Below are 72,089 nucleotides of genomic sequence, written 5' to 3' on the forward strand. Positions count from 1 at the left end.
CTTTCTCCTCTTCCTTCTCCTCTTCCTCCTTTTCGCCTTCGGTCCTCTTATTCTTCGTCTCCTCTTACTCGTCTTCCTTCCCTCCTCCTCGTCCTTCTCCTCTTTGCGTTTCTCGTCTCTCGCCTCTTCCTCCTCCTCCTCGTCTTTTTTGCTCTTCCACCTCTTCTTCATCCTCCTCTTCATTTTTTCGTCTTCGTCCCTCTGGTTCGTGGCCTCCTCCTCCTCCTCCTCCTCCTCCTCCTCCTCCTCCTCCTCCTCCTCCTCCTCCTCCTAAGTTTCCTGCGGTGGCCGAGAGAGTTCCAAGAAAACACGTCCACTCTCTTTCCTTTCCCTGTGTTGCTTTGTTCCTCGACCGCTCTTTCCTTCTCCTCCTCCTCCTCCTCCTCCTCCTCCTCCTCCTCCTCCTCCTCCTCCTCCTCTTCTTCTTCTTCTTCCTCTCTCGACTAACTCTTCTTCCCTCAGGCTATCTTCATTTTTCTTTTATTTATTTATTTATTTTTTTCTTAATGTTGCACCATACTTTGTTTTTCTGTCTCTTGCTCAAACGGAGGAACTCTGGTGAAAGCTCATTAGGTAGTGATGCATCAAAAATAATGTATAATTCACAGTGTACTTGATTCATTTTTCATTAAGATAGTGTCCTCTCTCTCTCTCTCTCTCTCTCTCTCTCTCTCTCTCTCTCTCTCTCTCTCTCTCTCTCTCTCTCTCTCTCTCTCTCTCTCTCTCTCTCTCTCTCTCTCTCTCTCTCTCTCTCTCTCTCTCTCTCTCTCTCTCTCTCTCTCTCTCTCTCTCTCTCTCTCTCTCTCTCTCTCTCTCAGTGGTCACGAATAATAGATAACACGAAACCTGTTTTGTACTTAAGGTTCGTGTGTCTTTTTTTTTTCAGTCGCTATAAATAAAAGATGAAAATAAAACCTGCCTTGTGCTCAGGTCCATCTGTCTACTTTTTTTTTTATTCTTCGTCCTTTTGTTTTTCTTTTTGTCTCTCTTTTCTTTCTTTCTTTTTTTTTTTCCTTCTCGTCGTCGTCCTGTTTCCTTTGATAGCCACACGAGCAGGGAGGAGAAGTGTTGCCACATCCACACCTGAAACGCACGCAATACTCCTCTCCACTCCTTTCCACTCTACTCCAGCCCACTTATCCCCCTTCATCTTTTATTCAGTTGCAAGTCAAGGGAAAAAAAATCATCCAAACACGTACTGCTGGAAACAAAAACCTCATATTCATTACTGCAGATATTCTTTTATTCAGTTATAAGTAAAATAAATAAATGTAGATGAATAAATTGATAGATAAATAAACAGATAAATGAACACGTACTACATGAAGCAGTAATAATTCAACTTAACCCAATTCACGTCATAATTGTAAGAGACTTTAATACAAAAGCAGTGATAAGAATTAATACCGTGTTACTGAAAGAGCTGTGTCCTTGACTGACCTCCTTCAAACATTAAGGAAAACAAATAAAAGAAAAGAAAAAAAAGCACGACAAATGGGTCTTTTTAACCACCAGCAGTTCAAGAAATATTGGCGAATCAAGGCAGCTGGGCCATTAAATTAACGTGGTCATGTGGCGGAGTAATTTATGTACACTTTCAACAGCGGCGAGATGGTTTTGTCCTCCAGAGGTTAGAGATTAAGTACCTTTTTGTTATGTATGGCTGAAGTGCTTATGTTTGCATCCAGTGTCCAGTGTCAAACAATTACGTGTGAGGAAAATATTAAGGTGGGTCTTTCATCAGATGTTAAGCAGGTGGTTAATTCGGTCAGGTAGTTTATGTTGTGATTATCTTTTTATTTCAAGCAGCAGAGCAGAGGAAGACTTCTGGGGCGAGTCTTCCTTTCACCAACTGTTATGTACGTAGTTAGTCTGGTCAGGTTGTCTCTGTCAAGAAGTAGTATAGAGAAGGTTACCGAGTTGTGCATTTCACCAAATATTACGTTACTCGGTTAGTTTGGTCAGGTTGTCTATGTCATGATTAAGTCTCTTCTCATTCCAAGCAGCAGAACAGAGGAAGGATACTAAGGCGAGTCTTCCTCCCCAGATGTGGACGAGTGTGAAGTGAACAACGGCGACTGTTCACACGAATGTCTCAACACTCAAGGGTCTTACCTGTGTCGCTGCCCGCCCGGCCGCTACCTCCTGCCCGATGGAAGGACGTGTACAGGTGAGAATGATAAAAATTATGTAGAACAGGAAAGGAATAACTTAAAGAGGTGCCGTACTCAATCGTGAGCGTTGGTGTAGGCAGACAGCTCCACCCTTCCTGGTGCTAGGCATATGGAATAGGATCGGTTCCTTTCCTCGCCAAGGTATAAAAAATTCAACCGAAGTGATGAAGTGGTAAAGGTCATAGCGAGAACGCTTGATATGCGGGTAAAGTATGTATGTTGTGCAGAGCGACTGTTAAATGTGAGCTTATTGTCTTCTTGCAGCTTCCCTCATGTTACCTTGTTCTCTTCAGGCACAGACACTTGCAAGGCGAGGAACGGCGGCTGCCACCACATCTGCCACGACGACGACGACGGCAGTGTTACCTGTTCCTGCCGCCAGGGGTGAGTACTGACGCCCCAGCTGCTGGGTGTCTGGTGGCTGGCACACACACACACACACACACACACACACACACACACACACACACACACACACACACACACACACACACACACACACACACACACACACACACACACACACATGTCATCGTAGGTGGGGGCGGGGGATGAGTCTCGGATCATTGGCACAGATAACGCGGCATCGGGCGGGCCGCGGCAGGAAAGAATATGCCACTCAGGATTTTATCTGTGAAGTTTCACCGCGAGCGTCTCGCGTTGGGGTCTTGAGGCAAATTCTCCGCGGAAGACTCAACGACCCAAACTTGGGAAATAAAATAACGAACAGCACATTCCCTGCTGCAGCCCCCAGCATTATCAGCACAGTCCAGCACTCCCACCACAGTCCAGCACTCTCAGCACAGTCCAGCACTCTCAGCACAGTCCAGCATTATCAGCATAGTCCAGCACTGCCAGCACAGTCCAGCACTACCAGCACAGTTCAGCACTTCCAGCACAGTCCAGCGCTCCCAGCACAGTCCAGCGCTCCCAGCACAGTTCAGCACTTCCAGCACAGTCCAGCGCTCCCAGCACAGTCCAGCGCTCCCAGCACAGTCCAGCACTTCCAGCACAGTCCAGCGCTCACAGCGCAGTCCAGCACTCCCAGCACAAGCACAGTCCAGCAGAGCGGGCTGAGGGGCGAAGCCACCCTCCTGGTTTTGCAGCACCAAGGATAAAAATTTTTCTTTCATCAAATGATAATAGTGATGAAAATTGAAAGAGCTTCCTGGTATCTGATTGCACCATTAAAATTCGTGGGGGTGAATTTAACATTTCATTTAACATCAAAGCCACTTTTATGAAACTGAATGGTAAATTGAACACGAACATTCTGGTGTAGCACAAAGGAAAGTAATTTTTATGAGAAGTCATGCAAGATTTTGCAAACGTTATTTTATACATTACAAAGTAATCCAACAAAATGTTTAATTGGTCTCCTGTTTGTCAAGCGGGTTTTATAACACTACACAAATGATGATCAGAAAGCCGCTGTGGATCCTCACAAAGTATCTCTCAGTTTTCCTTTCATTCTTTCCGGCGCGGCACTCGAGCCATTACGCTGCCGGGGACCACAATGCTTTGGGGGACTGGGAGCCACGCCCGCCCATTAGGCGCCGCAGTGTCAAGTGCCTCCACCTCTCAGCGGCGGGAGGCGAGGTGAGATTCACACAAAGCCTGGGAAAGAATGAAATTCAGAGGATGACGCCTCAAAGCGGAGGACGTGCTGAGTGGGGCGCCGCGCCTTCCATTACCACTCTGGCATGGTGGAACAGAAAATCCATATTGAGGAAGTACTTCATTAGGTAGCTCAGCACCGCATCACTGCCGATCACACCGCCATGTTAGCGGAAGGGCGAGGCATCCAAACATTCCCTGTTCTCGCAATCAGGCAATCAGAACAAGCAAGTCTTAACAAGGGACCAGATTGCCGTGTTCATGCTGCCCCCTCTCCCCCTCTCCCTCTTCCCCTCCCCCAAGTTCCTGTCTTTTCCCTCTGCTCCCGTCTGCTTCCTCTGCTCCCGTCTGCTTTCCTTCCAATCCCCCTCCACTCTCCGCCACCCCCGCTCATCTGCCGCCCGGAGGTCTTGCAGTGCAATCCCGTGTTTTATTTCCTGCCTCTTGCGTCCAGATCCCTCATTGTTTAAGCTGAAACGATCCCGGTTATTAACGTGTGTGTGTGTGTGTGTGTGTGTGTGTGTGTGTGTGTGTGTGTGTGTGTGTGTGTGTGTGTGTGTGTGTGTGCGTGTGTGTGTGTGTGTGTGTGTGTGTGTGTGATGTGAAGAGTGTTTCCTCACTTCATCAAACCCAAGAATCCTGAGTTAGATGGACTGACTGGGACGGCGGGTTGATGGTAACACACACATACACACACACACACACACACACACACACACACACACACACACACACACACACACACACACACACACACACACACACACACACACACACACACGCACACGCACACACACGCGTTAATAATGCACCACGAAGCCAAAAAGGATCAACTAGAAACGTCCAGAATGGAACTGATATAAATATTAATCTAGCACTGTAAGCGACGGAGACTAAGAAGACAGAGAGAGAGAGAGAGAGAGAGAGAGGAGAGAGAGAGGAGAAGAGAGAGAGAGAGAGAGAGAGGAGGAGAGAGAGAGAGAGAGAGAGAGACTGGAGGGGTGTGGGGCTTGAAAGCGTACGGGCCGCCGACCTTTTCTCCTCCACGCCCTTTAACAAATCCTTTCTTTCCTCCGCTTCCCCTCAACGCTCCTTTCCCCAGCGAGCCAGAAAAGAGCCACGTAAACAAGCTACGTCAAGAGCCCAAGATTAACTCCGCTCCGTCTTTCAGTTTCTTTGATTTTCCCTTCTGCTTTCAGTTCTTAGCTGCGTGGCTGAGTGAGTGTGGAAGGACTGGTGGTGGGTGGTGGTTGGTGGTGGTTGAGGATGTGGTGGTATGCTTGTGTGTGTGTGTGCTGTGGTGTTTTCATGGTAGTGTATTGGTGTCTTGGTACTGTAGTTTATCATGCGGCAGTGGTGCTGCTTTGATTGGATGCTGAGTGGTGTTGTGTATTGTTGAGGTGGGAAGTGGTGTTATCAAGGTCCTGTAGTCATAGCTGTGGTGTAGGGATATTTATTCCTGCGGTGTAGGTGGTGGTGGTATGGGTGTTGTGGTTCGACTGTGGAGTACCTAATCTTGTTGTTTTGGTGGTGACACAGGTACAGGCTGGCCCGTGACCGCCGCACCTGCCTGGCGGACGACCCGTGTGAGGTGAACAACGGCGGGTGTCAGGACCAGTGCCAGGCTGACAGAGGTCGTGCCCAATGCTCCTGCCGTCCAGGATTCACCTTGGCAGACGACCAAGTGTCCTGCGTCTGACGGAGGATGAGTGCCAGCAGCCTGGCATCTGCAGCCAGCAGTGCCACAACACGTGGGGATCCTACCAGTGCCTCTGTGACTCCGGCTACCAGCTTGGCACTGACCAGACCTCCTGCTACAGTAAGTGTTCGCCTCCTCACCTCGCCTCACCTTCTCTGGTCTCAGTGTTGTCACCTCATACTTGTGTCTTACTTTTGCCTCATTGTCGCTGGTGTCTTCACTTCCACCATTGAGTTTTCCTTCCTCGGTATAATCGTACCCTTCATCTTTAATCATATTATTTTTTTAACCAAGACATTCTCACCTGTGAATTTTACACCTGCCTCATCATCGTTGGCGTCTTCATCCTCAACATCCGAATCTTTTTCTTCTTCTTTTGTTATATTCCTATTAATTATTATTCCCAAACATGTCACATTCATTCTTAGCCCTCACTGTCTACTCCCGACCTTCGTTATGAGGGGAACGTGACGCATCGCCTCCTTCCCGCAGTGATCGATATGGAGGTGATAAACTACTGCCTCGAGAACAACGGCGGGTGTCAACACATGTGCGAGCACGGCCCCTATGGTCCCATCTGCTCCTGCCACCAAGGATACCAACTCAAGGCCGACGACCAATCCTGCGAGGTAACCAGAGGCTCAGGAATCACTTGTCTTGTGCCTGATCTTTTATCCACACTATATATGATGTAAATGGAGTGTTAAGGTAATGGAATAGCAGTCCAGGGGTGGTAAGAGATAACAAGGTAGACAGAAAACTGGTTGAAGGATAGATAAAGTGTTAGAGTAATGGGATATCAGTCCAGGGGTGGTAAGAGAAAACAAGGTAGAGAGTGAGAAGGAGGACTGAGATCACTTCTGCTGGGGTTGGGAGTGGAATAAACTTGTAGGTGATATAGAGAGAGAGACAGAGACGAGTGGAGAATGCTGAAAGATTCCTTGTGTTCTGTAGTAACACTGGCTGGTAATACTGTGTCCAGCCATCGAATTAACCACGTTTTATCTGTACCTCATAATGACGAGTCTTTTCATTTCTCCAACCTGAGGATGAGGACGAGAAAGCAAGGCAGACAGAGAGGTGGCTGATGATAATGAGGTGCTAATTCTACTTACTTAATCCTGGGGGATAAATAGTTGTGTTCCTGTCATCGAAGTAAAAATGAGTAAACTTAGGCTGAGGTGTGGACTGGGATAGCCATGTGTGCTGCGGTCATCGGTGTCACCACATTTTGTTTCTACATACATGACTTATTTTACATAAGAACATAAGATCGTAAGAAGTAAGGGAAGCTGCAAGAAAGCCATGAGGCCTACACGTGGCAGTCCCTGTATGAAATATACCTACCTATTTCCACCTATCGTCCCCCATCCATAAATCTGTCTAATCTTCTCTTAAAGTTCCCCATTGACTCAGCACCAACAACTTGATTACTGAGTCCGTTCCATTCATCTACCACTCTGTTTGAGAACCAACTCCTCCCTATCTCTTTTTAAACATAAATTTTCAAGCTTGAAACCCGTTATTTCTTGTTCTGTCCTGGTTACTGACCCTAAACATCTCCCCCACCCGAGGACGAGGACGAGTGCGCTGCGGAGAGCCACGACTGCCATCAGGAGTGCATCAACACGGAAGGGAGCTACGCCTGCACCTGCACCTCCGGCTTCACACTCAACGAGGACTCCCACACATGCACAGGTACGCTCACCTTCAACTAATCCTCAGCCTCAGCCAAGAGTAATCTCACTGTCTAGCCTCGTATGTGCGTTTCTGCTGGCAGACTCTTATACTATATTCGTAAATTGTCTTTCTTTCTTCTTCATCCTCGTGCTCAAAATTGAACTTCGAAAGAAAAGCATCAAAATACCTACGGGACTAAATTGGTCAGCTTGCTGTTAGATTTTCCTTTTTGATTGACTTTTTGGGCAAATCTTGAGTGGGTGTTTCTCTTCTCTCTCTCTCTCTCTCTCTCTCTCTCCTCCTCTCGTCTCGTCTCTCTCTCTCTCTCTCTCTCTCTCTCTCTCTCTCTCCTCTCTCCTCTCTCTCCTCTCTCTCTCTCTCTCTCTCTCTCTCTCTCTCTCTCTCTCTCTCTCTCTCCTCTCTCTCTCTCTCTGTCGATACCTAAAATAGACAAATATAATCAGTGAATACTCCCGTCACGTACTTAGTAACTCCACATAATATTCTTCCACGTAATATTCTGTCAGTTCTGTCTTCTCCTTTACTCTGCCGCGCTCCAAAGACCCATCTGCTCTGTTCTACCTGCTCTGTCTTCGTTCCCGTAGCGCAGCGTTACAAAGACTCTGTATGTTCTCTTCTGTTCTGGCTTGATTCTTGCTCTTCATCGCTTCAAAAGCCCGTTTACTTTATTTCTTCCGTCTATTCTGCTTCCTCTCCTACTGTGCCGCGTTCCATAGACCCGTCTGCTCTGTCTGTTCTCGCTTATGTTGGCGGTGGAGAGGTGGAGGAAGCTGTCGAGGCGCCGTGTGGGTGAATACAGTACGTGCTTTTGTTTTCGCAGACGTGGACGAGTGCGCCATGGAGAACGGAGGGTGTGAGCAGGACTGTGGCCAACACGCCGGGCTCCTACGGTGTGTTCCTGCGGCCCAGGGTTACGTCCTCGTCGAACATACAGACTGTGATAGTGAGTTCTGTGACTGCCGCTTTTCTCTTTAATATTTCTCCACTGTTATTTTTTATTCTGAAAATTTTCACTATTTAATTGTTTTTCTTGGTATTTTCTCGATGTTTTCTCCACGTTTTTTTTTTTTTTTTTACCTCCTTGTTACTTTATTTCTCATTTACTTATCATTCTCATTCTTAAGTCTTTTTTCGGCATTTTTCTCTATTTCGTTCAGCCTTTTCTCAGAATACTCATATTTTCAGCACTCTCTCTTATCAGTATTTTATTTGCAGCACTTTCTTTTTCCGCTGGGAATGAGAAGACTACTTATAAATCCTTGAATGTGGCACCTTATGCATTAAAACCTTTACTTGTGTTCAAGAGTGAATTTTTCGCTGTAGAAATATATACAATGCTATTGATGATCAAAGTTATAAGATGTCAAGTGCGTTATCTCATTAATTACTTTCTTTTGCCTGTGCGCTCTTTTTAAACTCGAAGTAAATAAATAGAGAAATAAGCGTTAAGCATTTATCTAATACTGTTAGTGATGAAGACATCAGCGTGGTAAGTATTCACTATCCTTGCATTAAGAAAACTTCACCATTATCGTCCTCAATATATTTTTAAGTCACTTCATCTTTAAAAGAATAATATTAATCATGAATAAAATAACAACGCGCTCTAAACACTGAACTAATATAGCGAGTGATGAAGACTATAAGCGAAGTAAATATTTAATATCTATGCTTAGACTTGATAAAGAAACAGGGGCGCTATCTCTCTCGGGGATCGTTAAGTCACTTGGCACTGACGGAACCTTCCCTCGAGCTTGACAGAAACTCATTTAAACCACCCATCTTCACTAAACCTTCCTGGTTTATCCTCCTCCACCACAAAAAAAACACTAACTGGCACCTTGATATTATTACTTCATTGCCAAGACCGCTGTGGTGAATCAGGTTAACCCTTCACTTGATAATGACAATATGACGCCTGTGACTTCATTTCAACACAGAAAGCTTAAACTAGGCAGAAGCACTTACAGCTTCAGACACCATCCAGTTGATATGACAATATGGCGCCGGTTATTTCATTTCATCACAATCTTAACAAGGCAGAAATGCTTAAGAGCTTCAGGCACCTGGACATTTGAACCGTCCAACTACTCCTGTTAAGCGCAGTTCTTTCGAATTCTCGCGCAAAAAGTTAGCTCAGGACAGTTAAGTAGTCTGTGCCCGCCAACCTGATTTTTGTCGCCCTCCCCTCACGCAGCCAGCCAGCCAGCCGTACGTGGCACAGGGCCCCTTTTCACTCATGCGTAAGTTATGCATTGAGGTTCTTAAAGCGTGTCAGTCCTGGTTTAGATGGACAGGAAAGGAGGTCAGCTCATTAACTCTATCTTAAGTCTGTGTCTGTGGCTCCGATGGTGTGTGTGGGTGTCGGCATAATTAATTTCTGCGTCTTCTCTGTGTGACTGAGAGAGAGAGAGAGAGGGGGAGGGGCAAGAGAAGTGTAAACCTTAAATATCTACGTGCATTCACCTATTGACTCTTCTTTTCGTGCCCCTAGGACTTGTTTATGTAGAGGATGAAGAATTTTCCTGTTGGCAATGTCTCTTCAAAACTTACTGTCTGATGGCACATGAATGCTACTGTGGGGAAAATTTTGTGAGTGAGTGTTTACAGATTTCGAGGAAGTAACTTTTCCTTTCTTTTCCTTCCAAGTTTGATGAGTTTTTGATTGAACTGCAAACTGTTTTCCTCGCAAACAATGCTTTTTGGGATGATGAGGTGTGTGTGTTGTGTGTGTGTGTGTGTGTGTGTGTGTGTGTGTTGTGTGTGTGTGTGTGTGTGTGTGTGTGTGTGTGTGTGTCGTGTTGTGTGTGTGTGTGTGTGTGTGTGTGTGTGTGTGTGTTTGTGAGTCAGGGTCAGTAAGAGCGAGGGATATTTCTTCAATAAACGATTTGAAATATTTATCACGAGTACAGTTTAGTTATCCACGACATACCAGTTTCTCTCTCTCTCTCTCTCTCTCTCTCTCTCTCTCTCTCTCTCTCCTCTCTCTCTCTCTCTCCTCTCTCTCGTCTCTCTCTCTCCTCTCTCTCTCTCTCTCTCTCTCTCTCTCACATTACAAAAGCGTTATCTGTTCTCAGAGCTGCTTTACCTATTACCAAACTCTTCACTAATCCTCATATACTCGTAGTGTCACATTGTTGTTTTAATGCAAGCGTGAAACCAAAGCTTCCTATACATGAAGTCTTTTAGCAAAACCCTGGAGTAGTGGACCTGAGACCTACCATTCTCCTCTTCTTATTCAAGCAATATCTTACACATTCAGATCGGAATGTCATAAAAAAAAAAACGTTAATATTTTCATGGATATTTTTTTTTCTCTCTCGCTATGCTCGGAAAGGCCGCTTTGCCGTACGTTTTGCTGGGAATTATTTCATAACTTCACTATTTGCAAAGCGCTGGGTAGTGAAAATGGCGGTGATTATTAAAGCAGCTGAACGGAAAGAAATGCTGCTCAGTTTCACCCTTCCTGTTAACTCAAATCTTTCGACTTCCACTACTACACTCGCCCACAGCAAAGAAACACATGAAAATAAGAAAATAAGGGAAGCTGCAAGAAGCCGTCAGGCCTACACGCGGCAGGTTCTTCATGAAACCTGCCTACGTACATCCACCTACTATCCCCATCCATAAAGTTGTCTAACCTTCTTTTCAAGCTCCCTGATGACTCAGCACTAACACCCTGATTACTGAACAAAACTACCACTTTATCTGAGACCCAAAAGAAGGGCTAGACAATTCCATCGTCCCTGTTAACTTCAGTCTTGCAACTTCCATTCCAACACTCCACCACAGCGAAGCAAAATAAGTGCTACACAATCTTACCCATACACTCATCTACAAAACACCTTCATTCTCTTCACAGTGATCCTGGATGACAGCGACCAGAGTCCCTTTGTGCCGTTCGGCATCCCGACGGAGGCGAGTAGGGCGGTGCCGACGGTGATCCGGATTCCCAATAACCTGGTCTCTGCCGTGAATGAGCAGGTCAACTTTGCCCCAATCTTCACGCGTGAGTGTCTGACCTTGCTTCTCGCCTGGCCTTGATAGGGAGGTATATGAGGGGAACGGGGAGGAGAGACAGAGAGAAGGAAGTAGAGCAAGGAGGGAAAATCTGTAGTAGTAGTAGTAGTAGTAATATGAGTAACAGGAGGAGCAGGAGGAAAAGAAGGAGGAGAAGGAGAAGGAGAAGGAGAGAGAGAGAGAGAGAGAGAGAGAGAGAGAGAGAGAGAGAGAGAGAGAGAGAGAGAGAGAGAGAGAGAGAGAGAGAGAGAGAGAGAGAGAGAGAGAGAGAGAGAGAGAGAGAGAGAGAGAGAGAGAGAGAGAGAGAGAGAGAGAGAGACAGAGAGAGAGACAGAGAGAGAGAGAAAGAAAGAATAGAAAATAAGAGAAGAAGAGAGAAAAAGGAAAAAGAGAGAGACTCCAAAACTCAAACTAGCCTCTTATTTCTTACTCCTCATAATAACGAGAGATCAGAACTCTTTTATGAACACCTAGTTACTCTTCTCCATCCGCACCAGACACACAATTCTGGCACGTTCCGGAGCGGCGTGAGGCACTAACACTGGGATGTCTTCAAACTCTCGTTCCCTCCTTGGTAATAGAGAAATAAGTCAGATTTAGAGCCTGTATCCAATATTGCATAGGGTGTTGCCGCTGCAGGGTGCGTTGCTGAATTCTTTGGACCAAACTGCTCGCTGACGTGCGCTGACTGTCCCGGGGAGTGTGGAGAGGACGGCTGCGTGTGTCCCCCAGGCAAGACAGGACCCACGTGCGCCTCACCATGCCCCGCCGGAACCTTTGGCCACAACTGCACAGAGGTGAGTGGTTCCCTGTAACTTTCTTGTACTGGTCTCTGGGCTGTCACTGTCCTTTTTTTTTTTTTTTTCCTGTTTTTTTTTTTTTTTTTTTTTTTGTGTGTGTGTGCAAGTATAAAAAATATATTAGTAAATGGAATAAACGATCATGAGTTATGTTGAGGTATGTATGTTGAGGTATGTTGCGTTCGTCCTGCTTTCTTGAATATAAATGCGAGCAAAGAATACAATTAGTAAATACAATGAGTAAACATCAAGAGAAGTTTGCAGCATGGGTCTGGCCGCTGTCAGGGCGAAATTATTAGCTGTCTTGTTGTTTTATATTTTATTAATGCCGTTTTTTTCTGCTTCAATGTTCCTGCGCCACACCCTTCCATCTTCCTCTATCATCAGGAATGTCAGTGCAAGAATGGCGGCACCTGTGAGCCTGTGTCTGGAAACTGCACGTGTCCTCCCGGGGTGACGGGCGACCAGTGTGAGGATGGCTGTCCCGCAGGTGAGTGGAACGACGTGTGGGGAGAGGTGGGTCTTTCAGATATCATGCCAGCGGGAGTCCGTGGGGGGAGAAAAGCAGGAATTTTTCTTCAGTTTCGTCTTCAGGAATATTATGTATATTTTGATGGTGAGAAATGAAGAAAGAAAAAAAAAATCTCGAGATGGAGAAGCATTTTACATTTGGCTCACCTTTTCAATTTCCGTTTTCTCTCACATAGATGAAATGTGAGAGAAAAATTATAGTGCTGTTTCATTTCGCTTTCCTCATTTGATGGTGGAAGCATTACGAAATGAAGCAGATCCATTATATTTCTCTTAATGAACATTTCAACTTCCATCTTCTCACTCTTGAAGAAACTGTAAGTAGTTATAACATTAGAGAAATGGTGCTTCATTTTCATCAAGTTTTCTCACTGCCAAAGTTCACTTACATATGCAGTGCCTTATTCCTACCAGCAGCATCATGGCAGTTAGTCATAAGATTCAATATGAAGCAGCCACCAATCTTTACTGTACTAAGATGAGTATAATGTGAAGGCGGGAACAGGGGAAGGGAGAGGCGTGCAGAAAGGCAGGTAGGGCTGGGACTGTGGGATGCAGTAACTATAATGTGAGGGCGGGAGAAGGACATGAGAGCGAAGGGAAAGGCGTGCAGAAAGGGAGGTGGGATTGGGACACTGGGATACACTAACTAATGCCCTGTGTAGTGTGGATGAAGTACCTAATGCCCTGCGAGATGTAGAGCAGATGCACTAATGCCCTGAGGAGTGTGGAGGCACTAACTAATGCCCTGCAGTGTGTGAGATACAGAACCTAATGGCTGCCGCGTCCACCAGGGTACTACGGGGAGCAGTGTGAGCGGCGGTGCCCCGTGACGTGTGCCAACATGCGCTGCAATAGACTCTTCGGGTTCTGTGAATGTGATCCGGGTCGCTTCGGCTCATCCTGCAACCTGCCCTGTCCTGACTTCACGTGGGGCGCCAACTGCCGCCACCAATGCCGGTGTGACACTAGGACCACGGCGCGCTGCCACCCTGAGGTACAGTTGCGTGGCGCTCTGGTCAGTCTGTCCTGCTGCACTCCACTCAGAAGGACAAGGCGGCCATTTATTCTTTCCTTTCTTCTTTCTCTCTCTCTTTTTTCCTCCTTTCTTTATTTTGTTCTTTGTTTTTTTTTTTCTCTTATCTGTCCACTTATTGTCTGGTTCTGCTTTTCCATCTCCCTGTGACTTTAAGAGAGCACCGTTAAGAAAACTCCTTAACCGAATTACGTAGCCAGTCCTTTTTCCTATTCACTTTTCAGCAAGAATTAATGAAATGCATCTTTTTTTCATCGGCAAAAAAGAATCGCAGCATTTGTGTTCATTTCAGATTTTAGCCTTAAATTAACTTAAAACTTACCAAGATTTGAGATTCGCTCGTAGCCCCTGAGGCTCAAGTAAATGTGATCCGTTTTCTGTGAACCCGTTTTCCCTTTGACTTGTCCTTAACCGCTTCACTGCTAAACAAAATTTCCCCATCGGTAACCTTAACTTTTTTTAGATTCTTTGTTTATATTAAGCTTTTGTAAATATTTTTGTTGCGCAGAAAAAACAAAATCAATCTTCAGCTTCCTCTCTTTTCTCTTCTGTGTCTCCATACAAACAATTATTGCTGAACTATGAAATTTAACGAAGATGACCATAGCAGTAAAAGTGCCTATGAAAGACAGCCACGCATTCCCTCTGCAGAGCGGCGTGTGCGAGTGTCTGCCTGGCTATGTGGGGCCGGACTGCTCGGAGGAGTGCGCGCCGGGGAAGTGGGGGACCGGCTGCCTGCACGAATGTCAGTGTGCCAACGGGGACGCGTGCCACCCTGCGACGGGCGTGTGCATCAAGGACTGTCCCCCGGGTTTCACGGGAACCGACTGTGACGAGCGTGAGTGTCCCTGTAGGAGTCCAGCCGCCACTCCTGGTGACTTTTCTGTTTATATGTTTGATATATGCAGTTATCCATGTTTTTATAAGTTCATACATGTATGTCTGTCTGTTTATCTGTATATTTGTCTATCTGCCTGTCTATTTATTTATCCACAGTATATATGTCTGCCTGCCTACCTACATACCTGCCTGCCTATCTATCTATTAATTTATCAGTCAGTCTATCTACAATTTATGATTGCTAACTCAAACAAGGACCTCGTTTCTTCTTATACTAAGAATAAATATGTTCTCGCTGCATAAGGATTACTCGTATCCTAAACATGCAACAGACAAAGTTCAGGTCCAAAGAAAGAATAGTTTTACACTCTCGCTGTTCCCTAACCCTCCCATGCCTTGGTATCCGTACACTGTTAACATCAAGTGGCGGTATTTATCACCATTGCGCAACTAAGACTAACATGAACCTTCTTTCCCGCAATGCGCCTCGTCCTCCCCACAGTGTTTGATTCACAGTTCCGTTCATGCTCCATAAACTTCCAAAATACGAGTATGTGGGTTGATCAGTGTTTCCGCTCGTTCATCCTGAAGATTAGTCAGCTTGGAAGCGACATCTTTCTGTCTCGCTTTCTGACACATACACAGGAACACCAAGGCATCAACAAAACGGACGTCTGATGGATTTGGTTTATACGAAGCAAAAGTGCATGTTTTTGTTTTATCCATCTCTGTTATCAAAGGTGCAAGTTTTCATGCAACATTACTTAACTTCCTCGTATTCTCAGAGATGTTAATGAAACAATTGAATAAATGAAGGGATAAACTGATTATTTATGAAAAAAGACAAATGATCAAGGTATGGAGCCGAACAAAAAATATATATCTAAGACGGAGAAACGGAAAATGTCATTCGTTACTAGCAAGGCGTAATTTTGACAGCGAAAGGAAGAGAAAGGGAGAAAACATAAGACTTAATTTTGACCGGGAAAAAAAGACAAAAAAATCATTCGATCTCAACAAAGACCTACAATCTTGAGAGCGAAAAGAACGGTGAAAAAATACGAGACTTAATTTTAATTGAAAACAGAAGATTGAAAAAAAAAAATTGAATACTCCTAGTAGGCCTAGAAAAAAAAAAAGTGAGAAGAAAAAAGAAGAAAAAAAAAAAAAAAAAATATATATATATATATATATATATATATATATATATATATATATATATATATATATATATATATATATATATATATATATATATATATACATACAGTACAAGGAAGACAGTAAGCATAAGTAAGACTTCCTCTCTTCCCTCTGCAGGCTGCGAGGCGGGTCACTACGGCCCGGGCTGCATGAAGACCTGTATGTGCGGTGGCATGCGGCCCTGCGACCCCATCACCGGGGAATGCCTCTGTCCCTCAGGCACCCACGGCCCCAGCTGCCTCCAGGGTCAGTACGCTGCTTCCTGCGCCCCTCCTCATTGCCACCATGGAGATAATAATGATAAATAATAAGAATAATCTCACTTACTGTTTATTTTCACGTGTGTTGCTTTGCCTGCAGTGTGCGCCCCTGGACGGTGGGGGGAGAGCTGCCTGCAGGAGTGCCAGTGTGAGAACGGTGCCTCTTGTGATCGCGTCAGCGGGAAGTGCCACTGCCTGCCGGGATATGTCGTCAGTACACAGCTTGTTTTGTGTGACTGGAGAGAGAGAGAGAGAGAGAGAGAGAGAGAGAGAGAGAGAGAGAGAGAGAGAGAGAGAGAGAGAGAGAGAGAGAGAGAGAGAGAGAGAGAGAGAGAGAGAGAGAGAGAGAGAGAGAGATGCTTGTTCAGTTTATCCTTTACTGAAATATTTAACCAAGGATACGAGGCATGAGAGTCGCTGTGATAAGCCTGAAGAGAGACTGAATTGCGCATTTTCAGGGCCCGGCGTGCGAGACCAAGTGTCCCTCAGGAAGGTTCGGTGTTGGCTGCCGCGACACCTGCAGCTGCCTCAATGGCGCCACTTGCCACCACATCACCGGCAGGTTGGTCATCCCCGCATCCTGGACTGTGAATTTTCTTACTTTATGTAGAGCATTAATACAGCACAGTATTGTTATAGAGAAAGGCAGCAAGGCAGCTGCCCCTCTGGCTTTCCCTCAAGGAATCACTCTATGCTTTTTTGTAGCTCGTATTGTTTAAGAAAACTGGTGAATGAGCTTCCTGCATCTACTTTGTTGTGTCTTTCATGGCAACAGTCCTCCACAGTAAACAACACGTGAACCTGACATGCTTTTTTTTTATTTTTTTATTTATTTATTTATTTTTTTTTTTTTATTTATTTATTTATTTATTTATTTATTTATTTTTTTTTTTTTGGCTGTATTGAGTAGACGATGGTTTCTCTTCACTACTTATGGCTCCCTTGTCCGGCAGGTGTGAGTGCGTGCCAGGTTTCACGGGACCAGGCTGCAGTCAGCCCTGTCCGCTGGGACGCTTCGGACAGGACTGCGTCCACATGTGTGACTGTAACAGCGGCCGCTGCGACCGAGTGACGGGCGAGTGCACGTGTCCCCCAGGCTGGCGAGGACCTCAGTGCCAGCTCCGTGAGTGTCTGTGTTGGCCCGCCCTGGCTGGGCTGTGGTGCCTTACGCGCTCGGGATAGAGCCTCCGGTAACACATGTTCTCGTCGGCAGCATGCGACGCGGGGCGGTACGGGGCCGGGTGCGCCATGAACTGCAGCTGCGCCAATGGTGCTAAGTGTGACCACATCTCCGGCGCCTGCATGTGCCAGCCAGGTGCCACCACAATTCGTCCTTTCTTTTGCATTCCAGAGCATAACTAATATAACGAGTATACGGCAGGTTTGCTAATCTGTATATGAAATTTCTTCTGAATATAATGTATACTTTTATATCAAAGTTAGATAGTTTACAGTGTTCACTTCTCTTATAGCCTTGCCTTTACTCTCCTTCCCTGCAGGCTGGCTTGGTACTTTCTGTTCCCGGCCGTGTCCCGAGGGTTACTGGGGGCCAGAGTGCCGTCACCGGTGTGGCTGTGGAACTGGCGCCACTTGTGACCCTGCAACAGGTGCCTGCCTGTGCCCTCCCGGCAAGTATGGCCTCCACTGCTCCAAAGGTAAGTCTTCCGGTTTCTCTGTCTCACGGTCTTTTAATTTTAGAAGAGACTATGAGCTAATTTACTAGGCCTTTTTTTTTTTTTTTTTTTTCCAACAACATCGTGAGGGCGAGGCGACGCGTATTATCATCTAATCATCTTCCCCATAAGTGTGTCCGATCGACCGATGGGGCACCGACTGCCAGAACAACTGTCTCTGCTACAACGGCGGTTCCTGCGACCGGGTGTCCGGCGCCTGCGTGTGTCCCCCGGGCTACACCGGCACCATGTGTCAGGACAGGTGTCCTGACGAAACTTACGGCTTCGGGTGTCAGCACAGCTGCCTGTGTCAGCACGGGGGCACGTGCCAGCACGACACCGGGGCGTGCCTGTGTCCCCCAGGGTATGCTGGAGCCTTCTGTGAAACAAGTGAGCATCGCCGGCTTGCTGAGCCTCGCCTTTCTTTGTACAGTATGTTTGTTGTCGATTTAAGTATTGGGGTTTCGGGCGCCAAGGATCACGTCTTAGGGTAATTGCCGGTCTCACCTTCAGATTGCAAGCTGCCCCCTGCCTCCCAAAACCGCCACCCACCCCCTGCCCTCCCGCCCCCCAGTCCACGCCACCAAACGTTAACCAGTTTATATGACCTCAAATTTTCTTGTTAATGATACTAATACATCCAAACGTTGACCTCACGTCCTAGAACTATGAACTCAGTTTTCTGAACTTGTAAAATAACAACATCAACGTCCTTTCCCTCAGCCTCCGTGTCGGGCCCCACTAGTGAAGGGTCGGGCGCCTGTGTCACGGATGACCACTGCCAACATGGCGGCCGCTGCGACGCCACCTCGGGCACGTGTGAGTGTGCCCCGGGCTGGCGCGGCCACCTTTGTCACAAGCCATGTCATCAAGGTAAAAGCCCCTCTACTGAGTACTGTTTCTCACATTAATGAAAACATACAGTGTATACTTAATTCTCAATAAGAGGTATACATGGGTTAGTTTCCGCCACCAGTGACCACAGCCAGAAGTGCGAGTGTCACACAAACAGCCGCGCAGGCTTTCCTTTCATCATCCTGGCCAACATTATTCTAGATGTAGTCCAGAACCAACACTGAGTCTCACAGTAGAAAACCTAATGGCTTGGGCGTCACTTACCTGGCTAGATTTTATGTAACAGCGTGGAAAACTAACGTAAAATTAATGTAATGATTTCCATTAGAATTATTATATAACATTTTTGTGAACTTGGAGACAAAAAAAAACTTGTCGGTGGTTGAGTCAGTGCTTCACCGTCATGTCCCGAGTATTACAGCACCTCCCGGTGTCTCCCTGCAGGTTTCTGGGGAGAAGAGTGCCAGGAGGCGTGCTCCTGTGAGCACGGGAGTCAGTGCCACCACATCACCGGGGAGTGCAGGTGTCCCCCGGGATTCAACGGCGACAAGTGCCAGTTTGGTGAGTGTGTGAGTGACGCGTGATGAGTGAAAGAGAAAAATGTGTGTGTGTGTGTGTGTGTGTGTGTGTGTGTGTGTGTGTGTGTGTGTGTGTGTGTGTGTGTGTGTGTGTGTGTTATGAGTGACGAGTGAGACAGAAAAGTATGTGTGAGTGACGAGTGACGACTGAGACATGAAATGTGAGTAACGAATAATGAATGATGACACAAAGAATGAGTGAACGATGAGTGATGAATGAGATCAGAAATGTGCTGAACGAGTGATGAATGAAGAGTTATGAGTGATGAGTGATACAAGAAAGTATGATCAGTTTGTGCTTCATTCAGTGGAAATCTTCACTGATTGATAAGCTAACTAACTGACCGGCTAACTGTTCCTATTTTGGCGCCGTAAGCAACTGACTCATATGGCGCTTCTGAAAGAGGAAGTAATTTTAATTATTTATTTACATATTTTATTGATATTTTATTTATTTGTTTATTGAGGGAGAATGCAATGATAGGGCAAATATTTAGTAAGATCTAAGCCGCGTCACCACAAGTTGCGTCTATGTCTGTGCAGTGTGTCCTGTTGGGTCCTACGGTAGCGGGTGCGAGTCCTCCTGTCAGTGTGAGCTTGGGCAGCCCTGTGACCACGTGACGGGCTCCTGCACCTGCCCTCCAGGCCGCCAGGGTCACCAGTGCCACGAGTGTGAGTGATGAGTGCCAACAATTTCTTGCCAATTCCCATACCCTCTAAGAAGGGTCACCCCCACCCCCCAGCTGCTAACTCTGTACAAGGGCCTTATCCGTCCATGTATGGAGTATGCTTCACTTGTATGGGTGGTTCCACTCATACCACTATCGTCAAAAGCTTTTCGTCTTATCAGTTCCTCTCCTCTAACTGACTGTCTTCAGTCTCTTTCTCATCGCCGCTGCAATGTTGCATTTCTTGCTATACTTTACCGCTATTTTCACGTTAACTGCTCTTCTGATTTGTTAACTGCATGCCTCCTTTCCTCTCACGGCCTCGCTGCACAAGACTTTCCTTTTTCTCTCAACTCTGTTCCGTCCACCTCTCTAATGCATGTGTTAACCGGTATTTTCAGTCGTTCATCCCTTTCCCTGGTCATTTTTCTTTTTTTTTCCCTTAACTGGTGTTTATCTACATAAAAAAGATTTATCAATTTATTTATCTGTCTATTTATCTATCTACCTATCTATTTATCTATCTATCTGTCAGTCTATCTATCTATCTATCTATCTATCTATCTATCTATCTATCTGTATCTCTATATATTTTTTTATTTATTTATTTATTTTTTTTTTTTATTTATTTTATTTTTTTTTTGTCGAAATCTCATATTATTTACTTAATATAACTACAACAACCTCAGTTTCATGTAGTCTTTTGTTTCTTTGATGCTAGGAAGACGTGCAGTTCTCAACACAAGTGATTCCTCATTGACTTGACTACTGATCTGACTACCAGCGTATAACGTGACTTAAGGCATGACTAGCATAACCCTGCCAGCCATTCAGACTCTACCACTAACACACTTGAACATGAACTTAATGACATGAACCAGTTCCCACGTGTGTCCACAAAGCCATCACACACCTGTCACATACGCCACACACACACACACACACACACACACACACACACACACACACACACACACACACACACACACACACACACACACACACACACACACACACACACACACACACACACACACACACACACACACACACACACACACACACACACACACACACACACACACACACACACACACACACACACACACACACACACACACACACACACACACACACACACACACACACACACACACACACACACACACACACACACACACACACACACACACACACACACACACACACACACACACACACACACACACACACACACACACACACACACACACACACACACACACACACACACACACACACACACACACACACACACACACACACACACACACACACACACACACACACACACACACACACACACACACACACACACACACACACACACACACACACACACACACACACACACACACACACACACACACACACACACACACACACACACACACACACACACACACACACACACACACACACACACACACACACACACACACACACACACACACACACACACACACACACACACACACACACACACACACACACACACACACACACACACACACACACACACACACACACACACACACACACACACACACACACACACACACACACACACACACACACACACACACACACACACACACACACACACACACACACACACACACACACACACACACACACACACACACACACACACACACACACACACACACACACACACACACACACACACACACACACACACACACACACACACACACACACACACACACACACACACACACACACACACACACACACACACACACACACACACACACACACACACACACACACACACACACACACACACACACACACACACACACACACACACACACACACACACACACACACACACACACACACACACACACACACACACACACACACACACACACACACACACACACACACACACACACACACACACACACACACACACACACACACACACACACACACACACACACACACACACACACACACACACACACACACACACACACACACACACACACACACACACACACACACACACACACACACACACACACACACACACACACACACACACACACACACACACACACACACACACACACACACACACACACACACACACACACACACACACACACACACACACACACACACACACACACACACACACACACACACACACACACACACACACACACACACACACACACACACACACACACACACACACACACACACACACACACACACACACACACACACACACACACACACACACACACACACACACACACACACACACACACACACACACACACACACACACACACACACACACACACACACACACACACACACACACACACACACACACACACACACACACACACACACACACACACACACACACACACACACACACACACACACACACACACACACACACACACACACACACACACACACACACACACACACACACACACACACACACACACACACACACACACACACACACACACACACACACACACACACACACACACACACACACACACACACACACACACACACACACACACACACACACACACACACACACACACACACACACACACACACACACACACACACACACACACACACACACACACACACACACACACACACACACACACACACACACACACACACACACACACACACACACACACACACACACACACACACACACACACACACACACACACACACACACACACACACACACACACACACACACACACACACACACACACACACACACACACACACACACACACACACACACACACACACACACACACACACACACACACACACACACACACACACACACACACACACACACACACACACACACACACACACACACACACACACACACACACACACACACACACACACACACACACACACACACACACACACACACACACACACACACACACACACACACACACACACACACACACACACACACACACACACACACACACACACACACACACACACACACACACACACACACACACACACACACACACACACACACACACACACACACACACACACACACACACACACACACACACACACACACACACACACACACACACACACACACACACACACACACACACACACACACACACACACACACACACACACACACACACACACACACACACACACACACACACACACACACACACACACACACACACACACACACACACACACACACACACACACACACACACACACACACACACACACACACACACACACACACACACACACACACACACACACACACACACACACACACACACACACACACACACACACACACACACACACACACACACACACACACACACACACACACACACACACACACACACACACACACACACACACACACACACACACACACACACACACACACACACACACACACACACACACACACACACACACACACACACACACACACACACACACACACACACACACACACACACACACACACACACACACACACACACACACACACACACACACACACACACACACACACACACACATAAACCAACTTTCACACATAACACTGTGCTTCTCTCAGTCTGCTCCGATGGCCACTGGGGGGACGAGTGCCGTGAGAAGTGCCAGTGTGAAGGCTCCTCGCTGTGTGACCCTGTGTCCGGCGACTGTTTCTGCCCCGCGGGTCTCCGGGGTCGCAAGTGTCGTTGGAACTGCCTGAAGGGGAGGTACGGCGTGGACTGCAAACAGGTGAGGAAAGGTGAAGGAAGAGGGGGAGGGAAAGGATGGGCGCTAGGATGCAGGAGAGGCAGTGAAAATGGGCTATTGTATTGATAATAATAGTAAACAAGTAGATAAGTATAAACAAATATATTAATAATTAGTTGCAGTGAAAAGTTAGAATTGTGATATCAGTAACTGAATATATGAAGTAGATAAAATTAGATAAATAAACTAACAGATAAATAGTTAAAAGGTATAAGAAATATCACATATGATGAAAGACGTGGTACTAAATGACTGTGTGTGTGTGTGTGTGTGTGTGTGTGTGTGTGTGTGTGTGTGTGTGTGTGTGTGTGTGTGTGTGTGTGTGTGTGTGACAGAATGAATTACCACTCTGCCTTCCTCTCTGCTTGACAGAAGTGTAAGTGTAGCAATGACGGCACGTGCGACCCTGTGAGTGGACAATGCCAGTGCAAGGACGGGTACTACGGCCCCACCTGCTCCCTGCCCTGCCCACCCGGCACCTTCGGCCCGGGCTGTAACGAGGTGAGGTCTGCCACACACACCGCTACTGAGACACTCTGGAACATCGATCTTATCTAATCATGGGTAGCATAAAGTAGAGGAGGGTTTAGGTCTTATCATGTGGCGGGTGACAGCAATGTGATAGCCTCACGTTCCTTGCCAGACTTGTGACTGCGAGCACGGCGGCGTGTGCACGGCGGAGGGGGAGTGTAAGTGCCCGGCTGGCTACACAGGAGCCCGCTGCCAGACTGCTTGCCCCGCCAACACCTGGGGCGTCGGTTGTGCCCACACCTGCAGCTGCAAGAACGATGCCTATTGTCACCCAGGTGATTTATCCTTTGTCCATAAATCTCTCAAACTATTATCACAGTTTTGACAGATAAATCACCTTTCGTTTTAAGTTAATTAATCCACTGCTATAATTAGACTTGTCGAGCTTGCTATTAATGTGTTCCTGTTTCTTAAGCCACGTCATTCCTTCAGTATTTATTATTGTGTTTCATTATATGTATGTGTTGCAGCGACTGGCGAGTGTCAGTGTGGCCTTGGATGGACGGGTCCAGACTGTAGCCAGGCTTGTCCCGCTGGCCGGTATGGACCCAACTGCCTTCTGGATTGTGCCTGTCACCACAACGTGTCTTGTGATCGCTTCTCGGGTTGCTGTCAGTGTGGCGCCGGCCATTATGGCCGCTTCTGTGAGCTAGGTTTGTATTTGGCAGGAAGTGTCAGAGTCTGACTAGAACTTTTGTTGCGAAAGCTTTTGTAATTCAAATGCGAGACATTTACGAAAAAGTATCGTGTGTGTCTCTCAGGTTCTTTAAATCCCAACCCTCCCTCTCCTACAGACTGTCCGAAGGGTTTCTACGGGGCGTCCTGTGTGGGCGTGTGCGACTGTCAGAACGGCGCCACGTGTGATCACAAGACAGGACAGTGCCGCTGCGCCCCGGGGTACACCGGGGAGAGATGCAGCGAGACCTGTCCCCCAGGTAACCTTCACTTCGTGTATTAATGGGATTCCGAGAGGTTGACGGATGCGTGGTGAGCTAAATATTTCATGTGGGTTGTTAGTCACATCTTTCTTTGTCATCGCAGGGAAGTTTGGACCGCAGTGCCAGAAGGAGTGTGAGTGTGGGCAGTACCCGTGCCATCACCACACCGGGGAGTGCCTCTGTCCTGCTGGCCTCCACGGGAAGAACTGTGATACACGTAAGTAATGCACTCTTCCCTCCACTTCATTGCCATCCTCCACTGCCTCCACTCCCTTGCCATAATCAAGTCTAAGCTGAAACTCATTTGGTTTCTCTGCCTCAAAACGTCCCATCGACCCAGCACGTGCTCTTTCACCTCCATAGTGAAGACTGACTCTATCCAGGCTCTCTATCCACCGCTCCCCAATGAAAGGAGCAGAACGAGCCGTAAATATCTGGAAAGCGATTATAATGTGGCTTTTCGCTGCCGAGGTCCTTCCTTCACTGCATTTTACGCACGTTTGGCTCACGCGGCGCCGCACCATATGAATATCCAATGTCATCACGTGCTGTGGTAATGCTCTCGCCAAGACAAAGTTTCGTACATAAATCACTTAGGAATAACTGTTGTATTAATTTTAAAGAAAACTGATACGCTCATCAGTGAAAACATAAATGGATAACTTTACGAGTGGAATACAAGAAAGGTGGATGAGATGGGATTCACTGATAGAATAATGAGGATTTGGTTTATGGGTGAAAATACTACAGAGGCAAGGTGTCTGACGGACGGTCCCTAACTCTTGGACTTCTGTTGCAGCGTGTGGCACTGGCAGGTACGGGCCCGGGTGCCGCGAGGCGTGCCAGTGTCTCCACGGGGGAAGCTGCCACCCTGTGAGCGGCCATTGCTCATGTGCCCCGGGATGGTTGGGTCCCACCTGCAGCCAGAAAGACAGTAGGTACCCTCCTATATGCACACACACACACACACACACACACACACACACACACACACACACACACACACACACACACACACACACACACACACACACACACACACACACACACACACACACACACACACACACACACACACACACACACACACACACACACTCTTGAAATAATGATTAAAGTAAATTTGTTATATGATGAATAGCAATTACGTATCTTTTTTTTCCCCGTCTTATCATTACCTTTATCTTGCCTTTCCATCTATACTCTTCCTCTTCTTCCCCTCCCACTTGTCAACGGCCCTTTAAATCCATCTTTCTACGCTATACAGATGAATGGAGTAAGTATTATACACCTGTTCCCTTGAAACTTATCAAATGAAATATTACTGAACCACAACTTTAGCAACTGCAAATTGATTTCCTGTTAATATTCTCACCCCTTTCTTTAGTCTTCGTAGTGGTTTGTCGTGTGTTGAATACTAGATGCCTTCTTAAGCAGTGAATTTCTGTTTGCACATTTATTTTCTCTATTAGCAGCATTCTCACCCAATACTTGTTGAGTTTTCGCATTGCTTTGTCTTGTCTTAAATATTATATGCCTTCTTAAACCATGAAATTCCGTTTACACTTATTTTCTTTCCAAGTATTTCTTTCCATCTATTTCTAAAGCTGAACTCTTTGCTCAAACCTTTGCTAAAAACTCTACCTTGGACAATTCTGGGCTTGTTCCTCCCTCTCCTCCACCCTCTGACTACTTCATGCCACGTATTAAAATTCTTCGCAATGATGTTTTCCATGCCCTCGCTGGCCTAAACCCTCGGAAGGCTTATGGACCTGATGGGGTCCCTCCTATTGTTCTCCGAAACTGTGCCTCCGTGCTTGCACCTTGCCTAGTCAAACTCTTTCAGCTCTGTCTGTCAACATGTACCTTTCCTTCTTGCTGGAAGTTTGCCTACATTCAACCTGTTCCTAAAAAGGGTGACCGTTCTAATCCCTCAAACTACCATCCTATTGCTTTAATTTCCTGCCTATCTAAAGTTTTTGAATCTATCCTCAACAGGAAGATTCTTTAACATCTATCACTTCACAACCTTCTATCTGATCGCCAGTATGGGTTCCGTCAAGGCCGCTCTACTGGTGATCTTCTGGCTTTCCTTACTGAGTCTTGGTCATCCTCTTTTAGAGATTTTGGTGAAACTTTTGCTGTTGCCTTGGACATATCAAAATCTTTTGATAGAGTCTGGCACAAAGCTTTGATTTCCAAACTACCCTCCTACGGTTTCTATCCTTCTCTCTGTAACTTCATCTCAAGTGTCCTTTCTGACCGTTCTATTGCTGCTGTGGTAGACGGTCACTGTTCTTCTCCTAAATCTATTAACAGTGGTGTTCCTCAGGGTTCTGTCTTGTCACCCACTCTCTTCTTATTATTCATTAATGATCTTCTAAACCAAACTTCTTGTGCTATCCACTCCTACGCTGATGATACCCTCACTGAACATCCTCGGTCTGTCCTTTACTTATAATCTGAACTGGAAACTTCACATCTCATCTCTAGCTAAAACAGCTTCTATGAAGTTAGGTGTTCTGAGACGTCTCCGCCAGTTTTTCTCACCCCCCCAGCTGCTAACTCTGTACAAGGGCCTTATCCGTCCATGTATGGAGTATGCTTCACATGTCTGGGGGGGTTCCACTCATACTGCTCTTCTAGACAGGGTGGAATCAAAAGCTTTTCATCTCATCAACTCCTCTCCTCTAACTGACTGTCTTCAGCCTCTCTCTCACCGCCGCAATGTTGCATATCTAGCTGTCTTCTACCGCTATTTTCATGCTAACTGCTCTTCTGATCTTGCTAACTGCATGCCTCCCCTCCTTCCGCGGCCTCGCTGCACAAGACTTACTTCTTTCTCTCACCCCTATTCTGTCCACCTCTCTAACGAAAGAGTTAACCAGTATTCTCATTCATTCATCCCTTTCTCTGGTAAACTCTGGAACTCCCTGCCTGCTTCTGTATTTCCACCTTCCTATGACTTGAATTCCTTCAAGAGGGAGGTTTCAAGACACTTATCCACCAATTTTTGACCACTGCTTTGACCCTTTTATGGGACTGGCATTTTAGTGGGCATTTTTTTTTATTAGATTTTTGTTGCCCTTGGCCAGTGTCCTTCCTACATAAAAAAAAAAAAAGTAATATTATCACTTGATACATACGTAATTAGAGATAACTGTCATTTTCATTTTTTTTTTTATAAGTAAACAACTTTTGCTGTCACTGATTACAATATGAAAAGAAGTGACACCATGTATTTTTTGATAAAACGAGTCTCAAAGATTATGTCGACGGTGGCGGTGGTTGTTATCAAAAGACAACTTTACGAAATACTTCACTCGTTAGGTTCTTTTCTAAACTATTTTTTTTCTTTCTCCCTCTCCCTTTTTAATACCTGCCCTTAGTTATGAGTTACCCCCATCATCGCCCCTGGAAAGCGCATTTCATTGGTTGTTGCTTAAGAAGAAATATTTTTTGCTTGGTGGTCCGCAGGGAAGTCTTGAGTGCTGGTTGGCTTATCTTTTTTATTGAATTTGTGTGGACTTCGGCATTGCTTGTTGCTTATTTCCCTTGGTTCCAGTGTCGGTACCACGCTCCATTTTAGCAGCAGTAGTAGTAGTAGTAGTAGTAGTGTAGAAGCTCTAATAGTAGCAGTTGAATGTTGTATGTAGTCTGGTCTTTAAATGCATCCCGACCACTAACACTAAGAGCACCTCACCAGTTCATTTGATTCCCTCTGAAGATATTCCGGAATGTTTTAAGTCACTCCGAGTCCGAGAAAAGCACCATCCCCGTCATGAGAGCCGCAAGAGAGAAGAAAACATCATAGTCTATCTTTCTGTCACAATGTTTGCATTCATCTATAATTCGTGTTTACTTTTCTCGAAATTATAGTTTCACTTCTCCACGATCAAGCTGCTTCTTCCCTCGCCTCTCCTGTCTTTCCTCCTCTCGCGATGTTGCTTGAATGTTGCTACCCTTCTGCAGTATTAAATTTTATTACAATTATAGTTATCGTGTGCTTTACATTTCTAGGGTGACTGACGAGGGCTCTCTCTCCCACAGTCTCCTTCCTGGCCAGTCAGCACCGAGGCAGAGCGGACATCCCGGTGGAATTCAGCTGATTCCTCGCTGCTCCCGCAGCCAGGATACCAATGTGATAACGAGGCAGTGTAGGTGACAAGATGAGGTGGAAAAATGTGGGAAAAGACTTGATATAATGAACAGAGATTCCCAAGCGGATCAGTGTAACAAAAGGTTTATAATAAAGGCAAAGGACGAAGAGACCTAAGCTGAATGTAACGGAACGCAGTGTACAGTGAATGTTCCATCCGGCTTGCATGTGAGTGTTCCATCCGACTTGCCTGTGCAGCCTGGTAATGGTGGCGCCGCACGCTGCCCCCTCAGCCGTCACCAAACATGAACACACTATCAGTGGTGTGACAGCCTTCACGTGAAAATAAATACTCCATTACTTTTTTCATTATTTCCTAAGAAACCAAGGACATGAGAATTCATCTCCAGTGCCGCTAAAGCCACCGGGGCGGAGATTCTGTGGCCGCGAGACTGCAGTCTCCTTGGTTTTGTGAGGCCTGCGTGAAGGCGACTTAATTTTATAGTCACTTAGTAAAATATTGCACTTTAAGTTCAGCCGCAGAATCATAAAATAGTATTATAGGAGTTTTCGTACAAATGATTTTTTTAAATATAGAAAGCAAGATTAATCAGAGACACTTCACTCGTAGACCTGACTCAAGCAGACGACGGTGGACTGAGAGGACTCCCCACGCCACGCCACGCCACGGACTCCTTGTGGAAAATCAAATATTGACGGAAACATTCTGAAAATATGGCATTGCAGCAACATTCTAATACATTTTTTTCCTTGAGAGTCATTTTAGTTCAACTTAGCATTTCTTGTTCCTCTTTGTCTCGAAACTTTCGTCTTTCAGTGGTACGAGTGTGTCTGTCAGCCTTGATGCTCTGATTCTGATGTATTTTGTCGTATGAAGAAAAGGCGAAAGTATTGTAAATGAGAAATAACCTTATACTTTTAAGATGATTACGTCAGAGTGTTCGTTATGTTATAGAATAAGTGTTGTTTCACTGCTTTTAGATAAATGTTAGCAGATTTATTGTTGATTTGCATTGTACTGTAATGATAATTGACTTCTTTCTACTACATAGTCAATGACACGTTCAAACACTGACGTCTTTACTTCACGCCATCAGTAATTGTCATTATAGAGATGCCTGTGAACCTCAAAGTTAAATATATATGATTTTTTTTTTCCAGCTGTGTCATGACCATTCGGTAAGTCACGTAATATAATGAGTACCCTGCTGCACTCAGTATCAGTGACATGTATTACAATTTCAAATGAGTGTGTTCTATCAATGGTCTTGGTTAAGTGCCGCACTATCGCTACCCTATCTACGAGCACAATAGCCTTGTTACATGGTGGTCAAGTCAAGTACATTAATTCTGTACCACCACTTCCCGCTCCCTCATCCCTCTTCTCCCTAATATGCAAACACACACGACATACTATTTTTCCATAGTTTTCCATCGAGAGAAACGAGTATAGTTCTGAGTTTAAGCAAAGTTTGTTATCAGGACGTTAGCTGTACCATGGACATGCATTACGCTCTGGTGGTGTGCTAGGAAGAGACGGCAGGATGTGTGCCAGGACTGTAGTGAGGAGCGCCGCTCGCACTGACAGGTCGTGGCGTGATATGAAGTGAAAATCAGTTTGGAGTCAGTCCAACTATGAATGGTTTTCCGATCCAGAGACGGTGGTGAATATTTTCTGCAAGGGAACACATTTAAGATCGACATATGCCTGGATCCCGCGATGAAGTCACTTGACGTCACCGCAGCAGCATTCAATTACTCTCACGTAATTGGACCAAATCGTTGACCTCCTCCCCATCCCATCAGTCTTCCTCTCCCAGTTCCATCAACCAATCCCTCCACCACCACCCCAAATGCGATGTGGAATCGTTCAAGTAAGAAATTGGCAAATTTAGATAAGTTTTCTGTACCGCAAACTCGTTCCTCCTCCTTGGCGACCATCACTGGGCGAGGGAGTGCCGCTGGGGTCGTGTCGGCGGGATCGGCACACTATAGAGACAGTGCTCCTCCCGTTATAGTGCATCAGGGTGACACCAGTATAGGAACTGCTCTCTCTCTCTCTCTCTCTCTCTCTCTCTCTCTCTCTCTCTCTCTCTCTCTCTCTCTCTCTCTCTCTCTCTCTCTCTCTCTCTCTCTACACACACACACACACACACGGTTTCGGGTTAGTTTTAAGCATAAAAGTTAATAAATAGCATAATGATATATTTTACACAACATTCAACCCTTCTTTCTCTCCCGGCACGTTATGCTCCCTCCCCCTTCCTCCCCTCTCCTTTTTGAGGGTACATTGTGACCACATTTTTTGTTAAGAAACGAGTACTTCAGCATTAGCTCGCATAACTGTACAAAATTCATCATGGTAAAATCATGGTGGTATAATGTTCGGGTTGAAATTTCACAACTTGAACGAGATACTAACAGAAGTGACAAAAATTGACAGAAGTGTATCAAAGAGGAGACAAGGGGATTTGACGCAGGGTAAGTCGCAAGTTTCACACAAAGATACCACCGCCATACACCTCAGTTGCCTCTCTGCAGCTGTCGAGTGGAGATAGTACACCACAGCTCACACCCCTACTCATAACTGTAAGGCATGTTGCAGCCATATATGTGTAGAATGTGGATATTTGTTTTGTAAGTTTTCTGGTGGGTCAGGGTAGTCAGGAGATAACGAGGGAAGCAGGTGAAGGAATTCTACCCAAGACGTCCCCAGACCATGACGCAGCTAGCCTGTGAACACATCACCCTCTGTTTTCACTAGATTGATGTTATGAAACAATCTCTGATGAATTTAATTTGGTTCATTTTCGCACTTTTGACAGTGGTAAGGTAACCCATGTTTTGTCCCATGCGTTTGACACCTGGGAGATCATGTTTCTTCCACCCCCCACACTGATAAGGATTTCCTGCCTGAAAATTTAACTTTTATAAATGAAGACAGGTAGTGGCAATGCCACAACAAACTATAGTGACGTTGTTCAGTAGGTGACTGTACTTCGCCGCCTGGTTATAGAGTTTATTGTAAAAAGTAAAGCAGATTTTTTAGATAACTTTTTGAGGTAACCGGATTACACGAGCGAACTACGAGTATTTTTTTCCCTCCAGAAATATATATATATATATATATATATATATATATATATATATATATATATATATATATATATATATATATATATATATATATATATATATATATATATATATATATATATATATATAAGCGTGGTTTTAACGAGATTTTCTGCTTGCTTTTGTTTCGTTAAGATGATAATTATGATTTTTATGGTAGATAGGTGATGAAAAGATGACAGTATACAGTAAGAGGTGACAGAGCTAGTGAAAAAGAGCGAATGACGGTAAGTACAAATTATATTAATAGAAGCAACAAGTACACCAGAATAACCTCACTACCTGTCAACCTTCTCGAGGTAACAAGGCAGATTTGGATAGGACGAACGAATGGACGGATAGATGGCAAATACAGTTTAATGTTATCAAATGTAAGGTACTTAGCGTGTGTAGGAAAAAAAAAAAAAACAATGTGCGCAATAAAGAACGAAACTTGTAAATTCAGAGAAGAATAAAGATTTTAGTTATAGTTAGCTACGATCCCCGCCTAAGAAAACAATGCAGAGACTAAAAATAAAACTGGTTATTAGAATTAATCTTTTAAAGGTATATACAACAACAATTTCAACTTTAATTTATTACTTTGCATATTTAAAGACACCAAATTAATGACATGGAAGCTAATACACAAGAAGATTGTGGGGAAGGGATCGGAGCTGAAACGCTTTAATTGCTGGTTGTCTCACCACTTTTATTTCAAATGCCACAGAGGTGACTACCCGAGTTCTCCATTGCGTTTCTCTGTTAATAAAATAGAAATCGTGTTAATCTGTCAATAGAACCATAAAAACATCCTTAAAAACCTATCCAACTTCATTTAGAGTCATCAGTTTTCGAGGTGCGGCTAAGTGTTTCAGAATACAGTTCGTTGTCTAGTCTTCCAGCCTCTCGTCTCCGCGCAGTCCGTTTCACCACTAGCAGTGACAGAGAGGTCGAGGTGCAGAGGTCTCGTGGCGAGACGCTGAAGGAGGCGGTGAAGGTAAGAGTTTGGTAATGATAATGTTAAATTATTACTCAGTGGGTGTAATTAATGCTTAACCCGTGAGATTCTGAATGATTAGGTTGAATACGTGAGGATTATGTTGGATAGGTGTGATTGGGGTAGGTTTACCCAGGTGTGGTGATGAGATTAGCCACGTTAGTTAATGCGATTAGGTAAGGTGAGCTGAATACGTGAGGATTATGCTGGGTAGGTGTGACTGGGGTAGGTTTACCCAGGTGTGGTGATGAGATTAGCCACGTTAGTTAATGCGATTAGGTAAGGTGAGCTGATAGGATTCACCAGGCCGTGATTAGGTTGACCTGGTGAGGTTGGGTAGGAGTGGACAGATGATTATAGCACTACCCAGGTGAAGTAGTTAAGCTATCACGTGAGAGATAAATATGCTGATCAGATTGAAGTTATTTGTATGTCCAGGAGAAAACAAGTTTAGCAATTGGACGAGTGATTAAGCGGCAAGTGATTAGACAGCAGGCAACGTAATTAAGCTTGTTAGGTAAGAGAAGTATGCTCACCAGATGGGAAATTACTTGTTTGTCCAGGTGATTTGACGTGTGACTAAGCTTACCGAGGTGAGAATTAAGGAAGTGAAGTTGAGATTATTTCTATACGAATACGTACGAGCGCGTAAAACCATGTTAGATTGGTATGTCGGTAGCCGCTATTTTGTGTTCCTTCTACTAGTTAAATGGCAGTTGGCTTTTTAAGTAGGATTGGTCATTACTTTCCTTTATTCATTATCATTTTTTTTTTATGTATGTTTATATTTGTTGTAGATATATACACTCACACACACACACACATATACACACACAGCAGTTAACAAGAGGAAGAGTCCCTTCAAGCATCCCTTAGAGAGAGAGAGAGAGAGAGAGAGAGAGAGAGAGAGAGAGAGAGAGAGCAATAAGTGACGAATTCTTGGATGATAACTGAAGAGAGTAACAAACAAATAAGTAAATAAATAAAAGTGTACATATAACAAACACGCACACACACTTCCCACTGTTCCCCTCATTCATTCATTCATTCATTCATTCGTTCACTCATTGACATCCACATACTCATTCTTTCACTCAATCACTGTCACGCATTCTTTCCCACGGGCACTCACTCGCCCACTCACAAGATGGGTGATGCATTCATTAACCTTCACTTCACAATGTATGCCACGTCTCTTAAATAAAATAATCACTGTTTCATGAGGTACTTTGGAATCGGGAAGATGAAGAGAGGAAAGAAAATTATAATAACTTTTGTGATGTTCAGCAAGTGTTGTGGCGCTTTTAGAATCAGCATCAAGTGGCTCGTACTGATATAATTGCACTTTTCTCTCTATTTCAACCGTCGCCACGTGTAGGGAGGCACCAGGGAACTCTCGGTGTGTACTGACGGAGGCGCGTGTGGTGCAGCGCTGGTGACTTCCCGAGGTTAGCGGTATGGCCTGCTGTTATTAATTTTGTCCCAGCTAGTGGTGATCCATCTTCTCATATGCCCGCCCCCATTTTCTCTCTTCTTTCTCTCTCTCTCTCTCTCTCTCTCTCTCTCTCTCTCTCTCTCTCTCTCTCTCTCTCTCTCTCTCTCTCTCTTATGCTGTTGTTTGCTCCCAGCCTGTCCATGCACTCATTTCTTCAATATGCTGTGAAACTGTTATGCGCAGGAAGTCTTAGGAAACCTAGAAATAAATAAAAAAAAAAAAAAGTCATGGTAATAATAATGAATAATAATGATAAATAAACCCTGGATCAACATTCATATTTAAATCCTCCTTAATACCTCGCCCATCATTCTCAGCCTAAGGCTTACCTTTTCTCCACAAATTATATCGACATTCATCGATAACGTTCTGGGGTGCCTTGCGAAACAGACAAACAGACCGACTGACGGACAGACAGACAGACATGTGGGAGTGAATGTATAAACAGTCGACTCGCATTTCCCGGTGTTCGGACTTCCCGCACACGCCCTCTCACCCAGCCGAGCCGCTCCTGCCCACCCCACCACCCCAGTTCCCATTTCAACAAGCCGTGACCGACCTGTTTCACCTACAAGGCAATGTGTACATCGCATACGCCGACAGGCTGACAGTGACAGGCTGGCTAGAAGTGGAACACCTGTCTGGGGAAGCCACCAGCTCCCGCCTCATCACGTTGTTCCGGCGGTGGTTCACACGCTTCGGCATCCCTGAAGAGCTCTCATGTGACGGGGGCACCAACCTCACCAGCCACGAATCGAGGAGGTTCTTCGAGGACTGGCGCGTCACCCTACAAATCTCATCATCCCACTACGCCCAATCTAATGGGCGTGCAGAAGCAGCTGTCAAGTTGGCCAAGAGGCTGTTGAGAGGCAACACAACTCGTGGGGGCTCCTTAGACACCGACAGCACTGCCAGAGCGATCCTCCAGTACCTGAACACACCCCTGCACGGCCTCGACGCATCCCCAGCACAGCTGCTGACAGGCAGACAGCTGCGAGACGCCATACCCGTAGAGAGCTCCCGCTACCTCATCAACGAGCAGTGGGGCAGGACACCGGGAACGTGCCATGATCCAAACATCAGTCAACTCATCAATACGGCACGACCAGCAGGCCCTTGAGGCCCGGGCAGTGAGCACGCATCCAAAACCCATCTAGCGGGCGGTGGGATCGGGTGGGAACCGTGCTCGAGCTGTCCGCACCCCGTCAGTATCTTCTACGACTAGACGGCAGTGGGAGAGCGTCCATACGGAATAGACGTCATCTTCGTGCGCTTATTGGTGAACCACAGCTGTCGGATGACTCGACTGAATCCCCTACACCTGGGCGTGTCACCACACCACGGCCCCGTGGCACCCAGCGAGCACCAAGGCACCTTGATGATTATTTCTTGAACTCTCCTGTGTAGGTTAACTCACTGTGTCACTCTAGGATATGTATTAGGTTTACTTTTCCTTTGCTTTCCACAGCGCATATTATATTTTAAGTTACATCATTACACCATCCTGGGTAATTGGGGGGAGAGTGTAGGAGTTTGTATTTACCCAAGCGCGGTACGATATGTTGGTGTATATATATATATATATATATATATATATATATATATATATATATATATATATATATATATATATATATATATATATATATATATATATATATATATATATGAACGAACGAACGAATTGGGGATAGGAAAGTTGGATGAAAGAAGAATTTGAGAGAGAGAAGTGTGTTAAAGTTGGAAGTACAGTTTGAGATGATAGATGACGGGCAGTCCGTCTTGCTACTTAGTTAATTTTCTCCTATTGGCGCCGCCGGGCGTGACTCAGCCAGAGTCTCCGTCTCAGGTAGACCCCTCACAGTGCCTCTATACCAGTATGGTTATGGAAGTGCTTCCATCTGACACTGTGACTCAGGGTGCAGCCGCTAACTCTCGACCTCTCTCCGCTGCCGGGTGTTTGCAAACAGAGCCGGTGACCACCACCCCTTACCGGGATGGGGGTTGTTCTACGGTGAGCCTCCTGCTCTTCCTAACCGCACGAGTCAACATCCCCACCCCGACAACTCAGGGCGCGGAGCAGAGGTAGAGGAGTACAGGGAAGAGACTTTTAATCATCGATTGGCCTTGATTTGTGTCATGGAAGTGATTTTGTATGTTTCTAGTGTGAATTATATAGTTTTTATGTTTTTGTTTTATGTTTTATGTATATGCTGTGTATATTGGGAGTGGATTGATTTTATTAAGATATGTGATTGGCCTTTTAAACCAGTTGTGGTCTCTTGTTTGCTCGTGGTCTGTAGTTGCGTTTTTGTAGTGTGTGTCATCTAGTATTTCTTCTAGTTTGTGTTTGATTTGGTTGCCTCGTTTATGTAGTGTGAAGTTGATAGGTAATAAGTTTGCTTGTGAGTGTAATTCCTCTGTTGTTTTTGTATATGGGTATTTTTCATTGTATGTGAATCTTAGGGCCTTGTTTTGGATTCTTTGTAGGGATAGCATTTGTGAGTTTGATATTGCATTGAGTGTGTATGTGGGGTAAGTTAGGATGGGGAGGACACATGCTTTTATCAAGTGTAGTTTTATGTTGCTGTCTAGTTTGTCAAAGCGTTTAGTTATTTTAAGTGCAAGAGTAGCTTTTTTGGAGATGTTTGAGATGTGTTTTGTATAGCCTTGTGTTCCTATTTTCAGTCCTAGTATGGAGGCTTTGTTTGCATATGGAATATTTTCTCCATCTATGGTGACAGGTGTTGTCTTTTTTATGGCAATGGGGAGGAGAGTGAATTTTGATGTATTAGTTTTTATCTTCCATTTGTTTTCGTAATTGCTTATGTGTTTTATTTCTCTTTCAATCTTTCTTGCTAACATGTGTCTTGATTTACCTGGTTGGATGATTATTTGTGTTATATCATCCGCATACTGTATGTTGATTCCGTTTGTTAGTGGAGGGGGAATGTCATATGTATATATTGTATAAAGTGTGGGGGAGAGGCTGCTTCCTTGAGGGACACCACTATGGAGCTGGAATCTCGGGCCATCGTAATTTTTGAGAGAGATGGAGGCAGTTCTGTTGTCGAGGAAACTATTGAGGAGTTTTGCAAGTATAGTAGGTGTTTGTATTTGTAGTATTTTGTATTTTAAGCCGTTTAACCATACTTTATCAAACGCTTTTGAAACGTCTCTAAGGACTACACAGCATTGTTTTTTGTCTGCTATTGCTTTTGATATTGTTTGTTATTGTTGCAAGGGCTGTATCTGTAGATCTGTTTTTGCGAAAGCCGTGCTGTGTTGATGGAAGAATATTGTTGGATTCTAGAAAAGTACGGAGTCTAGTGTTTATTATTTTTTCATATATTTTGTTTGGTACCTCTAGTAACGATATGGGGCGAAAGTTGTTAGGGTCAGTGGTTGGTTTGTCTGGGTTAGGAATTAATTTTATTTGTGCGTGTTTGAAGGTTTTTGGGAAGTATCCCATGGAGAGAGAGACGTTAAGTAGCTTTGTGTATATATCTAGTACTTCGTTAGGGAGATTTGCTAATATAGTTTTGTTTATTTTAGTGTGTCCTGGGGTGTTGTTTTTTAGCTGTTTTATTGTATTTTTAATGTCTTGTAGTGTGATGGGAGATATGTATTCATTATTTATATTAAGATTGGCTGGGTCTGCATGTTGGTAAGGAAGTGTAAGTATTCTATTGTTGTTTATATATTCGTTTACTGTTTGGTCGTTCTCTTGATCAAAAGTCAAGTTCTCTTCTGGACTTATTTTAAAAACATTGCTCCATATTTCTCTAAAAATAGTTTCTTTTTGGTTTTCTTCGTAGATTTTGGTGTTTTCATGTATTAAGTATGGTGTTTGTCTTGTTTTGTTGCCTTTTAGCTGCTTTATATTTTGCCAGAATTTCTGTGGGTTTTTATGTAGATGATTTAGTTTCTTTATTTTATTTTCCCAGTTTTTGTTACTTTGTTGCTTGCATTCTGTTACTATTGCTTGCCTAATAGTTTTGTATGTGATGTATTTAGTGTAGGTCCAGCCTGCTATCATGCTGTTTTCTATAAGTTGCTGAGCCCACCACTGTAACTCTTTAGTTTTAGGGGTAACTAATGATTTTTGTACTGTTTTATGTTTTGTAATTGGTATGTGTTCTTCCATGGTTGATGTTATTGCTGTTGTCCATTCTTTTAATGAGTTTTCAAGTGTTTGTTGGTCCATATAAGGGTCTACATTGATATTTCTTGTTTTGTGTTGTGTTGTGATCTTGAATTCTTCCCAGTTTGTCTTTTTGAGTGAATATGTGGATGACGTTTCTATCTTTACCGGCTTTGCAGTGATTTTTATTATAATGGGTAAGTGATCAGATGAGGTTGTAGGTCCAGTTTGTATGTCTATGTTATGGTATGTTTTGTTGTTAGTTAGTATTGTAACGCCCGGGTATTATTGTTGTTTAGTCTAAGTTGCCTTTATTTCTTTCTGTGGGATTGAGTGTGTGCGTGTGTGTGTGTCAGCTGTGCCTGGTGTCTGGCAGTGGTGCATGGATGGCGGGAGAGAAGTCGCGGGACTGCAGTGACTGGGCAGTGTGTTGTTGGCCCCGCTCTGGATAACTTGTCTTTGCGTGTCCTCCGTGCCGAGTGCCTGTTGCGTGAGCCTGAAGAGTTTGACTGTCCCTGCCTGTGTCTGTAACTGCCTGTAACTAACGGAACTAGTAAAGGAAGAAAGTGTTGCCCACTGTTTGTCTACCCGCTCTGTCTGGCTGTGCGTGAATCACGTGGGACGTGGTACCCTTAGCATCTCTTGTCTAGCCTGCTGGTGTTCCCGAGTGCTGTCCTGACTGTCGGGGAATTGTGGGCGTCTACGGGAGTGCTGAGGTTTGTGCTTTCGTAACAATGGCGTCAGGAGTGGGATGCTAAGTGTGTGCTCGTACAGACCTACGTGACTCGAGTGGAGAAACCATGGCAGACAAGGTGGTAGACAAAATGGCGGGCGAGAGTGGTGCTGCTGACCAGTGTGAGGGACTGAGTGGGTCTAGTCACGACTCTAGTGATGCTGGTGACGAGAAGCCCACCCAGATGGACCTCCTCATGTCCCAACTGGCGAGTATGGCTCAGAAGCAGGAGGAAAGGCACGAGCAAACCGTGGCAACACAAGCTGCCCAAACTGAACGACTGATGGAAGCCCTGCAAAGCAGCCTAGGTTCTCTGAGGGCTGAAACGCAGGCGTATACTGATCGCTCGTGTGAGGCAGTGAAACAGGAGGTAAAAAGTGAACTCCAAGCCTTGCGGGAAGAGGTGGCAGACCTGCGTGAGGGCGCGAGTGTTTGGCGGTAGGGCGCGTGGCCGCCACGTGGCGTCTTGGCGGGAGGTGTACAGCTGCCCGCAACCCCCGCCTGGCCTCCCGTGACTAGCCCAGGACCTGAAGGGAGTGTGGCCTCAGCCCCACCTGCTGTTGGGGGCCTTGGATGGGGCCCTGTGGGGGAAGCAGGTCCTTGGGAAGCACCCGAGATGGCCGTTGGGGGCTGGCCGCCCACCCGGGACAGGAGGGGAGGGCTTAGCCTGCCCCCTACACCGCCGGGCTCACCTCCCCGTGCCGCCTCCCCGCCCCCGAGCCCTAAGGCAGCCCGCTCGTCACCTCGTCACGTGAGACGCAAGCCAGCGGAGTACGATGGTAAGGTCAGCTGGGAGTCTTACGTCGCCCAGTTCGATATGCTGGCCTTGGCCCAGGGCTGGGGGTAGGCAGAGAAGGCCCTGCAACTAGCGACAGCCCTGCGAGGCCCGGCGTTGGAAGTGCTGGGTCATCTCCCTGCCAGCCAGCGCACCTCATACGCAGCAGTGTCCGAAACTTTGCGGCGACGTTTCGGACACCGTCATCAGGCGGAGGTATACCGCGCCCAGCTTAAGAAGAGGACGCGAGAGAAGGACGAAACCCTTTCCCAGCTGGCGCAGGACGTAGAAGGGCTGGTGAGGAGGGCGTATCCAAGCGCGGCCGAGGACATGGTCGTTGTTCTGGCGCGCGACGCGTTCGTAGACGCCCTCCAGGACCACCAGCTCCAAATCTATGTGAAGCAGGCACACCCAGCTGACGTGCAGGTGGCGTTGGCACGGGCTATGGAGTTTGAGGCCTTCCTACAGACGACGACCAGCCTCTCTTCTCTTGCCCAGCCTCGCGGTGAGGTACGGGGCCGGAAGGCGAAGGTGGAGCACAAGGCGGCGTCACGGGAGGCGAGCCCGTCCGAGTTCGCCGGCCGCTGTTGGGGCTGCAGTGAGAGAGGCCATAGACGCAGCCAATGTCCGAGGGGACGAAGGACGCGCTCCCTCGATCGGCCTAACTCCAAAGCCTTCCAGACGTGCTGCGCCGCATGCGGCAAATCGGGCCACCGCTCCAGCGCCTCCCCCAAGCCCAAGGAGGTTGCTGAGGCGGGAAACAGCAGCGGGCTGGAGGAGGGGGCGACCTCACAGCCTGCCAAGGTGCCAATGCCCCGTGCTGTGTAAAGTGCCACCTCACCGTCAGCGCAGTGCAGGTACGAGGTGCGGTTGATGGAAGGCCTTGCTGCATGACCATTGACAGCGGGGCTGAGCGCACCATCGTGCAGCGGAGGCTGGTAAGTGCTGAGTGGCTCCCGTGCACCGTGGACAGGCTGTGTGGAGTAACGGGGGACTGCATGCCGTTGCAAGGCCCAGTAGACGTTCGAATAAGTGTCGGCAGCGCGGAGGTGAACCTGCCCGTGTATGTTGCCGAGCTGGAGGAAGAGTGTCTGCTGGGTTACGACTACCTGAAGAAGACCAGGGCCTGCGTAGACTTTGGACGGAAGGTGATAAAGGTATGTGGATACGATGTGCCTTTCCTTCCGGAGGTCGGCCGGTCGGAGGTAGTGACGACACGGCGGATGCAGTTGGCCCCGCGCTCTGAGTGTCGAGTACAGTGTCGACTCGCACGGCCGATGCAGAGCACGGAGGGCCTAGTGGAACCAGCCAGCGACTGTCGACTGGCTGACGGAGTGGCAGTCGGAAGGAGCCTCGTGCAAGCGGGGGAGAAGGTAGTCACTGTCTTACTGGCTAACTTCTCCGACGAGGCTCGCAACATACCCGCCGGAACAGCGGTGGGCGAGTGCGTGGAGGTGCAGCGTGCCGAGGCACCGCCGCAGGGTGAGCGGGCGGCCGAGGGAGCCCCGCTGCCGAGCTTCCTGGAGGATCTAGCGACCCGGAGCGCTGTCAATCTGACGGAGGCGCAGACGGAGCTCGTGTGTGACACCCTGGGCCGGTACGCCGATGTGTTCAGCCAGAGCGTCTCGGACTTGGGTCGCACGTCACTGGTGAAACACACGATCAACACTGGCACCCACGCACCGGTCAAGAGCCCACCCCGACGCATCGCACCAGCAAGGCGCGAAGAAATGCAGCGTGCAGTGAACGACCTGGCCACGCAAGGGGTAATCGAGCGATTTTGTGTTGATTGACTCTGAGGGAGAGATATAAGGAGAGGCAAGGTCGGGTCGATCTTTTTGTAAAGGAGGGGGTGATGTAACGCCCGGGTATTATTGTTGTTTAGTCTAAGTTGCCTTTATTTCTTTCTGTGGGATTGAGTGTGTGCGTGTGTGTGTGTCAGCTGTGCCTGGTGTCTGGCAGTGGTGCATGGATGGCGGGAGAGAAGTCGCGGGACTGCAGTGACTGGGCAGTGTGTTGTTGGCCCCGCTCTGGATAACTTGTCTTTGCGTGTCCTCCGTGCCGAGTGCCTGTTGCGTGAGCCTGAAGAGTTTGACTGTCCCTGCCTGTGTCTGTAACTGCCTGTAACTAACGGAACTAGTAAAGGAAGAAAGTGTTGCCCACTGTTTGTCTACCCGCTCTGTCTGGCTGTGCGTGAATCACGTGGGACGTGGTACCCTTAGCATCTCTTGTCTAGCCTGCTGGTGTTCCCGAGTGCTGTCCTGACTGTCGGGGAATTGTGGGCGTCTACGGGAGTGCTGAGGTTTGTGCTTTCGTAACAGTATTATGTCTGGTGTTGATCTGGAGTTGTGAGATATAAACGTGGGGAAATCTGGTCCTATATGAGTGAGTTTGTTGATGTTTATGAGCATCATCAGGGCTTTTCCTACTGTGTTTTCCTTTTTATTATCTATTTGTGGATGGTGTGCATTTAAATCTCCTATTATGTAAGTAGGGTAGTTTTGTGAAGCAATTCTGTGAAAATCTGTGATAGGGAGGTAAGGTCTTCTTGGGGGTAAATATGTGGTTGCTATGTTGATGGGTCCTGTGTTTGTTTCTATTGTAATTTGTAAGATATCAGTATCGAAATCGTCTGTTACTTTGTGTTTGATATTTTGTTTTATTAAGATTGCCGATCCGTCATGCATTTCTTCACTGGAGTTGATGAGGTAGGTGGTGTAATTGTGTAGTTTTATGTTTTCTGTTGTTTTTAAGCCGTGGCTATTAATTAGGATAATGTGTGGATCAATTTGAGAGTAAGTTGCTATTAGTGTTTGTTTGTTGGTGTTCCAGTGAGCGACGTTGTGCTGTACTATGTTAATGTTTTCTAAAGTTTTGTGTATGTTGAATGTATATGATGGTGTGCCTATTGGCTATTTTTTCTTGCTACTTTATGTTTTGGTGGGGTCAACTCACTGGGCAAGCCATTTCGTATTTTATTATATTTTTGGTCATCTGTGACCCTGAAGCAGTTGTCAAGGTTTATTTCGTTGTTTATGAGGCTTTTCCATACCTCTTCCTCTGATATGTTTTTAGCTGTAAATCTCCATTTATATGTTCCTGCTTCTATTCCTTCTTCTATTTCCTTCAGGCTTAATTCTTTTCCCATTGGCCAGCCCCTGCTTTTCTTTGCAATTATTATCAATCCCAGATCTGTTCCTTTTATTTTTCCGAGTTCTGGCATTTGTTCTTCAGGATCTACGAATTCTTGTGTGTCTTCCATTGTAATGTTTGTGTCTGTGTTGTATATGTCTTTAGTCTGCGGGAGCGTGTTTGCTTGTGTGATGTTTGTGTTTTGGATGTGTGGGGACGTGCTTGCCTGTTTGGTGCTTGTGTTTTGTGTGTTTCCTTGCTGTTGTTGTGTTTGAGGTTGTGTGTTTGAGTTGTTGCTGTTGGTCATCATTGTGAGAATCTGCTTAGATGGCGGGTTTGGTGGAAGATTTATTTTTGGGAGGTTGTTAAGTGTTAGTGCTCTGTTGAACTCATCATTGTAAGTCCCTGGGTTTACAGCATTTATCATATGTGCGTGAAGCATACATGAGGTAATCTTGGCACATGTGTCCCTGTCGAATGGTTGCTGTGTGGGTGCGCTGTAGGTGTTAGCATTAACTGTCTGGCTGTATGTTTTGTTTGAGTTAGTTGGTGTTTGCTTTCTTTTTTGTTCTATGACTTCCTTCCTTTTCTTACACTTGAAGGCCAGAGTTCTGTGAGGTTCGTTGCAATTGATGCATTTTTTTGTGGTGTTGTGGCATGTTCTCCATGTGTGCCCTGTCTCGGCACATTCTGAACATATTTCGTATGTTTTTGGTTTATCACATTTGTTGGTAGGATGATTCTCAATAGCGTAACATCTCATGCAGGTGAGGATGGGAATAAATTCTTCTATTTTTATGTTATAGTGAGGAATGCTCATATTAAATGCTAGCAGCCCTGTTTCAGTTGCTTTTCTTGCTGAGGTGGAGCTGTTCAGAGTAATTTTTATCATCTTTGTTCTGGGGATTTTAAATACATTGTCAATTCCTTCGTTAAGGAAGTTGTTTTCGTTCAAGAGCTCAGCAGTAATGTCTTTTTCGGATTTTGAGTAGATGTGGTCGTCAGTGTTGAACAAGAGAATGGTTCTTTTTGCCTTGATTTCTGGTGGTAGAACAGGCGAAAATTCTTCCTCCTTCAAGAGACTGATGGTGTTTGGCGAGAAGATGTCTGTGTCTTCATCCGTTCTAGTAATGACGGCGAAGGAGTCTGTGGTTGGTATGATCCGTGTGGCATAGATCAGTTTCTCCGAGAGTAGCCTTAGTAGTTTTAGCTTGTTCTTTGCAGAGGGGTCTGGGTGTTTGATCTTTACTCTTGGCATTTTTCTTCTTCAGGAGTCTTATGCTGAGAGCATCGAGTGGTGGTGATGCACAGTAAAAGTAATAAAAGTAAAAACCTTCTAAGACCTACAAAGGGCCAAAGGCCGACACACAAACACAGCTAAAGATAGTTTATGGAAGAAGCCTGCCTATGCGCCCCAGTTTGACGGTCCAGCTGCTAACAACCGACGTAACCGTCCTGAGGCACAACCTATCCCTAACAAGAGTGTTTGCCCGACCAATCCAAAAGGCTTAAGGCAGCCCTCTGAGGGCCCCCCTTGTGCAAGCCGCAGGGTTCACCTTGACCTTCTGGACGGACGCTAAGGGCGAAAATGAAATACAGTACGAGAGAAAAAGATGCCTGGGCGGGACTCAATAAAGAATCCCCGGTACACAGGTCTTGGGAGACTTGCCAAGGTGGAAGTTTCCCTGGTGTGCAAAGCTGGCACGAGTATGGCTGGTAGACACGTAGACTGCGTTGGAAGATCAGTCACCTCCTGCACTGGGGGCTCGCTATCCAGCAAGGTTACTCAACCCTGGGGCCAGAGCAACCAAGCACGGGGCGAACCAGGCGAGTGCTTCGAGAGAACGTGGTCTACAATGTCTGCTGCTCGTCTCGAGTGTGTGTGTGTGGTCTAGAATCGTCTAGTCTGTCGGTCTCCTGTTGAGTCTTATATATATATATATATATATATATATATATATATATATATATATATATATATATATATATATATATATATATATATATATATATATATATATATATATATATATATATATATAGGCGCCATGGGAACTGCCCGGCAACTTTTTTCTCCCACTGTACTTCTATTTCTCCTCACTTTTTCTTCCCTGTGTACCAGTCTTGGTACACACACTGCCCCTTCTTGTAACACCCCTTTTTCTAAATAAAAACTTGAAAACTTAAAACTTGAACCAGGAGTGAGTCCAGACCTCGTTCTCTGTCACGGCGTGCCTTGTACTCCCTCGCTCCACAAATAAACGCAACCAAGATTCTGGTGTCTCTGCTACCCTTCACACCTCAACAGAGAGAGAGAGAGAGAGAGAGAGAGAAGTGCACTATCACAACGGCCCGTTACGATGGTGATAATGCACTTTTTTTTTCTCTCTCTCTCGTTTGATGCACTTTTTTTTTTCTCTCTCTCTCGTTTGAAAAGGGAAGGCAAATCACCTGCGAATCTTCTTAAGAGTAAAAGATAAAAATGTTGAGGATAAACAACAATAAATCATCACTAAATCGTCTCACTGCCCTGAGACAGTTTAGAGAGAGAGAGAGAGAGAGAGAGAGAGAGAGAGAGGGAGGAAGTAAATTATTGTACGTGTGAAATCGTTGTCCATCCCCACTCCCCTCCCTTACTTCTAATGAGAGTGGCGCCCAGACAGTGCAACTGAGCCAGTAGGAAGCACTAAAATTATTGTCATGGAGTGTTTTATTAAGGAGTCTGAGTCTGTTCTTAATCAATTTATTAAGAGATCCTGCATGTCAATTTTTTTTTTTTTTTTCAAAGCTTTACTGAGATACGTGAAAGTTTCAAAATCTGAAAATGTTTCCTGCTGTATTATTCCTGTATTATTTTTTATTCCGTTACGTGGAATAATTAGAGTTATTCCACGTAATGGAATCATAAATATATCACGTAAAAGCCAAGAAAATGTAGTCACTACTATAAGGAGATATAATATAACACAATTGTATATACTCTGTATAGGACACACTAGACAGGTAAAGTGATAGTGAACGACCGACACACGCAGTGTGCTTAACTTAAATGCTTAACTCGTTTGTTTACTTTTGGCGCTTGGCCCCTTGTCGCAGCTAGCTACTCAATTTATATATAGTAAAACAAACTTTGAACTACTCAGGAAATATTTTAGAGACAGAATGGAGCAACTTTTTCATGGCAGGAATGGGTATACAGAGAAGACAAGTGGAACCTCTTCTTGGAAATTTATAAAAAGGGAGTGGAACAGCATGTACCAACATTAAAACAAAAGGAGACTAGAATTAAAGAGTCGTTTAACAGGTAGTGCGGTGACACGAACGAAAGGCAGCAAGGGCATGGAAAAGATGGAGGAGACATCCAGAGAGGTGGTTGGAATATAAGTGCAAAAAATTAATATGTGGAAATACACAGGGAAGATAAAAATAATTATGAGAAGAACATATAAAAAAAAAAGAATAAGAAATAAGGAAATTATACAGAGATGGAATGGAACATGGTGATCTGGATATGGCTGAGATTATGAATAAGCACTTCCAAGCAGTCTTTACGAGGGAGAGTAATTGGGATGAGGAAGGACAGAGGCAAGAAAGATAGCTTCCTATAAGCGATATAGAATCCACGAAATGAAAAAAAATAAATAAAAAATAAATAAAAAGTTAATGAGGGAATTGGACGTGATATCACATGGACCAGACGGAATCGCAAACTGGTGATTAAATTCTAGAATATAGTGAGGAGCTGGCAGATAAAATACATAGCAGAGTTCACTAAAGAAAGGAAAAATCCCGAGACTGGAAAAAAAAGCTAATTTGTTCTGATACATAAAGGAGGTGACAGAGAAAACCTGAGATAGATCAGTATTCTTTAACAAGTGTGGTAGCCAAGATTTGCGAAAAAAAAAAAGTTATTAAGGGCAGATGGACTTAACACTTGGAAGCAAACAGCTCACTGACCACAAGAAAATTTAATTTAGAAAAGGTAAATCGTGTACCACAAATTTGATGTTTTTATTCTTGAATAATAGGTATAATGCAAGAAAGGTCGAGGGACTGTGTATTCCTTGATTGAAAAAAAGGTTTTGATAAGATGTCACACAAAGCCTGGTAAGAGAAGTAGAGTTCATAGCAGAAGTGCAAGGAGAGCTGCTGGATTGGATGAGTGACTTTCTGAAAGAAAAGGAAATGAGAGAGATAATGAAAGCCAAATTCCTTCCCTGGAAGGAAGTTATCAGTGGGGTCCCACAGGTATCAGTATTGGCCCCAATTATGTTTGCAATATGTATTAATGACATAGATGGGGGAATTAATAATTATATGAGTCTCTTTGCCGATTGTACTAAATTACTGAGAAGAGTGAGTAAAGAGAATGATTGTGGGATGGTGCAACAAGATCTGATAAAATTTGGGAATGGAACTACAAATGGGAAATGGAATTCAACATCAAGAAATGCAGTGTAATGAAGTTTGGAAAGAGCAAGCAGAGGATTTCAGAGCAATATAAACTTGGAGAGATAATAGAGAAATCAAATTCTTTAATTTTAAGTATCTCTGTAAGACTGTATTTTAGATATAGTACTTACATAGACTTGCTACAGTCTGCACTTACTTTGGCCTCTACTTTCAGCTGAGGTGTTTAACTCAGTAACCAGTCATTATCCCTTACTTTCTACATAGGGGCAAATAAATGTAATATAGAAATCATCATCATTTTTACTAATGTGATCAGTCATTAAAAATATATTTTTTAAGCTTTCAAGTAGTAGCACTAAACACCCATTGTACTAAGCTCTTTTCACTGTGCTCCTGTGTCTTGGCATCATCTTAGCGTTAGTTTTACTCCCATGATACAACAATTATCACACATGAACTATTCAAATTTAAAACTAAATCAGTTGTCATTTTCCTTGTCACTAACATTAAATGATCCCTGTGATAATTTTACATAGAGGGTAATCTTTAGAAACAGACCCCCAAAAAAATTTGGAGATCCAGAATCCCAAAGAATTAGGTTTGGCTGGTTGGCTGCTATGAGATATATACCTGTGTATGTGCATATACATACATGCATGGGTACAACCATATAAACATATTTCTGTATACATATTCTTTATTTACCAAATATCAATGTACTTCTTTCATATCTGTTATCTGAAGACTTTCAGTCTTCCACAACCAGGCCCCAGCAAATGTCCTAGTGGTTTAGCAGAGCAGCTTAACATCAACACCCAATGCTTCATCTCCAAACAAATTTCAGTGCAATGAATATTCAAGATTACACAGGATGCAATTACAAGATATATGTGAACACTTATTTTATTTTATTTATTTATTTTATTTATACATCTAATACTTTTTATAACATGAAATACTTTTTCATAAAATGGCCAACTCTGATGGAAGACACAGGGTGTTTTTGTTAAGTTTCCTTAACACAGGATTATTATTGTTTTTATGTAATTGGCAGATTCATATGCATGATGTTTTTATGAAGATATTTTAACAAATGGTATGAGTGACCTCTGACAAATTTGATAAATATGAATATCAAATATATATATATATATATATATATATATATATATATATATATATATATATATATATATATATATATATATATATATATATATATAATAATAATAATTCTTAATTGTGATTCCTAAAACAGCACAATTATTGTGTGATAAATGAGTACTAATTCTGAAAAAGATCTTTTATGCATACAGAACACAAAGAAATCCTGGAAACAAAATGAAAATTACTTCCTTCAGCAAACAATGGAATAAGTCTTCTTGAAGAAATTGATTATTCATTTCTGCAATTTACTCACATAATTAGGATAGAACCCATTAAAGTAGTGAGAGTACTCAGCACTTTCAGCACAATTCTAATACACTAATGGTAGTGAGCACAATGGGCTCACTACCTGAGCTTAACCCTCTGAATCCAGTGGCTGTCTTGTACTCTTATTTCAGCTGAGATTACATGCTTGCACTAAGTTTTACAGGTATTGTCTAAAGATCAATGAGGTGTGTGGTTAGTAAAATTACCGGTATAATAGTATCTAGTTTTGTACTATTTCAAGTAGGAATACACTCAAGTGATATGTTTCAAGAAACCACTCAGATTTTAAGGGTTAAGTCAAGTGTTTCATAACGTCTTTGTTATCAGAATCATCTATATCTCTGCAGATCTTTGGAGGAATTAAGTACTACATATTGTGATTTTCAGTATATTCCTCTCTTGAATTCTTTAATTGCCATCCTACTGGTTATTCTTGTCAGCTCATTTCAGTCATTCAATTACCTCATCAACAGTGAAGCTCAAAAACAAGAAATACACATATAATAATTCTGGCAATCAATATCACTTTGATCCTCATTTAACGTTGAATCAAACCTGTTATAAAAGAAAACATCCAAAATTTTGTCTGCATTAATATTCTGCCCATTGTCAACAACGAAATGGTCAAAGATGGTTGCAAGCTTGGTGTCCAATCATCTGCAGGTGACCCTTTCAGAAAACAGTGAAGGAATTACAAAGTAGAATATAAATACAAATAAATGAATTAATATAATCAAAGAAAAATAGTAACTTGTCATTATAATTATTTACATGTTTTTAATCAATAAACAGCTATTCAGTTTGCTAAAAGAAAATAACAATAAAACAAAATTATATAAATGAATAAATAAAAAAAATATTAGATAAATAGACAGATAAAATTACAAACTCTTTATTCTGTCTTTTCCATCATTCAAAGTTCATTGGAGAACTTGGCAAATATTCAGTAGTCCATCTTTCTCCTTATCCTATAGGTACACAACAGAAATGGCAGATGTTTGCACCACAAAGCTGGTATGGAAACAGCCCATGAATTCATGGACAAATGTAAATATCAAACCTATGCAGTAGTGAAGTTAAGTACCTAAAGGGATGCTGGACATTGATGGCTTAGGGCTTCACAGATATGAGAACAATATCCCTTACATACAGCTTTGTTGCAATGCATTTTGATAAAGGCCAACATTTAAATAATTCTACATTTTTTTATTGATGAATTTAAAAAGATCATTCATATTGAAAGGCTTATAGTTGAAATACTTATATTTGTAGGTACAGTACATTACTTCTTACTCTATGGATTACTCTGCTTTTAATATTCTTCATATAATAACTTAGTTTCTGCTTCTTAAATGTTTCTCTCTTTTATGAGTTTGTCAGTTTTTTCACTATCTCTACCTTTGAATCCTCAGTATATATACTAACACTACTTTTACCCAGTTTTTTCTTATAAATACCTTTTTCTACAAGATACTCTTCTACCTTGCGACTCACTGTCCTCCTTAAAGAGAATGTTTTTTTTTTTTTTACCTTCTGCCTCTACTTCTGCTTCTTGACCTTGTATATCTACTTGGTGATTTCTTACTATGACTTCTTGACATCCTTTCTCCCTTTCTCATCCTTCTCTCTCTACTTCTTGACCGTCCAGCTCTGTTCTTTGAACTTCTTTCTCTGCTTGACCTCTTCTCTCTCCTTGAATCTTTGTCATTACTTCTTGATCTCTTGTCTTTGCTTCTTGATCTCCTGTCTCTACTTGTTGACCTCCTGTCCTGGCTTTTGTTTCCAACCTGTTTATCTTTCCCACTTACTTCCTCACTTTCTTTTCCCCCACCTGTGTTCCAAAAGTCCCAGGCTCTTCCTCTCTTGGAAGGAACTTCTAGGGATTCGTCTCTCTCCCTGCTCCTCTCAAAGTCTGGGTTCATACTTCTTTTGTGTTTTTCTTGAATTTTTATAGAAGTGACTTCCTCATCAGAAAGCTTCTCCTGCTTGATAGTGGCAGTGGTGGTGGTAGTGGTAGTGGTCTTAACAGTGGCAGCAAAAGGATTGTCTCTTCCTACAAAGTCCACTTTGAGTCCCTTTGTTATCTCCCTGAGGAGAGCCTGAGTGTCAGGTTTCTCCTCAGACTGCTTCTTGCTTTCTCTCTTCTTACTTGTTTTCTTTTTTGTTCTCTTGCTGTTGTGTTCACCTTCTGAATCTGAATTGTATTTTGTCTTGGCCTTCTTCTTTTTCTTCACCTTTTTATGTTTCTTTTTCTTTGTTTTCTTTTCCTCCTCGGATTCTGAGGAAGAGGAAGAGGAGGATGAGGAAGATTTTCTGCTTTCCTTGGCTTTCTTCTTTTTCTTGCTATCCATTTTTTCCAACTTCCTCAGGAGCTTCTTCTTCTCCTTCATGGTCAGAGAACGTAGTAGTGTGTACTCATCCACACTCTCCTCATCACTTGACACAAGCCGCTGGGAAAGCAAGAGTCAATATAAAAGAAATGCTTCCCTTACGAAGTAATTTTTAACTGCTAGATCTGAAACTTCTAGTATTTTCATCACTAAGAAATTTACCTATAATAGTACTCATTCAAACAAGTGTGTGGATGTATGCATGCATTTATCTATATCTTGTTTTTAAGCTATTCTTAACAGCATACTAGAGCAGAGGCTCAACTTGCTTTGTCTGTACACTTCATCCTTATATGCTCCTATGTAATTCTTCCACTCTCCCATCAATTAATGGGAAGTTTGATAACACAGGCATGGATGATGTGAAATGAAAGCTATTTGCAGATGGCAATGTAATGGTTGCATGGTAATCAACAAATAACAAAGTCGCCTGCTAAAAACCAGGAGACTGAAATAACAGGGAGGATATACAGTGGGGTACTTGGCATAGGACATATTTGACTTAAAACCAACACACTATGTGACCCAAAAAATCTTGTTTTTTTCTTTGCTTGCAATGCTCACATCACTTGGGTGAGTACAAAATTCATAATTTCTTTATGACTTTCCTGGTGTGTTTGCTAGTGATGAACACTACACTATACAGCGTATGGTAAAAGACATAGTTTATACACGTTTTATTGCAATTTTTAAAGTGACCAAATTTTTTTTTATCAATTTTTTGTTTTCAAGAATAAAGTCTTGTCATCAAACTGTTTTTCTGCTTCTGACACCAATGTGGGACAAATTATGGTTCTAAGCCAAGTACACCAGTGTATGAGTGAGGTCATTTTAAGGAATGTAAGAGAAAAGTAAATATAAGAAGATGAAATGTTATAATGCATGAAAAACCAAGGATTCTGAAAGAAAGAGCACAAAAAACATCTTGTATTAGTGCTACAGTTGTAAAAAAATGTTACTGATGTAAAAGTGCTTTTTTTACCAAAAAACAATCTTGCATATATGACCAATTGTTTGATAAAAATTTTGTAGTACATCAACAATACATTTCATGTAAATATTCACATTAAGTAAAAATTTATTATATAGTATGTTTGCCATTTCTTGCAGGAAGCTCACAATAAAACAAAATTCAACAAATCAATAACCAGTTTCTTTACTAACCTGATTTTTAGCAAATGGATTTTGAGAGTTGCCATAAATCCCATATGAAACTGTTGGAATGTTTTTCAGCCGCAGGCCATCATCTCTCATCCCTGCAGCCAGTTCTTTGTGGCTAAGGCCACCAGAGCCCTCAGCTGGTTCCAGCACCCGCCCATAAAGAGGACACTCCTTATCTGTGTTGATGTGACCCCATGCCTTGCATTTGATGCATCGTACATTTCTCACAGCAATCCCAAATGGCTGATCACGAATAGTGTCATCATCTTTGCAGTAACTGGAAGTAATGCAAAAGCGTATTTCATGTTAATGCTACCTTTTCTTTTCAGTTACTACAGAAACATTGCTCTAAAAAGTATTACTGAAAAAAAACACCAAGTATCACAATAAAATCACCCATCTTTGTATTTCTTCCAAGCATGTTTTAATCATCTCATCTTCCCACACCCTTTTACTTCACACAGACTCTCTAGCACTCTATCCTCCCATTGACTATACCTATCACATTCATATATACTACTAATGGTGGGTAAATGCAGACACTTATGCAAACAAATTCCACAGATGCAGATTTCTGATCTCATTTGCATGTAGTGACCAAGAATATGAAGGTCCGAAAAATATCTTGGGACCAGACAACCATTATGGTCCTAACATCCAAGGTACTGTCCATCTGTTCTGGTCAAGGGTTCATGCCCAAGGCCTAGAGGAGGTGTCTCATGGCTAAAGATTTATCTTGCTTTCAGAGCAAATTCTCCGGGTTTCTATGAAGTGCTTAAGTGGAGCCTGACATTGATGACAGCTATCAAGATTCCCATTAGGTAATATATACATGTAATAGTGTTAAATATAATGTCTGTATGGTCGGGCAGCTCTGCCTTAAAGAAAACTGAAGTCTAACATGTTCATGGTACAAAGCAAAACGCCAGAAATTCACCTAAATGGTGGGAGGAAGCTGAGTAAAGACTGGGAGTACAAGGGCCCTAAAATGGTCATGGAACCTGACGATCATAATAGTCATAATGCTAAGGCACTGTTCTTTGTTCTCCCAGTTTGATTCCCCAGTCACATGAAAACATCTCAAGGCTCAAGATTTATCTCTCATTCACATTAATTTCTATATTTCTATTATGTGCTCAAAGAAGACACAGCATGCAGCTTTGTTTTTGTGACAAACCTGACAAGGAAGATGAAACCCAAAGAAGGAAAAAATTGGAGCTAGGCTGAAAATTAATGGCATAGGGTGAGCTGTGATATCATATCTGTTTCCAGATGACAATGATGTTTGCAGAGGGCAAAAGAGAACTTCTGAGAATGATGGATCAATTCTACAGTGTATGTATGAGACACAAACTGTAAGTAAGTGGGGAGAAAATCATGATAGTTACTGAGGAGATGGAAGTACATAACTTTCATAGACCTTATAGGCTGAATGTGCTACTGGGGTTGTTATGGGAGGAGAGATTTATGTGTTATGTAAACATGGTGAAAAAGGTGGGGGAAAACAGAGGGCTGTGAAAGGTAGGCATGTCACAAGATCACTTATAAGAGTTATGAAAGGGAGAAATGTGTCCCAAGATTCTCCTGCCAACATTGATATATGGATCAAAGACTTGGGCATGAAACAGGACAGAGGAAGTGTTTGCTATGAAAGTGAGTTATTTAAGAGGAGCATGTGGATGGAAAGGGGAGATCAATAACTGTGTATCAGAGATGTGGTATGAGCACCTAAGCAAGTGTGGAAAAGTGGAATAGGTGAAAAAAAACACTAAGATGGGTGAAAGTGTGAAGAATGATTTTGTTAAGAAAAGTATGTATATGAAATTGAAGGAGTTAATAAAAGATGAAAGCCACTTAGAAGGTAGAAGGATAGAGTAAAGAACTACATATGGAAAGGGCGTGTTAGTAGAGGCAAAACATCTGCATAAGCAAGAAGGGATAAGGAGTGGAAGCTCTTCTGTTGTGGCCATTCCCTAAAGGGATGCTACTGGACGAAATGAGGCACAACAGAGATAGATAGATCATCTGCAACACAGATAACTCTTTCAAATGGATCTTTGGAAAAATTAAACTGAAGTAATGACTAGTGCAACCATTTACCTTATATGTTTCCTGAAGGTGCCTAATCTAAGAACTGCTGCAGGCTTACCTTTCCCTTGGAGCATTGAATTTGCGTTGCCACTCAAACTTGTACTCTGGTTCCCCTTCCTCCTTTTCCCGCTCTTTCTTGACCCCTGCAGGAGCCTCGTACATAAAGTTGAGGGACAGCTTTTCCTTGTTCTCCCCCTTAGCCAGGAGTGCCTTATTATTGTACAGTTCCTGCTCCTTTTCATATTGGACACGTAGCTCCTCCTGCTTCTTGCGCTCGGCCTCAGCCTTCTGCTCAGCAATCCAAACCTGCCAACAATATTCAGAAACCATGAATATTATTTTCATATTTCTATATATAGTGCCTGTGTAAGACTGTTAATGCATTTTGTGTGATGCCATGATAGTGCTCTGCAGGTAGAAGGTAAATTAAGTGCAATAGCTTCTTGATGTGGGAAGAAGTTTCAAGTAAGGATGTATAATGTTAATTTTTGTGTAACAAAGTTTTTCAAAATTAAAAATTAAAAGTTCACAGAATATTAACAATTAGGGCATTTCATTTAAAATTCTGGTGCAGCCACAGGATAAAGTTTATCAAACTTATTACACAACTTTTCAGTCCAATTAAATTCTCTCAAAACAAGGGAAGTCTTATATACTAAGATTAATGCAAATGATAAAAAAAAAAAAAATAAATAAATAAAAAAATAATAAATAAATAAATAAAAAATAAATTAATTAATTAATTAATCATAATGCTGCTTGAGTCCTCTATTTGCTCACATACACATTCTGGCCTCCACTGGTGCTGTGTCTAGTATGGCTGTAATAGCACTTAAGTGTGGAAAAATTTTACATTTTCTAAGGCCAATGAGCTCCGCATCAGTCAAGAGTAAACACTGAAATTATTATTTTTTGTTTATATCTGGGATTTGTGGGTAGTGGCACATAAGGATTTCATGGTATCTATACAGCTGCTCCCTCCAATCATGCACTGCTGCTCATGAGGCCACCAATTATGACTCCATGGTAGGTTCAGTTACACTTTTCATTTGTTTCAGACGTATCAGGTGTTCTGATAGAGGCTTACTGTCATTTGTTAATATGGCTACCCAGTGGACGGAGGTGAAGTGAACAGAGTTAGTGTTCGGCTGGTAAATCTCTATCTTATTTTTATTTAGCAACAGCAATGCATAAGATGCAAAATACAGATGTAAAGAAGAGGTTCCATGTGTTTATTAACTAAGCCACCAAACTGTACCCACCTTCATTGCCCTGAGAAGCTCTACACCTCACCAGTAATTTTTAACGTCCCTTGTTAAGTTAGATTATGCTAGGTTAGGTTCACATTCTAACGAAGAGGGATCCAGAGAAGAGCATAGTCCCTCCTTTCCCCCCCATGGCTAGGTTAGGTTAATGTCCTAGTGAGGGGGTTCCAGGAGGGGGGCTGTGCCCTCCCATGGCTAAGTTGGGTTAATTCAAAATATTAAGGTAAATTTCCTTAGATTTTTAATGCCCATACTTCACTTATTTTCTCATCCCCCCCTCCCAAAACCCCCAAGCTTGTCTTTGGGGTTACGGGGATTGGGGGAAACTTCTTATCAAGAAATATCCCAAACTGAAATGTTTTGCCCAATAGTTAGGTCTGTCACTTGTTACACCTCACCTAACTCCATTACATACTTTATCCAAACTACCAAGCAGTCACCAAACTGTCTAACTATTGCTTGATAACCAAACAATTAAGAATATTTCAAAATTACATCCAATCTAACAAAATTCCTAACACATGCTTTCATACCTTAGACCTACTAAACATTAAAAATTTGACTGCATTATAGTTATTCCTAAATCTGTTGATCTAGCCCAGCAATCAAAGCAGCAGAATCCAAGACCTACAGAATAAGTAAAGATTCAGTATCTGGAGGATGCTAATTCCTGAAATAATACCAGTTCTCCCCTAACTTACAACTTCTACAGGGCCTCAACCACTGAGGATGCTGCTCAATAACTCCCACAGCCATGTCATGGTGTGTGTAGGTCTGTGCAGAACCTAAGTAAATCATGGATTTTTGTATTTCTGGCACTAGTAAATTCCAGGCAAATTACCATATCTGGTTTACTTGTTGACAACCCTGTTAATCTGACTAGTCAAACAAGAAGAGGGAATTGCCTGTGAAATACTGGGATCGCTCAAGTCTGCAGGTACAGTCCGTTGAAAGTAATGTAGTGAAAAGTTTGGTTGAATGAAGGACCGAGTGTATGTACAGTACCTTGTGTAGAACGAACGGGCACAAGTAGGGTGTATCAATATTTTCTTAGCACACTGATTTTTTTTTTATTCTTTTTATTCGGTAGGGTGTATGTGAAAAATGAGTTACTGGTCACCAGTGGTTAGTCTTGCAGAGGGCGGAGAAAGTGTGGAAGGATATACTAGTCTTGATACTAAAGAAATGGGGAAGTGGGCACCTCTCTAAACTTCTGTAAAAAGGACGTAAATAATTCGACTTACCCTCTTGAGGTTATCCCTTGAGGCTGGGTGGAAGAACTTCTTGCACATATAGTTATTAAACCCTTTCCCCATGATGGCGTGGTACCGTTAGTCACGGCAAGAACAGAGTGTAGTCAGACGCTTCTTGTGCTTCCCGTCGACGACAGTGTTGTTGCTGCTGCTGATGATGATGACTGGTTGGTCGCTCCTAAGGGTTCTATTATATTACGTGTAACCTTTACATCAGCACTCCCTCAAATGCAGTAAACCCTCTGGTCCATATAATTATATTCACTATTTTCATAGTGACACGTGTCACCAACAAGGAATCTTAACCTAATTGCCAAGGTGGCATATTTCCGTATGAAATGTCCGGGGTGTCCGGATGCCGTGTTCGCTGCCAGACGTGCGTGGCATCACCCATTTGAAGCTCGCCGGCGTCCGACTCTTGGACACGCCAAACTGGTTTATGTTAAGTTAGGTTAAGATTAGGTTGGGTTAGGGTTAGACTGTCATGAATAGGAAAGGTGAGTCTTGAAAATTGTTTGAAATCGTTACATTGATAATAACTTTAACAATAGACCATGTTAAGTTAGGATTAGGTTAGGTTTAGACTCATGAATAGGAGAGGCGGTCTTAAAAATTGTTTGAAATCGATACAATGGTAATAATAGATAAATAACTTTTTAACAATATCAAATGAAAAAAAAAGGAAATGATACGTAGCTACAACCAAACGATGACGAACGTCAGTCACATTCCTTTAATGTTTTCCTTATAGTATAAATATTTGTGGTACTCAGTGATCTTGTAAAACGTTAATTTTCGCGATACACTATTATTAACGTTATCAACTTTTAGAGCGTTAGGATAATGTATAGCTATACAATCGAACTTCATGAGACATCATGCTGAGTGATCAAAAGTATCATAGTTCACCATATCGCCCGCTTACATAAGGCGTTTTCAGTAGCGTCACCGACAAGTCAAACGTTTTGCTCGCAAGATAGCCCAGATGCCCAGCAGAGCCTTCGTTTTTCCAGACCCAAAAGGCAAACAATAAATCAGCAAATAGTAGAACATCAGAACAACATTTAAGTTCCCGTAGGAATGTATTTTGAAGAATGAAATATAAAATATAATGCTTTTTGAGACTAATAAAGTTAGTATTGTTTGAAGAAATATTTCTTTTCTTGTCATTTCACATTAAAAAGAACCTGAAAGTGACATAGAACAAAGGAAAGAAAAGGAGATGCTACGCTTCCTGGTGATATTTCGCATCTGCTTGACCGATAGGCGTTTTGTCCGACTCCATTCCGTAACTGACTTTAATCCAGTAGCAGTGCTTTTTATTTTTATTTTTTCGTGTTAATGCGTTTCTTGCATCATCTCTCAACATAATTATGTGCAGGCGAGGAAATATATATTTTTGCAATATTATAGTTGACATGAAGCTAAAGCAGGGAGAAAATTATAGTTGACTAAGAACTCATACATGCTAACTCTAAATACACGAGCACATGCTGCCGCCACACACCTCATATTCCTCTCTTCTATGTTTGCTGCTGCTCTGAAAAACTTCTCTTCCCAAGGAAACAGACCGAGAACCTTAAGTAATGGTAGAGTCTATTAGTACCTCTTCCTGTATCTTAAGGAATTACTACCCAAAGTCAATTGAGTGATGTACACGAGAGTTTTTCCCAAGGATGGTGGGGCCTCGTCTGGCAGCGGGCCTGTGAATCGTGTTCAGTAGAAAATCAAACTTGTGCCGGTCTACTGCTGAAAACGCTTATATTACAACCTTGCAATCAGACGCTTTGATAGACCTCTTCACCGCACCTGGCTCCTTTTGGGGTGCGTTTGATAGTCCGATTCGAGCTATCTAAGCGCCTGGGAAGCAGCAGCAGCAGCAGCACTGCAGTCGCAAAAGAAAAAAAAAAAAATCACAATACGCTAGCATAAGGAAAAAAAAAAAGCGCTAAATTATAGGCGAACATTTTTAAATATGGCGCTAAATGGGACGAAAAAGGGCGCTAGTTATGGAATAAACGTAAATGTTTAGCGCTAGATTATTATGAAAATAGCTAGATTTACCGTCAAAAGCGTTAAGTTGGCAACATTAGGCCTGCGCTAAAGGTTCTTAGTTTCCAACTTGACATTTCAGATATGGCAAGTTTTGGCAACCCAAAACAAGATTGTGCTTGCTTTACCACGTGGTCTGCGTGGTTTTGCAAATCCTTAAATTTGCGGAGATTTTGCCGCAAACGCAAATCCGCAAACAAAAATTTACCTTCCGCAATTGCGGAGTTTGAAGTTTGCGGAAGTGCCCAGCTCAAAGCTAGATTTAGCGTCAAAAGCTTGTATATATATATATATATATATATATATATATATATATATATATATATATATATATATATATATATATATATATATATATATATATATATATATATATATATATATATATATATATATATATATATATATATATATATATATATATATATATATATATATGAGGCAGCCTCATATGAATACATATGTGAGTACATATGAGTACATGTGTGGGTGACAGCGGCATTATGTGGCTCTGTTCAGAACCGTTATCTACAGCAATAATGGAAGGAGAGCTAACACGAGTCTATAGGTTGACCTCTGAGGCCCTGGGGTCATGAGAGAATCCGTGTGTGTGTATGTGTGTTTAAGGGTTAGCTAACCATGGGATAATTGTTATACGGTACCGTTTAATTGTAGTTTTGTGAGTGAGTGCATGCATAGTATAAGTAGCAATTATCCTTATCAGTATAAACTATATGACTCATAATATCTTGCAAGTTAGAATAGGTGTAGTTAAGTGTCGCCTGGCAGAGGCGATGACATGGGAGTGAGGCACCCTGTGGCACTGAGGTCTGAGAGAGAGAGAGAGAGAGAGAGTATCGAAACAACGACGTGACAAGACGTGCGAGTAGTTTGCGTGTGACTGACTGACATTGCGAGTGCCTGCCGCCCCTGTGCCTACCTGTGTGTCATGACTGTATTGTATGGTGACTTTGTGTACTGTTGTGTAATATATGGACATATGGAGAAGTGTGTTTTCCTCTCCCTGCTCTGTGTGACTTCTCACTGAGTGACCGGGTGAGTCAGAGCTGGAGCCGTACCTAGCCGCCCAGGTAAAGTCCTTCTCACCGACACATACGAGTACACCCCTAACCCAGCAAAGGTATGAGGTGCCCCTTGCCTGCTGGTGGGGGTACGTTTCAATATATATATATATATATATATATATATATATATATATATATATATATATATATATATATATATATATATATATATATATATATATATATCCGCTTTTAGCTCCCCAAAAATTTGGTCACGTTAAGTATGCCACTTGTAGGAGTTCCGTTGCAAAGACAACAGCCATGACCATCACAACAATACTGTCGGAGAGCTGTAGACGAGGCGGAGGGTGCTGCGCCGCTTTGATTGAATTGAAGGAACCAGGGATAATATACAAAAACGCAATGGTGGTCAGGCCTTACTGTTCAAAGCATTTAGTGACATAATGGAAGAAATATGGGTTGTCATTTTGGGGCATGTACCTAAGGTCCAACTAACGGAAGTGAAGAGTGAAGCAGCTAGTGTATCCTAAAACAAGTGATCTTTAAAAGTTATACGGATACTTATGTCTGCTCATCTCTTCCTGATAGGTGCAGGGACGGCCATACCTTCTAAATTTTGTCACAGTCACAGTCCATATATCCTTAATTTTACCCACTTCTTGCATTATAATGACCCTTTTTTGGAGCACCATGGAAACACTGGCAAATTGGTAAGAAGGTGGAACAGTGTCCTTGAGAGGGTCATCAGGGATTGAACCCTGGCAGGACACTCAGGGTAAAATGAGTCTGATATGTTACCAATTAGGCCACATGTAGTTATAAAGGCCTAGCTGCACGTTAGCTTTGTTTGTTGACACTACAGTGTGATAAAGTTGGGGCTCCTTTTGCATATACTCTTCTTTAAAGTGAAATGCTCATCAGTAACACAAACTCTTAGTAACTCACAAAACAATAGCCTGGACTGTAGGTGATGTTTTTCACTAGTTCTGGCTGCCTACTTACCATGCCCCTATTGATTCCAGGGTCACAACCTTGTGTGTGTCATCTTCACAGCAGGTCATGCCCAGAGGCTCAGCAAGGAAATTGAGGTGTGTGGCAATAATCTTGCATTAGTGTAACAGTGATAGGAAGGAATGTTAAATCAGATGAAGACGTCAGTTGGAATTTTTCAAAAACTTTTCATAATCCAAACTAAACCATACTTTACTGTTCTTCAATAAAATATTTGTCCAGTTTGGCTCAGTTTGCTTATTGAGTTTATTGGACAGAGGCATCAACAGTGTGTTACCTTCTCACCATCACTTTGCCTCCTTCAGAAAATATTTATATTTTTTCTGTCTAGCTCACAAGATTGAAACTGGTTAGCATAAATGGATTAATTAGTACTCAGAAAAATTTTGAAGCACCTATCTGCTCACAATCTCTCTCATCATCAGTAAATATGGATTCTGTAAATGACAGTCCACTGCCAATCTTCTGCTTTTCCTTACTGAATCTTGGTCATCTTCTTGTAAGTATTTTGGTGAAACCTTTGCTCTTGCTTTAGACATATCAAAAGCTTTCAGTGGATTCAGACAAATCTTTAATTACTAAGCTTCCCACTTATGGTTTCTTCTCTGTCTCTCTGTACCATTATCACAGGTTTTCTTTCTGACCATTCTGTCATTAGTAGTAGAATCACTGTTCTAAACCTATAAACAGTGGTGTTCCATGAGGATCTGCTGTAACACCCATCCTAATTCTATTATTTGTAAATTATTCTCTTGGTCAAATTTATTTTTCTATCAGCTCCTATGGTGATGACTGTATCCTGCATTAATGTCACTTGCTAGACACCCAGCTCACCAGGAATTGGTAAATACTTCATGGGAAGCCTTAGGACACCCAACTTCATAATGGGGCAGGGCAAACATTATGTTGTTCAATGCCTCAAAAATTCAGTACCTTAATCTATCCACTTGGCATAAACTTTTAGGCAACTATCCTGTTTTCTTCCTCTATATTGAACATTCTTAGACTGCCTTTTACTGAAAATTCTGACTGGAAATCCTATATCCCATCTTTTACTAAAAACATGAAACTTGGTATTTTGTGTTACCTCCACCACTTTTTTCCTCCTTTCAGTTGGTGACTGTACAAGGGTCTTACTGTTCTATATATATATATATATATATATATATATATATATATATATATATATATATATATATATATATATATATATATATATATATATATATATATATATATATATATATATATATATATATATATGGTGTAATTATCCCGCATATGGGGAGGTTCAACTCACACAGCACTCCTAAATGAAGTGAAATCAACTATTTTTTTTGTCTCACCAATTCCAGCTTTCTGACAGACTTTTTATTTTTTATTTATTTTATTTATTTATTTTTTATGTAGGAGGGACACTGGCCTAGGGCAACAAAACTCCAATAAAAAAAAATGCCCACTGAAATGCCAGTCCCATAAAAGTATCAAAGCAGTAGTCAAAAATTGATGGATAAATGTCTTGAGACCTCCCTCTTGAAGGAATTCAAGTCATAGGAAGGTGGAAATACAGAAGCAGGCAGGGAGTTCCAGAGTTTACCAGAGAAAGGAATGAATGAATGAGAATACTGGTTAACTCTCGCGTTAGAGAGGTGGACAGAATAGGGGTGAGGGAAAGAAGGAAGTCTTGTGCAGCGAGGCCGCAGGAGGAGGGGAGGCATGCAGTTAGCAAGATCAGAAGAGCAGTTAGCATGAAAATAGCGGTAGAAGACTGCTAGAGATGCAACATTGTGGCGGTGAGAGAGAGGCTGAAGACAGTCAGTTAGAGGAGAGAGTTGATGAGATGAAAAGCTTTTGATTCCACCCTGTCTAGAAGAGCAGTATTAGTGGAACCCAACCAGACGTGGAGTATATTCCATACATGGACGGATAAGGCCCTTGTACAGAGTTAGCAGCTGGGGGGCTGAGAAAAACTGGCAGAGATGTCTCAGAACGCCTAACTTCATAGAAGCTGTTTTAGTTAGAGATGAGATGTGAAGTTTTCAGTTCAGATTATAAGTAAAGGACAGACCGAGGATGTTTAGTGTAGAAGAGGGGGACAGTTGAGTGTCACTGAAGAAGAGGGGATAGTTGTCTGGAAGGTTGTGTTGAGTTGATAGATGGAGGAATTGAGTTTTTGAGGCATTGAACAATACCAAGTTTGCTCTGCCCCAATCAGAAATTTTAGAAAGATCAGAAGTCAAGTGTTCTGTGGCTTCCTTGCGTGAAATGTTTACCTTCTGAAGGGTTGGATGTCTATGAAAAGATGTGGAAAAGTGCAGGGTGGTATCATCAGCGTAGGAGTGGATAGGACAAGAAGTTTGGTTTAGAAGATCATTAATGAATAATAAGAAGAGAGTGGGTGACAGGACAAAACCCTGAGGAACACCACTGTTAATAGATTTAGGAGAAGAACAGTGACCGTCTACCACAGCAGCAATAGAACGGTCAGAAAGGAAATGAGATGAAATTACAGGGAGAAGGATAGAAGCTGTAGGATTCTTTTTGGGAATAGCAATAAGAGTAGGCTTTTTTTATATGTACTTTTATTTTATCCTTAGATATTTGTCAACCATGGGTTAATAAGGTAAATAGATTATACATTTATGTTGAAAGTCTCATTCACTATAAAAAATAGAGAGAGAGGAGGTGCACAATTCTAGAAGAACAATAATTATTAAAATAACATTAAAAGATAAGAAGAGTTGGAGCTAAGGTGTCTCACCACAAAAAGAAGGCACTGCCCAAGGATCAAACCTGAGATCTTCCTCTTGCCAGGTGGCTGTGCTACCTGTTACACTGTGGCATCCTCTGGTAATACAAGAGATGCAACAGTGCTGTGTACAGATACTGTCTGAAGACAAAGAAGGGAAGTCAGTGAAGTTGATAGCCCTCATCTTCTTTGCATAGAGATGCTGCATGAGTGAATTTTCCTCACATGTGAAGAATTGTTCAGTCATGGACATAAAAAAAAAAAGTCACTGCCTGGGATGATGAGAGTTGACAGAAGCAGCACAAAATGCAGAACTCTATGGAAACTTATATTGGAAGAACTATTTATCTGTGTATCTTTATACCTATCAGGTTGAGATTCATCCTAAAGGGAGGTAGGCAAGACAATATGATATATCTTCTCTTGCTGAAGGAATTATAATAGGAGTTGAGAGGTAAAGTTTTAGTGATGCTCTTAGTGAAGGGCAACCAGAGTAGCTTTAGGATGTGTGCACAGAGAAAGCAGGTTACCAGCACACTGGTTTCTGGTGCTGACCTGCACTGGTAGCCAGCGTAATAAGAATGCAGGTAACCAGTTCTGATGGCGAGCAACGCGGACAGAGGCAGTGTGTGAGATCAGTTGCAATCCACCTGGTATATGAAGATGTCGAGCCCAGCGTCTGATGATGAATTCATGCTGCTTGATAGTGTGCGTACAAAACTCAAGAGGAAAAAGAAGTGCAGTACATGAAATAAACTTAAGGAGAGAAGAGTTTGGAGAATATCATCATCTTTTTCAGTGATTTGATTTCAGCTCACAGCCTACCCACAACATTCCTATTAGCATGGTGCTTATTCCATTTATTCCACACTGGTTGTCTCTCATATACTTTGGCTATCAGGACCTCAACATCTATCCTGCTCTCCATTCAGTAGAGTCCACCCCACATGGGTTGAGCAGGCAAGAATGATCCCAGCAAACAGGAAAGCAGATTGAAGCAGGCTGCTGGTGCTTCCTGCTTCCTCTGTGCATGCTTACACTTGTTTATGTTGTGTAATTCTTGGCATGGGTTGGCATTGGTTACCCTCATGAGCAAACCTGTTTTCTCTGTTCATGCACCTTTATTTTTGGAGAGATCTTATCAGTGTTATCAAAAACAAAGGAGAGATATATGGAAGATTGTCTTCTTAATGAAAAATAAAAGTTTAAGATATTGAAGAATGTAAGAAATTAGAGATAGATTAGAAGTGAGTTACTTTATAGTGTGTGAGGGAATCCTTCAATTCTTGTAGGGCTCATCTGATAACTCACCATTATTATTATTTTTCAATGCCTGTATTTTATCTTATGGGATTGGGCTACTGAGCTTTCTCTCTCTCTCTCTCTCTCTCTCTCTCTCTCTCTCTCTCTCTCTCTCTCTCTCTCTCTCTCTCTCTCTCTCTCTCTCTCTCTCTCTCTCTCTCTCTCTCTCTCTCTCTCTCTCTCTCTCTCTCTCTCTCTCTCTCTCTCTCTCTCTCTCTCTCTCTCTCCAGTCATAAGCAATCTTCTCTGTGATCATCCTTGCCATGTCTTCCTCTACACACTATCTCCAGGCCTTCTTCAGTCTTCCTGTTGGTCTCCTCCAGCTACCTCAAATTCTGATGCTCTTCTGAGTATGTGGCCCTCCTCCCTCCTGATATGCCTATACCATCTCAATCTGTACCTCCTTACCACATTTATTACATCCTACACCTTCTCTTCATCTCCTTATTACACAGTCTTCTCACTTCACATGTTCAATGTACTGTATTTTAACATTCTGCAGTCATCTTCACCTTCAGTTGATGGCCATGTCTCATTACTATGCAGCATCACTGGTCTCACACATGCTTAGTAAATATTTTTCCTGTTTTTTTAATGGCATACTTCTCTTGCTCACCAAACTAACTATCTCTTTCTGTTTTCTCTATACAGTTGCTATTCCTTCTCCCACCACTGCTTCTGATTCAGTCTCACAAAATCATGCCTCTCTGATAGCAGAACTAGTCCACATTCTATCAGTTATCTTCTCCCTCTAGCGACTCTTCCTTCTCTTACTGTTCCAGGCCTCCTTTCTCAAATGCTGGTGACCAGTATTTCTTTTTTTCTTGATTCACATCTCTCAACTCTGTGGCACCTTTTTTCCCACATCCCATCTACAGAATGGAGTTAACACCCATAGCTCTGTCCCAACAGCTGCATGGATATGTTCTGAGCTCACTCCCAGAGCATTTTTTTTTGTTACCATCACAGTCTTATCCTTGTTAATTTTCAGGTCTTTCTTTATCCTAGTCTTCCATTTGGTAAAAGGTAAACCTGTCAATTATCTCCTCTTTACTCTCTGCTGTTACCTTCTAGTAATTGATATTGAATATACATTATAGAATCATCTCAAGGGTAGATAAAACAACTTTAGATCAGGACCACTGATGAAGAATGGAGAGTGGCAAACAAAATCCTGTGGGACACTACCAATGATAGATCTTTAAAAAAGAATGGATCTTGTTAATTATGGCTACAATAGAAGTGTTACTAGTGATTCTTGGGATAAAGATTCAGAGACAAGGATAGAAATCAGAAGAGTATGTTGAAAGTTAAAGGTTAATGCTATACTCTGTCCAAAATTATGGATGTATATGATACAACAACAAAGAAAGAACACCAAAACTATAAGAAATTACCAAGATGCAATAGAGCAAATCAGAATATTGCCAATAGATTGTCTTTTTGATGGCTTATATCTAATCAGCATTTTGTTACCAGAATGACCAGACTGGTAAATATGCACATCTGAAGGGTGTTCCCAAAGCCCTTCTGCCCTCCCCTCAAGGCAAGAGAACTCTGGATCACTGGTGGGATGCCATCAACAGGTATGAGAGAATGTGAGGGTGTGGTGATATCATATAATTTAGTATATTATTCATTTTCATCCTTGTATTAATTTTCACTTTTATTGTACATTCAAGTAAGATTATATTTTCCTCATTTGATAAATGTACAGACACATAGTGCATTCATACATAGATATGGAATGCAACTTCTTAACTTATACACCTGATTCAAGATTTTGGGATTTATTCCTCAGAAAATATTCTGTGTTCATTTACTGAATGTATGGATTTATGTGATATGTACCAAATCATCAGAAGACTCATCAGGGCCAAAGTTGTATTCTCATAATGAGTTTTAAATGACAGCACTGAAACACTTCTTTTCAGTATCTATCATTTTGTCTCTCTGGTGCCTCACTTCCTCCAGGAGCATCTCTCAAGAGAATGAACATGGCAGAAAAGGTGTGACTTCCTGTCTTAAATATTCTCTTTTTACTTGTTCAAGCACTTGATCTCTACTAAACACTTTTTTCACCTACACATGCACTCTTTTACCCTATCCTTTCATCTTCCAAGTGGCTGTCCTTTCTTCTTTACACCTCCAACTTCACTCATCCATGCATTTTCTTTATATAGACTTCTTGTTTTTTATCTCTCAATATAGCTATACCATTTCAATGTGTTCCTCTTCACGTATTTCACTGCTCCACAATTTATAACACTTTCACATGTAGATGCTCATTCCAGATCTCTCTCTTACATATACTCATCATTCTCACCTCATCCTATCACTCCATGTGCCCCTCTCAGATAACTTATTTACACAGCAAGCACTAATTGTTGTGCCCTATCCCCCATCCAAGTCTCTAATCAAAATGTCATTGTTGACAGGAGAATACTATTCCTTAAATCTCTCTTTACATCTATAGACATATTTCTTCTTTTTATGACTCTTACAATCCTGTGACCTGTCTGTCTCTCACAACCTTCTTTGTTATCTTTCCATCCATCTCATCATGTTTATTGTTCTCAGATACTGAAACTCAGCCCTTCCATTCTCTCTCCTCCCATAACCATCTCACATCTGTCCACAGCTGGTATAGGTACTCATTTTGTAAGATATCCTAAAATCACATAATTCCACTCCTCTCCTCTCTTTCTCAACATGCAGCATGCACTCAGTAATGAAGGGATTAATGTCACAAACCCAAAGTCTCTAGGTCATGTGGTCTTCCTGTGGTGACATGATGAAGCAGAGCAATTTTCTTTCCATGGCACACCTGCATTCAGAACACTACATAGTCTTAACAGGGCAAGCAGCTATTCCTCCCCATACTCTTTACTGAGGAATATTTCACCACATTTTTTAGTTGCCAAATTTGTGGCTCATGTGGCCCTCCTCATATTTTCTAGTACCAAGAGCATCATCTTCAGTTTCCATCACACACACACACACACACACACACACACACACACACACACACACACACACACACACACACACACACACACACACACACACACACACACACACACACACACACACACACACACACACACACACACACACACACACATCATGGAAATGATCCACCACTCTCTATTGTCCCATTTTCACTGTGCTATTAAAATAGTGTCACTACAAACAGATATGCTCCTACTCTTCTGCGATCAATTTCAAGCCAAGCATTTCTATGGCCTGTGTCTTCAGCTCTTCATAAGCCTGCTCTTGGTACTAGAAAATATAAGGAGGGCCACATGAGCCACAAATTTGGTGACTAACAAAAATGTGGTGAAATATTCCTCAGTAAGGAGTATGGGGAGGAATAGCTGCTTGCCCTGTTAAGACTATGTAGTGTTCTGAATGCAGGTCTGCCTTGGAAAGAAAATTGCTCTGCTTCATCATGTCACCACAGAAAGACCACATGACGTAGAGACATTGGGTTTGTGACATTAACCCCTTCATTACTTAGTGCATGCTGCCAGCCCTGTCTCCCACACAGGTTGCACACCTCTCATGATTTCTTGGGTGTAGTTTATAGTTATCCTTACACCCTTATTTAGTCATCTACACTACCCTCCCGAGTTTTGCGCTCTCCGAGTTTCGCGATTGTTGGGTTTTGCACTTGATCCTAAATATTTACCATTCTGAGTTTCGTGCATCATCACTCTGACTTTTGAGCTGCTTTGACAAGTATCAGTTACACTTGCCTACCATTGATATCACACGTATACATATAGTAAACCCCACCTACCCCACCTAAGTCGGAACTCTCTCTCTCTCTCTCTCTCTCTCTCTCTCTCTCTCTCTCTCTCTCTCTCTCTCTCTCTCTCTCTCTCTCTCTCTCTCTCTCTCTCTCTCTCTCTCTCTCTCTCTCTCTCTCTCTCTCTCTCTCTCTCTCTGTTTTTTTTTTTTTATGTAGGAAGGACACTGGCCAAGGGCAACAAAAATCTAATAAAAAAAATGCCCACTGAAATGCCAGTCCCATAAAAGGGTTGAAGCAGTGGTCAAAAATTGATGAATAAGTGTCTTGAAACCTCCCTCTTGAAGGAATTCAAGTCATAGGAAGGTGGAAATACAGAAGCAGGCAGGGAGTTCCAGAGTTTACCAGAGAAAGGGATGAATGATTGAGAATACTGGTTAACTCTTGCATTAGGGAGGTGGACAGAATAGGGGTGAGAGAAAGAAGAAAGTCTTGTGCAGCGAGGCCGTGGAAGGAGGGGAGGCATGTGTGTGTGTTTGTGTGTGTGTGTGTGTGTGTGTGTGTGAGAAAGTAAGAACAATCCTGAGGATTGCTAAATAGAATGAGAATGATTGTAAATGAAAATGGAATTATATGAGAGTGAGAAAGGATGAAGCAAAAATTACATAGAATGGATGAGGGGGAGAGAGAGAGAGAGAGTGAGATATCACTTCCTTGTCCCTTATCTTTGACAGATAAGGGGGAGGAGGGGTGACAGGGAGGGAGGTTTGGAGCAAGGTGAAAGAGGAAGGGAGAGGAAAGGAAAAGGAAAGGAAGGGAAATAACTGAGGAAGGAGATTAAACATGGGGCAAGGAAGTGGAGGAAGGACGAAGGAAGAGGACAGGAGGACAGGGAGAAAGTACAATGAATAAATGTAAGCAGCAAGGGTGAGGAGTGAGTGAAGAATTAGAGGGAGGGAGAAAGTATTGAGAAATAAGCATTCTCTTCTCTTGTCCTCTACTCCTTTTAATTTTCCTCCATCCATTCTCTTTACATTTATGCTCCTTCCATCCATTTTCATTCTTATTCAGTCTCATTCTATTTAGCAATCATCAGGATTGTTCTCTCTCTCTCTCTCTCTCTCTCTCTCTCTCTCTCTCTCTCTCTCTCTCTCTCTCTCTCTCTCTCTCTCTCTCTCTCTCTCTCTCTCTCTCTCTCTCTCTCTCTCTCTCTCTCTCTCTCTCTCTCCATTCCCTGTTTTGTAATTTTTTTTCTTCTTTTGGCTGTAGCTTCATACATACTGAACACCAAATTTATGTGAAGCTGAAATATGATATATATATATACATATATATATATATATATATATATATATATATATATATATATATATATATATATATATATATATATATATATATATATATATGTATATGTGTATATATATATATATATATATATATATATATATATATATATATATATATATATATATATATATATATATATATATATATATATATATATATATATATATATATATATATATATATATATATATATATATATATATATATATATATATATATATATATATATATATATATGTATATGTATATATATATATATATATATATATATACAGTAGGGTATGCCACAATGTACTGTACAACTACTATGAATTTTTAATGTTTAATGTTCTTCACTATTATTGACTCCATTATTTTACTTACAACAGAAGTTAAGCCGACAGTTCTATAATTAGACGTTAAAGTTTTATCTCATTTCTTAAAGATGGGTACTACATTAGCCTGCCTCCACATTACCGTTACCTCACCTGGCTCAAGAGATATCCAAAAGACAGAAACTAATGGTTCACTAATAACCACTTTGGATTCCTTAAGTACTCTGGGATATTTTTCATCTGGTCCTGGTGTCTTGAACTTTTCAACCTATCCATCTGCTGTTCCAGTATCTCTTTAGTTATGGTAATATCTGTCAGCTTTTCATTCTCTTCTGCTTCAAACATCTGCTCATTATTTGACACTTCCTGCATGTTTTTGTGAGTGAAGACAGTTAAAAAATACTCATTCAGAATTTTATTAATCTCCTCCCCAGAACTAACCAGCTCACCATCTTTAATGGACCTATTGTTTCCCTATTCTTTGTCCTGTATACCTGATAAAATCCCTTGGGGTCCGTCTTCGCCTGGCTGGCTACCTTTCATTCATGATTGCTTTTAGCTTTCCTCGTTAACGTCCTGACTGTTCTAACTAATTCATAATATTATGGCCTTAAAACCTCATCCCCTGCCTTTAACCTCATATATATACTTCTCTTCCACCCTATGTAATATTTTAACCTAACAGTCATCCATTTAGGATCATTCTTCTGTGCTCTTATTGCTCCATTAGGGATGTTTGGTAACTGTCCTGTATGTAATTTATCAACGAAATATTTATACAACTCATCTATACTTACTTCCCCTAATCCTCTCATCTTGGCCCCTTCCATCCTCTCCGCTCCATCTTCTACTTGCCTTGACCTCACCTCACCTCACCTCACCTCATCTTACCTCCCTCACCCTGCCTTATCTCTCTCAACTTGTCCTGGACCTTATCTTCCCCTGCGCCCGTTGCCAGTCCCTCAAAATCTGCTCTCCT

The 72,089-nt window shown here is 42.9% G+C and overlaps 4 protein-coding genes and 1 long non-coding RNA gene across 12 annotated transcripts in view; 4 read left to right on the forward strand and 1 right to left on the reverse strand.

The window, feature by feature from the left end:
* Window positions 1–2,467: 2,467 nt before the first annotated feature.
* On the forward strand, window positions 2,468–30,292 carry LOC135093325 (multiple epidermal growth factor-like domains protein 6). 2 transcript variants are annotated; one of them, XM_063992502.1, is made up of 28 exons: window positions 2,468–2,558; window positions 5,331–5,610; window positions 5,983–6,119; window positions 7,065–7,188; window positions 8,012–8,134; window positions 11,054–11,200; window positions 11,851–12,008; window positions 12,399–12,501; window positions 13,337–13,539; window positions 14,230–14,416; window positions 15,739–15,867; window positions 15,982–16,091; window positions 16,340–16,443; window positions 16,835–17,004; window positions 17,095–17,196; window positions 17,381–17,536; window positions 17,687–17,944; window positions 18,278–18,427; window positions 18,854–18,970; window positions 19,531–19,659; window positions 23,362–23,528; window positions 23,919–24,047; window positions 24,190–24,352; window positions 24,548–24,730; window positions 24,872–25,012; window positions 25,119–25,232; window positions 25,815–25,949; window positions 29,036–30,292. In XM_063992502.1, the coding sequence occupies exons 2-28, from the start codon at window positions 5,436–5,438 to the stop codon at window positions 29,038–29,040; spliced, it is 3,819 nt and encodes a 1,272-aa protein (XP_063848572.1). In that variant the 5' UTR covers window positions 2,468–2,558; window positions 5,331–5,435; the 3' UTR covers window positions 29,041–30,292. The 2 variants fall into 2 exon arrangements, with proteins under 2 accessions (XP_063848572.1, XP_063848571.1); XM_063992501.1 differs by having other exon boundaries at window positions 29,066–30,292.
* A 2,080-nt stretch (window positions 30,293–32,372) lies between these two features.
* Window positions 32,373–36,945, forward strand: LOC135093157 (uncharacterized). Its single transcript, XR_010263236.1, has 3 exons — window positions 32,373–33,249; window positions 34,628–34,697; window positions 36,715–36,945. It is a non-coding gene; the product is annotated as an uncharacterized LOC135093157 (long non-coding RNA).
* Window positions 36,946–41,139: 4,194 nt separating this feature from the next.
* Window positions 41,140–45,423, forward strand: LOC135093156 (uncharacterized). Its single transcript, XM_063992075.1, has 2 exons — window positions 41,140–42,698; window positions 44,800–45,423. Exon 1 carries the CDS (start codon window positions 41,287–41,289, stop codon window positions 42,187–42,189), a length of 903 nt encoding a protein of 300 aa, XP_063848145.1. The 5' UTR covers window positions 41,140–41,286; the 3' UTR covers window positions 42,190–42,698; window positions 44,800–45,423.
* Window positions 45,424–50,768: 5,345 nt separating this feature from the next.
* Window positions 50,769–57,708, reverse strand: LOC135093362 (corepressor interacting with RBPJ 1-like). Its single transcript, XM_063992596.1, has 4 exons — window positions 57,527–57,708; window positions 55,076–55,323; window positions 52,930–53,203; window positions 50,769–51,825 (listed from the first exon to the last, which is right to left on the reverse strand). The coding sequence occupies exons 1-4, from the start codon at window positions 57,596–57,598 to the stop codon at window positions 50,902–50,904; spliced, it is 1,518 nt and encodes a 505-aa protein (XP_063848666.1). The 5' UTR covers window positions 57,599–57,708; the 3' UTR covers window positions 50,769–50,901.
* A 3,208-nt stretch (window positions 57,709–60,916) lies between these two features.
* LOC135093154 (uncharacterized) overlaps window positions 60,917–72,089 on the forward strand; it is a 63,023-nt gene continuing 51,850 nt past the window's right edge. For 5 of the 7 annotated variants that reach the window (XR_010263233.1, XR_010263235.1, XR_010263234.1 and 2 more), the window contains exons 1-3: window positions 61,048–61,343; window positions 61,656–61,721; window positions 67,175–67,281. Coding sequence is in view for 4 of the 7 variants with exons in the window: in XM_063992071.1 (XP_063848141.1) it covers window positions 61,197–61,343; window positions 61,656–61,721; window positions 67,175–67,281 (320 nt within the window). In the remaining 3 variants the exon portion in view is untranslated. The other 2 variants (XM_063992073.1, XM_063992072.1) reach the window with 2 other exon arrangements.

Source organism: Scylla paramamosain, chromosome 42, assembly GCF_035594125.1.
Source record: "Scylla paramamosain isolate STU-SP2022 chromosome 42, ASM3559412v1, whole genome shotgun sequence".
Lineage (NCBI taxonomy): Eukaryota > Metazoa > Arthropoda > Malacostraca > Decapoda > Portunidae > Scylla > Scylla paramamosain.

Bases quoted from the DNA above. Each gene is read 5' to 3' on its own strand.
- LOC135093325 (XM_063992501.1), top strand. From the start codon at position 5,436: ATGCTCCTGCCGTCCAGGATTCACCTTGGCAGACGACCAAGTGTCCTG. The intron at 7,189-8,011 runs GTACGCTCACCT...TTGTTTTCGCAG, and splicing joins GGACTCCCACACATGCACAG to ACGTGGACGAGTGCGCCATG. The intron at 16,092-16,339 runs GTCAGTACACAG...GCGCATTTTCAG, and splicing joins ACTGCCTGCCGGGATATGTC to GGCCCGGCGTGCGAGACCAA.
- LOC135093156 (XM_063992075.1), top strand. From the start codon at position 41,287: ATGACCATTGACAGCGGGGCTGAGCGCACCATCGTGCAGCGGAGGCTG.
- LOC135093362 (XM_063992596.1), bottom strand. From the start codon at position 57,598: ATGGGGAAAGGGTTTAATAACTATATGTGCAAGAAGTTCTTCCACCCA. The intron at 55,324-57,526 runs GTAAGTCGAATT...TATTGTTGGCAG, and splicing joins CAAGGGATAACCTCAAGAGG to GTTTGGATTGCTGAGCAGAA. The intron at 51,826-52,929 runs GTTAGTAAAGAA...TTGCTTTCCCAG, and splicing joins ATCCATTTGCTAAAAATCAG to CGGCTTGTGTCAAGTGATGA.